The sequence below is a fragment of the Pinus tabuliformis genome, chromosome 2_2 (assembly GCF_031772625.1).
Source record: "Pinus tabuliformis cultivar Carrire ecotype Pingquan chromosome 2_2, CPIR1, whole genome shotgun sequence".
Classification (NCBI taxonomy): Eukaryota; Viridiplantae; Streptophyta; class Pinopsida; order Pinales; family Pinaceae; genus Pinus; species Pinus tabuliformis.
In genome coordinates, this window is record NC_142300.1 from 1,071,320,133 (window position 1) to 1,071,392,221 (window position 72,089).

General features: G+C 36.9%; 1 protein-coding gene and 2 pseudogenes across 1 annotated transcript; 2 read left to right on the plus strand and 1 right to left on the minus strand.

Annotated features, from left to right (window-relative positions):
• The first annotated feature begins 17,758 nt into the window (after positions 1-17,758).
• Positions 17,759-18,334, plus strand: LOC149197099 (uncharacterized; annotated as a pseudogene).
• A 170-nt stretch (positions 18,335-18,504) lies between these two features.
• On the plus strand, positions 18,505-21,561 carry LOC149197100 (uncharacterized; annotated as a pseudogene).
• Positions 21,562-29,842: 8,281 nt separating this feature from the next.
• LOC149197101 (putative UPF0481 protein At3g02645) lies at positions 29,843-31,743 on the minus strand. Its single transcript, XM_089408561.1, has 2 exons — positions 31,707-31,743; positions 29,843-31,594 (listed from the first exon to the last, which is right to left on the minus strand). The coding sequence occupies exons 1-2, from the start codon at positions 31,741-31,743 to the stop codon at positions 30,162-30,164; spliced, it is 1,470 nt and encodes a 489-aa protein (XP_089264687.1). The 3' UTR covers positions 29,843-30,161.
• Between the last annotated feature and the right edge of the window lie 40,346 nt (positions 31,744-72,089).

The following is a 72,089-nucleotide window of genomic DNA, read 5'->3' on the forward strand; positions in this document are numbered from 1 at the left end:
TGCAGGTGACACGTGATCATCCAGGAAATGCTTTCTCCGCACTTGTACAATCTTCTACTGCAACTCATCAAATGATATATTTTACACATCCACCACTGGATCATCATCAAGGAGAACAACCTATCCTTTTTCGCTCGGGACTAGTTATAATACTAGAGGTGGTGGAGATTTAGGCGCGACCTCGGGTGCTCTCGGCATGAGGTCGGTATTGTAGTCCAGTGGCTCCTGTCCCAACTCCATGTCTGTTACTTCAACCATTTTCTCCATATGATGAGCAAGCTCCTGATACTACATCTTCTCACCCTCTTCTTCAACTGCTTGTTGTTCTGACTCCTCAACCTGTATGGACAAAGTTTTCCTTGTCATCACACCTTGCCCTTCTTCTTCTTCTTGTTTCTGCTTCTCTTCCATCTCTCTCCTTCTTAGCTCTTGTTCTTCCTTCAACTTCTTCTCTATTTCTTGCAAATTCCTTTCTGCTTCCTGTAACCTTTTCTTTTCTTTCTTCCTTCACTCTTCCCTCTTTATGGGTTGTTGCCTCTTTCCCTCCATTGCCAAAGTTGCTTTCTCAATGAGAGGATATTATTTGAACTTGTATTTTTCCTCAACCTCTTTGTTCTTGAAAATAGTCCTCTTACCCTTGTCTTGCACCAGTTTGTTTATTTTTGTTGTTGTTAATGTTGCTTCCTACGGTGTTGCTGCCTGCAGAGCAGCTTTCCATGTTATGGCTATAATGACCTGTTCATTGAGATTGGAGGAGTTGTATAAGTGTCGCTAAGGGTTCTCTTCTGCTTAATGAAATGTCTCGTGGATCCATGGTTAGTACACTTTCACATAATGATTCTTGCAAATACCGTGGGGATCATACGGATTGTAATCTTTGGTGCTGAACTCAAACTTCACTAACTCCTCATCTTCGGCATTTGCATCCTTTAAGCTCTTAATCTTGTAAAATCCAATTTGTAAAGGAAGAGCGGGCCATGGTGCCTTCTTACTCCTATGCAACCCTGTTCATAGCCCTATGGAGATGTGATATGAGACCTCTTGCATGACCAAATTTTCCATGGCACACCCTGGTAGAACATGCAGAGGCTTCTCTCCACCAAACATCCTGATGAAGGTGCCACCGAGTGAGGCATACCAATATGCAATGTTAAGTGTTACCTCCATCGCTTCTTTGAACATGCAAGGTGGATGTTGCTCAAAGATAAACTTGTACACTACGATAATGAAATGGTCAGTTAGCCTCACCATAAATCCTCAGTAGCTGCAGTCGGAATGAAACTTGCAATAAATGTTGATGGAAGTATTTGTCGGTGTCCATGTCCAACCCATGCCAGGAAACTAATGTTGGGCACATATTGCATTAAGTAAGTATGAAGACATGTAGAATCTCGCTTGGTCATCCTTGGGCGGATTCCGAGTGTTAGTCACATGGACTTTCAACTAAAGAGCCAATAGATCTGACCAGTTGAATGACCTTCCATCATTCACCAACTGGTCCTACATAATCACCCAATTTTTTGGAAAGGTATCCATGCTCTCTTGACCGTACAATTGACATGCAAAAATGATCAAGAACTGGTAGGCATTTCATAGTGACTTAGTCTTGTAGACATGGTTGGGTGTCACTCTAAAATTTTATGACTCTTTCACCGAGTGCTTTATAATATCTCTGGTGTTTACAAAGTTGTGGATGGCATAGAAAAGTGCATCCATGTGGTTTAGTGGCTGAGGTAAATGATACATCTCATGATAGTTATATGTCCTGTGGGTAGCAAGTTATGTCCCACTGGCACTGCTCATTGTCATAGTCTCTGGATCTGTGTGTGAGACAATCCAGTGAATGATGTTCGCACATGGGAAGGCGGGGTACCTGCATGCAAGTTTATGTAAGTATGATCAGTGGACATTGACATAAACCTGTCGACCTATAGATCTTCCTTGAAGTCCCCTACAAAGATATTCTTGATTTCCTACCATGTTAATTTAATTCCCTTCTCAATGAACAACTGAGTGTCTACATAAACTGGAAAATTCACTAACACCTGCTCAACTGGTTCCCAAATGCTACTCTCGACAATATGTTTTGATGCATCTCTCCTGGAAGCCATGTTACCTGTAACTGCTAGAGGGTTTCTCAACAACTGTTGTACCTAGATATAGAGATGACACTCATGGCATGCAAATGTTAGCTTGAAACCAAAATAACTTCAAGAATAGACCAAACAACAAACTGGACAACTGTTGGGAAGAATTGCACAATCTGAACTCTCAGAGGTGACTCACTGCCAATTGGTTTTGTGGATTACGCAGTCCCAGCTGCCAATGGGGAGGGCTGCTGACTGGAACTATGCAATGCACAATTTAGTATGGCTTAGGACGGGTGGGACTAGCTCCTGGAACTGTGTAGTGCACAGTTGGAGCTAGACCTTGGTAGCCTCTATGTAGTTCTTGGAGTTAAGGCAGAGCCTTTGAGATCTAGAAATGCCTAGTGCATGCTAGGAAGGAGCAAGATCCGGGTCAAGGAAGCCCAGATCTACCAAATGGGAGCATCAAAATGAGAAGATCTGAAGGTGGAAATGACAGTGGGTGTAGATTTGAGTGAATGATGATGCATGCAAATAAAACAAGTGTAGGAATTAATTATACTAAAGATCAATGAAGTATATGGAGAGAGTCGCCGCAACAACGACCGTTAGTGAAAACACCAGGAAATGCACGCAACACTTGGCAAAGGTAATGAAAAACTTAAAACAACACTTATACAAGATAAAACAATAAAAAACATAAGCGATCGTTCAATAAAAAGGGTAAAACAACACTCTCATAAGCCAAACAAACAAAAGCAACAGAAAAAACACCAAAAGACTAAAAAAGCAAGACTTACCTTAAAAAGAAAGAACGACTGCACCAGAGGCTCCTTGATCTCCTCAGGAAATCCAGAGCTCCAAGATTGAATGTTAAAATGAGCTATCGCAACGTCCATTAAATATATTTGTTCAATTTGGGGTTTATGAAGTGAAGGCTGAAAAACTAGGAAAACATGACACTTGTTGGAAGTGTTACGGGAATAAGTACCCTAGGGTTTTGGGTTGGAACCCCAACAGAGCAAGAGAAAACTACAGTAAGAAACACGCATACAACTCAGGCAACATGCTTATATAAAAAAAACTATACGATAGCGACCATACCCGTATGTCTTTCATTTGGCTAGTTCCAGCAGGGTTCAAACCCTCTGCAACTCGAGATGATCTTCAAATATGAAAATCAACCAATTCGAACATACATAGCAGCATATAGATAAAGAATTTTAATGAAATCAACTTTATATGATGTAAGCAAATGGTTAGTTATACATCAAAATAACATCCATACATGAATTACAACAACATCTGATGCATAAACAAAGTCAATCTTAGGAACAAGGCATTTTTTCTTTTTATTATAGAAAGCTATAACTAACACGGAAAGAGTTCACATGCGTCTTCTTCTTCCAGCTCCAAGCGGAACTGTCCTTGAGATCCGTCCAATCCCAGTCTTCAACAGCCTCCTTCCACAACCAATTCCATGATATCTCAAGCAAGTGGGAGAATATCAACACTTAAGGAAACAAGGGTTTCCTGAAACTTGGGGAAGTGCTTGAAGCACAGGGATACTTCAGACTCAGTCAAGGATAATCTCAGTATAGTAATCCTATCTCTTCTACCTTCCTTTAGGCCTTCCCATAGAAGTTTATTTATACTTCTCCCAATTAGTTTTTTAGTTGGGAAACAGTTGGGCCATGGGCACTAGGACGTAAACAACAGGTAAAACCCGTGAACTCTACCCATAATTAAGGAAATTAAATTTTTTAAAGTGTTTTAACACATATACACGGGTTGGGTATTGACTAACCCGCATGTACACGCTTTTATCTCAGGGAAAAGCAGCATACATGGAATAAAACACTGTTTTTAAAATATTTGGACCAAGTCTGGAAGGAGGGGTTGCCCTAGGCCATAAACCAAGCATCATAAACACCAAGGGTGGTATTTGGAGCTATAACAGGAAGTTTAAAAAATAACTCAAGTGTCTCCTTCGGGCTACTAAAAATAGATCCCTATTTTTGAGAGATGTTTTTTCACTCTTTTGTTTTTTTGTTTTGTTTTTTTTTTTTTTTCTTTCGAGAAAAATCTTCCATGCATTTCCCAGAGATATTGCGCTATTCCAAGGAGAATCGAGCAACTCACTGGCTCATGCATCTTGCAGCTACTGAGGGAAAAGCTTCTACGCAATTTACAGGTTGAGTGGATGTGGTTGCCTCTCATGCTCTATGCAGTTTCCTAGCTAAAGTTTTGCTGTCAGTTGGCTTTGCGCAATTATGGAGATGAAGGCTCACTACTCGCTTGGACTGTGCAATTCTCGAGAGAAAGGTTAGTTTCCCTCAAGGATTCTATAGTTCACTAAGGAAAGCCTGGAACCGTGTGTAAACCAAGTCAAGAGATCGACTTGTGGGTTAGACAGTAAACCAAGTGAGAAAACACAAGACAAAATGCGAAATATAAAGCTCAATGAAAGCACGAGTACGTGGATTAGTGCTAGATGAGTTGTTCTGATTTAGGAGGGAGGCTCCAAAACGAAGCATAGGAAAATTTTTGGAGGGTGGTTGTAGCCGCTAGAACAATAGTATACATTGTTGAAGATAAGAAAAGTGCGTTGGATGGTTAATAGATAACTAATAGAGGCTTCATTGAACAAGGTCTATAAATAATGTATTTAGATGCTCTTTTAGATGGTTAAGCATTGTGGTAGCTGACTTCTAAATATATAGAAAGGAATTTTTACATTTCAATGTAACATTCGTTAAACTAGAAACACAAACTATACTCATGTGTTGTTCTCATGAGAGAATATTGGTGAGAGCTTACTGTGGGTATCTCTCTCAAATGTACATGTGATCATAAACAATGTTATACATGTTGATATTTTCTTGAAATTAATTTTCCAAGAGGATAATGATGCCTTGATCCCCATTAGATTACTAAAATCGATGATGTATGATTAATTTAAAAACAAAAAAATATAGAGTTACATCTATTTCTTCTACATTCCATTAGTCTAAGGAGATATATCAAGGGATTGTTGGCTTCAGAATAAAGAGGCAATGAAGAAACTTCGCTAATAACATGTTGAGGCCTCAAAAATCACTGCGTCAACACAGGGGGAAAACCACCCGGTCCGGACCTTAAGGCAGCTCCTTTTCCATTTAAGTAGTGGCTCTAATTGGATATAATGGGACCAATAGTGGCTCTAATACATTTCTCCATTAACTTTAACATTCCCCCTTAATGGAGAAGGGGTTCACTAGCACTCCTAGCACCTCCCTAAATAACTCAAATTTAATTTTTCCAAGAGTCTTAGTAAAAATATCTGCAGCATTGTCACAAGTATTACAATATTCAATATGGATTTCCTTTGACTAAGCCTTCTCCCTAACAAAGTGAAATTGTGTATCAATACGCTTTGTGTTTTTATGAAACACTAGATTATTTCCAAGTTTAATTGAGCTTTGGTTATCACATCTGATAACAGTTGCATCTTTTTGTTCTTCTCCAGCATCATGGAGAAGTCTCCTCAACCAAACTACCTCACATGTTGTTGCGCACATTTCTTGATACTCATCTTCTGCTGAAGACAAGGATATAGTGTTGTGCTTCTTGCTTCTCCATGCAATGACCCCCGACCCAATGTTGAATGCATAGCATGTTATGGATCGTCGATCATCTACATTTCTAGCCCAATATGAGTCTGAGAAGCCTATCAATCTAACATCAAATGAATTAGTTTATTTAATACCAAATTCTAAGGTTCCTTGAAGATACCTTAAGATGCCTTTCATTGCAACCCAATGATTCTCAAGAGGTTTTGACATGAATTGGCTCAATACACTGATTGCAAAAGCCAAATTTGGCCTAGTTGTAGTTAAGTAAATTAGACTCCCAACTAGATATCTATACAATGTTGCATCGACCTCCTTATAAACCTCATTTTTATGAAGTTTGGTGTTCTCCTGTAAAGGCACTAATGTTTCTTTGCATTGATCCATTTTGAAATTTTTCAATAAACTCCTCACATACTTTCCTTGAGACAAAAAAGTCTGGCCAGAATCCCTCTAGACTTCAAGACCCAAACAATAGTGTAACTCTCTGAGGTCTTTCATCTCACAAACTTATGACATATGCTCTTTGATTTCTTTAATGAGTACATCAACATTTCCTGTAATGATAATATCATCTACATATAAATAAATCAAAACAATTTGCCCATTTTCATCAAACACGGTATACAGATTAGGGTCATTCTTGCTTCTTTTATAACTATGTTGTATGAAAAATGAATCAAATTTATCATACCATGGCCTGGGTGCCTGTTTTAGTCCATACAACGCTTTCTTCAATCTACAGACTAAATGTTCCTCCCCCTCTTTAAAAAACCCTTCAGGTTGCATTAAATACACTTCTTCTTTTAATTCCCCATTTAAGAATCCAGATTTCACATCTAGCTATTGTATCATCCAGTGATGTTTGATAGCTAAAGAAATTAGCAATATAATTGTGTTTAATTTAGCTACACGGGCGAATGTTTCTGCATAGCCTATGCCTTCTTTATGCGAGTACCCCTTTGCAACCAGCCTAGCTTTATATTTGTCGATGCTCCCATGTGCTTTAAATTTAGGCTTGTATAACCATTTGCAACCTGTGGGTTGTTTTCCTTCAGGTATTTCAACTAGATCCCAAGTTTTTTTTTTACATATTGACTCATATTCCTCTTCCATGGTTGCCCTCCATTCACTATATTTACTTGATTCTTTATAATTAGAGGGCTCAACTAAATTTGACATACTAGTTATAAGAGCATGATCCCTATATCTTGCTGGAAACTATATTTGCCTACCTGATCTCTTGAGTGGTGGACTGGCTTCAAATATGTTTTGATCATCCCTTGGTGGACTTGGCTTGCTACCTACATCTCTACCATCCACATATTCCATTTTCTGCTGCTTCTATTATTGTTGCTCATGGTTGTCCCTTTCATCACTTCCATCTTCCACCAGTAAAGGCATGTGCCATTCTTCATTGCTTCTATCATGGTTTCCATCATCAACATGCTCATGGAATACTACATCTCTACTTCCAAACACTTTATGAGTAGAGGAGTAAACAATTTATAAGCTTTAAACTTTGTGCATTACCCAACAAAAATGCATTTGATGGCCTTTGAATCCAATTTCTTCCTATCCTCTTTTGGAACATGAGAAAAATATTTGGAGCCAAAAACTCTTAAATGATTAACTACAGGCTTAAAACCTAATAAAGCTTCGAATGGAGTTTTAAAATCAAGGCTTTTTGTTGGACTCCTATTCTTCAAATATACTACAATATTTATTGGTTTTGCCCAAAATCCATTAGAGAGGTTCTTACCTTTTAACATGCTTTGAGCACACTCCACAAGCGTTTTGTTATTCCTCTTTGCACCCCGTTTTGTTGAGGAGTGTGGGGTACTGTGAACTACTGAACTATCCCATGGTCCTTGCAATATTTGATGAAACCACCCTTCTTGTATTCTCCCCCTTGATCTGAGCGGAGAATTTTGATGAATTTTCTTGTATTTTTTTTTCAATCATGCTTTTGAACTCTTTAAAATATTCAAAAGTATGACTCTTATTTATGAGAAAATATACCTAAGTAAATCTCGTGCAATCATCAACAAATAATAGAATATAATAGGAACCTCCTAATGACCTCGTTTTCATCAGCCCACACAAATTAGTGTGCATAAGCTCTAGTATATCTCTCTTCTTTCTATCTATATTTGCAGGAAACTCATCTCTATGCATCCTCCCAAGAGCACATGCTTCACAATCAACATGAACATTCCTTAAAACAGGAAGACCATTGACATTACCTCATTTCTAATGTAGCAGTAGGTCATTGAAATTGATATGACCAAATCTTTGATGCCATAAGTGTTATGAAACCAGCTCACAAAAAGATAGATGAACGCCTTAGAATTCAACCTCTTCGAGGGGGAAACCTCCTTTACATTACAAAAATGAACAATTCTTGGATGATTCAAATGACAAAACCTCCTTTCTATATATAGGAGTCTAAGGAGTCACAATATAACCCAGTTGACCTAACAATAATAATATAAAGCCATAAAAATAACAATAGTGGGACTCTATGGGGCACAGTAATAACAATATGGGGACAATAGGGGCACAACAATATTAATAAGGGATACAACTACAATAGTAATGAGGTAATCACTAGTATTATAGGGACCTAACATGCCCCTCTCCTTCAAAAAAGTGTTGTCCTCAACGCTTGAGTAGTTCTGGATGCTTCTGTATAAAATTCTCATCCTCCCATGTGGAATCTTCAGTGGATAAGTTCTTCCACTTGATGAGATACTCTGAAATTGATCGATTTCATAGCTATTGAGTTCTTGTTTCTGTGACTGCTTCTGGTTCCAATATAATTTTTCCTTCCTTGTCAAGTTCTGGAAATATTGTTTGAACTGGGAGCTTGTCGCCTGTAACCTTCTTTAAACATGAAACATGGAAAACTGGGTGCACTTGAGAAGCTGCAGGGAGCTCCAATTTGTATGCCATACACCAATCTTTTACAACATATTGTACGGACCATAGTACTTTAGTGATAATTTATTATCCTTAATAGCTTTAGGGACATTTGTTTATATGGTTGTAGCCGTAGGAATACCCAATCACCTACATCAAAAATTCTTTCACTGCGATGTTGATCTGCCTGTTGTTTCATTCTATTCTGTGCCAACACGAGGTTATCCTTTAAGAGGAGGACTTGTTGTTGATGTTCGATGTGATGTTCCACTGCTTGAACCTTAGAATTTTCTCTTAAATATGATGTGATGGATGGTGGATGATATCCATAAAGTGCCATAAATGGGGTCATTTTTTTTGTTGTATGGAAGGAAGTGTTATACCACCATTCAACCAGAGGCAACCATTTGACCCATTGTGTCTGTTTATCAGATACAAAGCAACGAAGATATCCTTCCAAACATTTGTTTACTATCTCAGTTTGCCCATCAGATTGAGGATGATAAGATGAGCTATGAGCTAACTGAGTACCAAGACAAGAAAATAATTCTGTCCAAAAATTTCCAGTGAAAATGGGATCTCTGTCACTTACAATAATCTTTGGGTTTCCATGTAGCTTTTGAATTGTTTCCATAAATGCAGTAGAAACTGTACTGGCTTTAAATGGATGTGATAATGCACAAAAGTGTGCATACTTGGTAAGTCTGTCAACTACCACCATGATGACACTCTTTCCCTCAGACTTGGGTAAACCTGTGATAAAATCCATTGAAACCTCCTCCCAACGTTGGCTTGGAATGGATAAAGTTTGTAATAGACCCGGGGTCTTAATTGTTTCAACTTTATTTTGTTGGCAAACCAAACATTCCACCACAAACTTTTGAATATCTGATTTAAGGCCATCCCAAAAAAATTCCTTCTTAACCCTGTGGTAAGTTTTTAAAAATCCTGAGTGCCCTCCTAAGGGAGAAGTGTGCAATTCCATAAGAATCTTTTGTTTGAGTTGGGAATTCTTACAGAGGTATAAGCGATCTTTGTACCATAATGAATCATTTTTCCAGCTAAATGTATCAGATGTACTGGAATCTTGTTGTAACTTTCGAATAAGTGCCCACACTTCTTCATCATTCTTCCATTCCTCCCTTGCTTCGTTTATCCAATCTGGTTGGATAATAGAAATGGCGCACAACAATGCTTCCACATCCTCATCCTTTCTTGAGAGTGCATCTGCCACCACATTTTGCTTCCCTTTTTTGTAGATGATTTCAAAGTCATAACCCAACATCTTTGTGACCCACTTTTGTTGCTCTTCAGAGGATAATATTTGTTCTAAAAAGTATTTAAGGCTATCATGATCCATTTTTACCTTGAAGTGTCTTCCCATTAGGTAGGGTCGCCATTTCTTAAGTGCATGTAGTATTGCCAACATTTCCTTCTCATAAATAGCTTTGTGTAAAAACTTTCCCTTGATTGGACGACTTTCAAAAGCAATGGGTCTTTCATCTTGCATTAAAACAACACCAATTCCATTTCCTGAAGCATCACATTCCACAATAAAGGTTTTTGTGAAGTCCGGTGTAGCTAAGACTGGTGCTTGGCACATTGCCTCTTTAAGATGTTCGAAGGCCTTTGTTGCTTCTAGAGTCCATGAAAATGAATCTTTCTTCAATAATGTTGTTAGAGGTGCTGCTATTCTCCCATAATTCTTAACAAACTTGCGATAATACCCTGTCAACCCGAGAAATCCTCGCAGATGCTTTATGGATGTGGGGATTTTCCATTCCTTAATGGCTTTAATTTTGCTAGGGTCTACCTTAACTCCTTCATGAGATACAATATGACCCATATATTCCACCTCTTGTACTCCAAAGAAACATTTGGATCTTTTTGCATATAATTGTTTCTCCTCCAATAGTTGTAGCACCCTGTCAACATGTTCAACATGATCCTTCCAAGACTTGTTGTAGATTAGTATATCATCAAAAAATACTAACACAAATTCTCTAAGGAAGGGTTTGAAAATGGAATTCATCAAACCTTGAAATGTTGAAGGTGCATTGGTAAGGCCAAAAGGCATGACCAAAAATTCATAATGACCCTCATGAGTTCTAAATGTTGTTTTCGGAATGTCTTTAGTCTTCATTCTGATTTGATGATACCCTGAACGAAGATCCAACTTGGTGAAGTAAATTGATCCATGCAATTCATCCAGTAATTCATCAATGACAGGAATGGGAAACTTATCTTTAATAGTGAGCTTGTTGAGCTCCCTATAATCCAGACACATGCGCCATGATCCATCCTTCTTGTGCACCAATACTGCTGGAGCAGAGAAAGAACTTTGACTAGGTTGAATTATACCAGCCTCTAGCATTTCTGCAACCATACGTTCAATTTCACTCTTTTGGGCATAGGGATATCTGTACGGCCTGATGTTTGGAGGAACACTTCTTGGAATCAGATGAATAGCATGATCATGATCACGAATAGGTGGGAGACCTTTGGGAGTCTCAAATACCTTGGAATGATTGTCCAAGACCTTTTGGAGATCTGGAGAAATAGATGATTCCGATGTGGAAACATCTAGCGAACATAATTGTGCAATTACACCTCTTTGTTGCTTTTTTAGAAGCTTTGTCATATCGTTAGAGCTGATTATCTTTCCCGGTTTCCCTGCAATACCCCTTAATTCAACTTCCTTTCCTTCCATAGAAAATTTCATGAAAAGTTCTTGAAAATTAAAAGCTATTGTACCCAAGGATTGTAGCCATTGGACTCCTAGTACAACATCAGCACCTCCCATTGGAATGGAAAGCATTGGGCTAGTCAATACATATTCTCCCATGGATAGCTTGATATTATGGCATTTTCCAGAGAAATTTATCGTTCCTCCATTTGCAATCATCACTTGACACTCTAGTGCTGGATATAGGAAGCAATTCAATTCTTTTGCTACCTTACAATGAATAAAATTGTGGGTACTTCTTGAATCAATCAACACTATTACCTTTTTCTTCTTGATTTGTCCTTCTATCTTGATGGTTTGAGGAGTGGTAATTCCATCCAATGCATTAAAAGATATGGTCGGATTCATTTCTTCTTTATCTAGGCTTTGTTCCTGTAGTATATCCTCTTCTTTTGACCTTTCTTTCTCCTTTTCTTCTTCCTCTTCACAATCTATGTAGAATAATTTCTTCTCAGCACACTTATGACCTTTAGTGTATTTGCTATCACAAATGTAACAAAGCCCTTTTGCTCTTTTTTCTTCCAATTGTTGTGGTGTCAACCTTATAGGTTGTGGAAGACTAGGGGCAACGACACTTCCATCTTTATAGTTGTGAGTGGTATGCTTCCTAGTTGCCATAATTTTGCTTTCCATTTTTCTTGCTAGCCTGAATGCCTTCTCTAATGAATCAGGTTCCCAAAGGCGAACATCATGTTGGATATTATCCTTTAAAGTCCCTATGAACACATCAATCCTATGCTCCTCTGGAATATTTTTTACCCTTATGTTCAATTTTTGGAACTCCTCAATGTGCTCCATTATTGAACCCTTTTGTTTGAGACTTATCAATTGGCTAAAAAAAGTGTTGCTTTTTGTATCCTCAATGTGATGTCAATTATTCCGTAAAAATTGCCCAAGTGATAATTTGTTTACGAGAGCAAAGCCATTGATACCATACAAATTGATTTGGTTCCAAATATAAAGTTGCAATACGAACCTTTTGTGTGTTTTGCACATTATTGAGATCGAAAAACTGCTCCATCTGTAATATCCATGTTGCGCGATCCTTGCCATCAAACATCCTCATATGGATTTTTGGAATATCGTGGGTCTTCGATCGAAATCATGATTAACATTTCTTTTGTTCTCATCATGAGTTTCCTTTACTACCCTTTCACCATTAGTAAACAATTCTTATAGAAACTTTGTTAAATATGTCTTCAAATATGTCTTCAAATCTATCTTCAAATCGTCCATCTTAGCTTCCACGTCATTCATCTTAGCTTCCACGTTATTCATCTTAGCTTCTACGCCTTTCTTTAAACAATCCATCTTAGCTTCTACACCTTTCTTTAAACCATCCATCTTAGCTTCTACATCTTTCTTTAAACCATCCATCTTAGATTCTGTTCCTTTTTGTGCAAGTGACACTTGTTGCACTTGGTCTCGTAATTTTGATATATCATGTTGCATTTCTTCCTCTTCTTCATGAGTTATGCTAGAGATTTCAGGTTGCTTACTAGGTGTTTGCATTTTCTCTCCTCGGGGCATCAATTACTGATAATAATTCTTTACTACGCCCTTTGAATTCCTTCAAACTTATTATTCAAACCAAGCTTATGCAAAAATTAAAAAAAAAAATACACACCTTTTTTCACTTTGTAGGAGCTTGATATTGAATCTGATGTATCTTTGTAATTTAAGATCATCCCGTTCTGAAATTGCGACTTGTGGTAGCCCTCTGCATTCTCTTTCTAATGCCACCAGTCTAATCCAAATTGGATTCTCCAAGGAAGAGTTATGCCAAATCTCCCATAGTGACCTGATTATAGACAAGTTTAGTAGAGCGAACTTGTACGACGTGCCACAAGTTACTGTTTCGACCTTTGGTTCTGAAAAATATATACAAGAAACTACAGTCCGTCCTCTTTCTATACCTTCTTATGAAATTTCAATCCGATGCTCAGAGAGAAAGTTATGACAATTTTCCCCAGGTCACCTGTTTGGAATGTAATTCATGAGTCTACAAAAAGACCAAATTCCTCAGATCATATCTCCGCAAATATAACGCGAAAAGCTTTGAAATTTGGAACCGAGATTCAGTGCAATTTCATCTCAAATGGGTTTTTTTTAAGCTTCTAAAACATTGCAGAAAAGGAGTTCAAGCGAAAATTCCACGATGACCTATTTGGAGCAGCGAAACCCTAGAATCCAAAGCTCTGATACCAAATGTTATGAAACCAGCTCACAAAAAGATAGAAAAGATAGATTAACGCCTTAGAATTCAGCCTCTTCGAGGGGGAAACATCCTTTACATTACACAAATGAACAATTCTTGGATGATTCAGATGACAAAACCTCCTTTCTATATATAGGAGTCTAAGGAGTCACAATATAACCCAACCGACCTAACAATAATAATATAAAGCCACAAAAATAACAATAGAGGGATTCTATGGGGCACAATAATAAAAATATGGGGACAATAGGGGCACAACAATATTAATAAGGGATACAACTAAAATAGTAATGGGGAAATCACTAGTATTATAGGGACCTAACAATAAGTCTTCTGCAGTCATAATTGATCAAGTCAAGGCTTGGTGTGGTGCGCTTCTTACATTCAGCTTATACAATCCCCCCACTCGAATACCTAATATAATTGTCTTCATATGATCCAAAAGATCTTTAATAACACAATAAGACTTAAAAAAATCTACCTTAAGGTTTTGATCTGTTATCATAGAAATAGAGATCATGTTCTTTTTTATTCCGAGTACATACATTAGATTTTGAATATGTCTAATATTTCCATTAAGAAAAACGATAGGAACATTACCCTACCCTTTGATCTCGTACCCTCTATCATCACCAAGGTAGATATTTGCACCATTGATGGCTTCTTTAAAATTCTCAAACTAATGTCTGTTACTTGTCATGTGAGTGGAAGCTCCTGAGTCCACAAACAAATTTTCTGCTTCATCATCTTCAGTAGGGAATGCAAAATCAGATACAAACAATCTGAGATTCTGACTCTAATCTTCATCAGTGAAGTGTCCTGCATGCTTCTTATGTCTATGGTAACCTACATCAAAATTCTTCTTATGGCATTTTTTAGCTATCTAACCAACTCTACCATAATAAAAACATTTGGGTCTTGAATCACTTATGTTTGAGGACATACTTTGAGGTGGTTTTCTTTGTGGTGTACTTCCACCTTTATGTCCTGCATTTTCCTTCCCTCTGAAGGGATTCTTCTTCGCCATTAGAGTAAGATATGAACTCTGTGGTTTCAGAGTCATCCACAACTCTTCCTCTTGCAGCAGGATTCCTATCAATTCTTCTAAATTGGGGGCTTTCTCTCTCGCATTATAGCCTGTGATAAACATCTGATAGTCATGAGTCATACCATTCATGGTAATTGTGACCAGATGAGTGTTTGACAATGTCTCTCCTATGTCACACATCTTATCTCTGAGATCTTTTATTTGAGAGATGAATGCAACCATTGATTCATTCTCCTCCATTTTAATGGAGAGAATCTTGCTTTTCAAAAACAACAGGCGATTTGTGTTTTTGATCTCATACAGGACCTTGAGGGTTGTCCAGATGTCATTTACTGATTTACATTCATGGACGTGAGGGATAATAAGATACTTCACTAACAATTTTAATAGCACTTTTGCTTTGTTCTCCCTCTTTTCCCAGTCTTATATTGTTGTTTTTGTTTTGTTTTGTTTTTTTGTTTTATTTTGTTCTTTTTGTTTTATTTTGTTTTGTTTTTTGTTTTTTGTTTTTTTTTCAACTTCAACTCATCACCGCTTGCAATCATCCATGCATTTTTTCCCTCCAACAAGGTCTGCAACTTAAATTTCCAATTAGAGTAATTGGATCTGTCGAGCTTATTCCTCTTGTTTAGATATTCCTTTTCCATTTGGTTATTCATCTTGACAAGTCTACCTAAGAGAAACTTTGTCCTCCAGCAATTGATTAAAAAATATGGATCTATCTCCAGATCCAGAGAAGGGATCTCTCCAAAAAAAAATATGGGTGCCCTCTCTTAATAAAAAAAAATACAACCCCTCAACTTGCTTTAAAAAAAATGTACCCCTTTTTGAATGTGCCCCAAAAATGACCTCTCAAAAAATATTCTTTGATCGAAAAATCAACGATCACAAAAAAACAATACCCTTCAAGAAGAAGATGGTCTCCAAATGATCAACCTTTAAATATTGTCACAACACCTCGCACCTTCATGAAATTACACGCAGCTTCATGAAATTGACTTAGAAATTACGTACACGGGACTTTGAAGTGTCAACTACATCGTCGTCTACTATCGGCGTGGAGCGTTCACACACTTCGGCCTTGTTGCACTTCAAGCTGCCACCAAACAAGGCACCACTTCGGCCTTAAAGTGAGACTGTGGGGACAAGGGAACCACCATCAACCTGCTGCTACGTTTCAACAAATGAAGTTCATAAAATGAATCTCCCACGGAGAACGTGTAGGGCTTGATGGGAATACGCAACAATTTGGTGGAAATTCGTGGTAGTGACTTGGCAGAAATGTGAAGACGAGACTCTCTAGGTTTTCGTCCAACAAGGTCGTGCATGGAATCTCTAAGTTGGCTTCGACTTTAAAGACAAATATGGAGGGAAATAATACCACCTCGATCCACACAACACAGTGCCACTGATTGGTTCAACCTTCTCGATCATGCTGCACCACCAATCCAACTGCACTTAGTCAAAGGACGCAACTCACTCACGTGTGACCTACCAAGCAGTAGATATCTGTTATCTAATTAGCAGATCTCTCCTATCTGAACAACAGATCTCTCCAACACCTCTTGAGCAGATCTCTACGCGCAGATACCTTCATGGTGATGAAATTCAGAGTCTGCGGATTGGGGGATCCAATTGCGACCTTTGTAGCCTGTTGTTACTTTTGTTCAACTGATCGACACAACAAACTCTTTAGATCAATCACGTTTTTATCAAAGGTGAGCTCCACAGATCCGCCAAAAAACTTCCTATTCACCACAGCACATCGGTCGGCAGCTCTCCATGGCCATGACAGTCAACGGGCTGGTCAATGGAGCAGCGTGACTTCCTCTCCAGGATTCACGTTGAAGAGAATGTCTATAAGAGAAGGCTGAACAATGTGATCTTTCTCTCCAAGAAGGGCACTAGTCAACACCTAAAAGCGTGTTTTCTGAGAAAAATTGGGGGTTGATCAGATTAAACTTCAGAGAAAAAAAATTTCCCTGTGCTCCACCTCCTCACCAGACCTTCTTTGCACCACTCAAGGCCACAATCCTACACTAGGCACTCACCCAATCACCAAAGCACTCTGGCTTTACCTCACTCAACCCTGAAGCTTTGATACCATGTTAAAAACTGAAGACAAAGAATTTATTCATCAAACTGAGCAGCTCTCAGGTGAGGGCTTCACTTGGAGACTACCTCTGGTAGAATGCTCTACACACTTCTCATTAACAATCAAGAATATATATTTTACAAGCAAATAGGGAGGTTAGAACAACCACCTAGAAAATAGGATAAATTCCTAATCTAAGTCTCACACGTAACTAATGAACTGACTTTCTCCTAGAATACATTTATCCATTAACTTTAACAAGTTAAGGTATATAGCTGCCAATTTTTCCTTCTAGGTTTCTAAGGCTAAGTGGTGTTATGATTTATTTATTTTTGTAAATTTAAATTTTTTAATGTATCCTTTATATAAGAAATCTCCTTCAAACCAACCGATATGTTCCATGTCAATAGAATTTAAAGATCACATTTGTGAAATTATAAACATTTTTATTTCCTTTTTCAATTTATAAAATTTAATGAGTATAAACATCATAGTTGGTATAAAAACCTATCTCAAATTTGAAAGAACGAGAAATAAAATGGTTCTACGATTTTGGAAAAGATAGAATGACAATAAGACCATCCTCCTTCATTCTTGTTGTCATGACATCTAAAGTCTCCTCTATTCTTAAACTTGCCTTTCTCTATTATGAAATTTACCTCTTGGGAATTATAGTTGCATTATTATTATTATTATATAAGCTAAGAGGTGCATGTTGATCTTTAGTTGATTAGTTGGTAGATTTGGTTGTTTAAAATGAACGTAGGCTTGTTTAAAAGTAACATGCATATAATTACACTGTAAGGGATTTCCCTCTCAAAAGATCTCTCCTCTTAGATTACGTGTGCATTTGTGTGCCCTTGATTTATATGTTAGATGATTAAAATAATTTGAGCCATCTGATACATTTAACCGGTATTAAATTAGTTACAAATTTAGTTATAAAACATTTAGTTATAAGACTCACGATGCACGAAGAAGGTATCTGTCCAATCATATTCATCCCAGGTTCTGCCAACCAGCAAACAACAATGGCGTCAAAGGTGCTTATGTTCGTCATCTTCATTTTTCATATCTTCATTTTTGATCTCATTGCTTTCGTCTTCTCAATGGCCACCGAGCGCAGGAGGAGCACTGGAGTCGTGACTCCAGACGATTACAACGAGGCAACTTTCTGAGTGTACAATTATGGAGTCGGGGCATTTCTTTTTCTTCTAGTGAGTTAGGCTCCTGTCCTGGCCTTCATGAGGTGCGTTTCTGTTTCTTCTAGTGAGCCTGGCTCTTGTCCTGGCCTTCACGAGGTGTCTATGCTGGGGAAGCATTCTCAAACCTAGCAGATGTTGTGCATGGGCGATCATATTATTTTTTATTTGCAGGATAACATTCTTGATTGGCAAGGTGTGCTTTGAGCAGCTGTGGTGAGGAATGCCTACCATACAAAATACAATGGTAAATTTGGTGTGGGTGACCTGTCTCATGAGACACTACGAAAGGGTGTATTTTCTGCTGGAGCCGGTTTCATTGTATTTACTTTGATTCTGACCCTGTTTTACTACACATGCTATACCAAGGCAAAACAGGATCGTAGGAACCCTTTACCGAAGTAAACCCTTGCCGAGTATTTACACAGTGGATATTTCTTTCATTTGTATTACGTCTTTAGGTAGAATTTTGCAGCCATTGAAATGACTATTGTATTTTTCACCTTTTTCTTCAGTTTATGCCAAGATCTATTGATTGTCAAAATGGATTGATGTCTTTCTAAAGGGAAATTTTCATGAGGCTGTTAGACGAGCAGGCCGATCATCAGCTCCAAAGCCATGTCTGCATTTCGAAACCAGTAAAAAGGACTTTCAAAAAGGAAGGTAACAACATTGAATCCCTTGCTCGCCAACCTCTACAACCTCTGCAAGAAGCAGGGAAAATTTTAAGAACCCCCCTAAATTTACATGTATAATAAATGGGCAAATCTCCATGGCATATAGGAAAAATGGAAGGCGATTTTATCAATAATATGATATGTATATATAATTTTTTGACGAATCTCTCACCAGGTATGGCGAATATTTTACTCAATTATAAAATCTTGTGTTTGTTGAATACACAAATGAAATCATTGCATTTCTTTAAAATATCTTTTGAAATCAAAACTACCAAAATTACATATCGAGAACCTAGTAGGTGTAGGATAAAATTCACCCGTGCCATTCACAGAAAGCATGAGAAAAAACCTAATACTATATATAAAACCAAGAAAAATTCAAATTCATCACTTCTAGGGACCTCGTAACCACCCAACCAATACACAAGTATGTTCTTATTTGCAATTAGAAAAATTACCCAAATTACAATCTGTTTACTCTAGCATATGTTGGAAAGTTATAGAAGGATGACTAGTGCAACCAATCCATTCCTTTTAGCCCTGGATTTGTTTCAGTTTAAAACAGAAGTATACAAATATACTTGTCCAATGTCTATGCTTTAACCATTCACCTTAAGATGTTTTTACAATATAATTTCTTAAGTCTATTTAATATCTTCATTATCATAAAAACCAACCTATATCCATCTTAACTCCACATCTACCACTCTTAGGGAGATGAAATCTATTTATCCCTCTGAGCACTTGGTAGACCCAGAATTAAGATGGATCTAAGATGATAGAATTTTCCCTTTAAATAGTCTATGCTCACATGAATACCATGGTATTACCATGGGTCAATACCATGGGTTATCATAAACCTGGAGCTTAAAAATTACTATTAGTAATTTATAAAAATTAATAAAATTAATAGTTGATTTTTATTTTATTTTTTATTTTAACTAAGCTAAAATGTTTAACATACATTAAATTACAACATCCATTTTTACTCTTGATCGGATCAAATATTTTTTCACTCTATGCTAGTTTTCATATCAGGATATTTAATACCTCTCGGGGGTTAGTAGATCCGGAGTAAAGATGGATATATGCTGGTTTAATTCCCCCATTTAAATAGGCTACATTCCAGGTGAATACCATGGGTCAATACCATGTGCCATTTTGGTGAATACCATGGGTCAATACCATGTGCCATTTTTATTTTTATTAATACTAATATTAGGGTTAATAATGTTTTCTTTGCATGGTATTAATAACAATCTAGTCCATGGTATTTTGCCCATAGGTCTCACCTAAATATAACGCATTTTTTGAGTGTTTGTAAATATAAGATGACTTATGGAGTAAATATAAAAAAATGTTTTATTTGTTTACCATACCTCTCGTCTATTTATATTTTTATTAATTTACCATACCTCTTTTACAAATATGGTATTTGGCCCATAGGATTCACTTATATAAAACCTCTTTGTTGAGCCTTTATAAATAGAACAAGGGTTATGGACTAAATATAAAAAGAGGTTTTATTTATTTACCATGCGTCTAGTTTATTTATATTTTTATTTATTTACCATACCTTTTGAGTAAGTATAAAAAGACGTTTTATTTATTTACCATACCTCCACTTTACTTATATTTTTATTTTTTTACACCCTTGCATGTATATAAGGTGACTTATGGAGTAAATATAAAAAATGTTTTATTTATTTACCATACCTCTCATTTATTTATATTTTTATTAATTTACCATACCTCTTTTATAAATATGGTATTTGGGCCTTTGGCCCATATGATTCACTTAAATAAAACCTATTTTTGAAAATGGGCGAATGGATTCACTTAAATAAAACCTATTCTTGAAAATAGGCGAATGGAAGGTTGTAAATCCTAATTTCAAGGGCTAAATTTACCTTTTTTACTCTCTCCCTTAAAATAAGGTGGGCTATTTGAGGTGATTTGTAAAAATGCACTATGATACAAAATATTCGCCCACTAAAAATTTAAAACCCCTTAATTTCGCCAAAGGGCGAACATTCGCCCCTAAAATCACCCCTAGCAAGAATCTAAGGCTCCCCAAGATCATGGGGCATCAAGTAATTCACCTGTCATTCACAAAACACCTGATGATCAAAATATGATGAGTTCTGATCAACATGAAGCCTATTACATTATCAACTCCTTAGGCAATAATTACGCATATTCCAGTGACTCGTTCCGAGTACTCTCAACGAAACCAATCGAACTCGTTTATGCATCACCATTTGGAGTCTGCAGTGCCATGGATAAAGAGCAGAACAACAGTGAAAAAGTAGTTGTTGTAATGCCCTACGATTATAGCAAAACAAGTGAGAAGAAAATGTTGGTCGTGGATTATACCAATTTGCTTCATTCTAGCTACATTGATTCCTTAAAGTTTATACTTGATGACGATAGAGAAGATTCAAATTCCAGCGAGTATCATGTCAAATGGAAGCCTTTGGCAGGAAATCAGCAGAATTTCATTAGCTTGGGAAGCGGGGAATTTCGAGAAGATGACAAACCATTCGTGCAATAGGCAGATCCAGAGGGCAGTCTAGGTTACGATTCTTCGATTCTAAATAGTAACGTCGAGTTCTGGAGACATGAGCTCTCTCTGTGGCCACCAACATAAAATAACACAATGGGAGAACCAGCTGTGGCGTACTCATCCTCGAATGGCGCAACAACGCCTGTGACTGGGCAGTAGAAAAAGTAAAAGTGGAACCCTCACGTAACAATTTCTTCGTGGAGCACTTTCTTGAGCTTGTAGATCATACCATGGGCACAAATATGGAATGAAAAAGAAATATTTATGATCGTTGGCCATACATGAACTTAGCAGATCAGGACCAAGGGATGGAGTACTGGGTCAACCTTCTTAGGCAAGTTGGTCCATTGCCATTCCTCGAGACTTTAGCTCCACCTAACCTTTAGCCCTTCATTTCTGCCCACTCTACCCTAAGAGTTAAGGGCTCTCTCTTTCATTTGTGCCCCACTCTACCCTAGGAGTTAAGGGCTCCCTCTTTCATTTATGCCCCACTTTACCCTAGGAGTTAAGGGCTCTCTCTTATGCTATGTTTCTTTCCCTCTCTCACATGATCCTCGTTTCTCTTTCGATCCTGAATTACTGGGTAGCATGCAGTACATATCTGGAATATCCTCTCAATTTCATTTTAAATGGTAGTGGTTGCTTTAAATGATTTGTGAACTAGGTAGTATTTAAATCTCCCTTTGTATATTTACATGGAGCACTGGAATTTTTGTATTTTGTCTGAAGCGTTTTTGTGTGTCTCGTAGCTAAATCTATCCAACACCACTGATTTTAAGAAAGTTTCACGATATTTTAACATCTCTTGCATTTTAAACATGCATGTGACTTTGGGCAGAATGGTATTAACTGCACTATTTTTAAGAAACACAGGTTTTGAGAAAGTTACCATTTAAAATACTGACTTTGGGTAGAACAATATTAATTGTTTGAATTAATGCTTTACTATCTATGCCTATATCTAGGGTTGCGTTTGGAAATGGCTTGGACAATGGTGGATATTGTATTCAAGCTGATGGTCAGCGTAGTTAATTGCGTGATCATCGATGATGATCTAGGTTGCAAGACTTGTTCTTTTATATTGGTGTTAAAGTTGTATATAGTTAGTATGTACCTAAAGAATATATGTGAATTTGTTGGGTAAGAGGAAGTGTTTTAATTTTTTTTTATTACTATAATTATTTTTGACATTTTATTAATTAAATTATTTGATTTGTATGTGTTGATTAAATTAGATTATTAAATTATATTTTTAGATCATCATTATGTAAAAGATTTTAAAGTATTTGTCATAGTTTTGTTTAAAGTAGTGATCATCTTTGTTGTTTCTTCGGTGGATAGGGAGGAAATATTTTAAAATATTTTTATTGTTATATATATATATATATATATATATATATCTATATATATATATATATATATATATATATATATATATATATATATATATATATATATATATATATTTCTAGATAGATTTTTGTATTTCTTTTAGAGTAAATATATAAGAAATTTTCATATAGTTGTTGGTCTACTAGGGAAACCATACCGGTAGTACAATAGGATGACTTTTGTCCATTATATATACCATGTGCGTATTCATAAAAACTAGAATGTCCAATAATAGTAGAAAATAATGTATGAGTAGGCTTCTCTTCATTACCTTGAATACTAGCATTGTTGCTTCTAATTAAGCTAAAAAAATTAAAAAAGAGACCATTTAGCTAAATGGTGAGTCCAATGGTGTGCCATAGTGTCTTCATTTCATCTGGACAGTTCCAAGTGTACCATCTTCTTTGCTAGCTTGGAGACTTTTAAATTTAGCAAAAAATCATATTGTGCTAATTTTGACAGTTCTATAAGCACCTTTCCAATGATGGTCTTTATTTTCCAGTATATGTATATTGTTTGTTTTGTGTGGGTGTTCCTTGTGATAGGGATCCACATGCTTACATTTTCCTATACTTTCTTGTTTGAAATATTTTTGAAAAGTATAAGATTTAAACATCTTACTCATATATTTTTTTTACTTTTATTTTTTATTATAATGGACATTATTTTTCTATTTGGAACATAATTTTTATTTTATTTTTATTTTAAAAGGTGATGGACGAATGAACAAACTTACACGTCCCTTTCATACTGGGTTGTAGAATGAGCATCTCGACTCAATAAACCACATGGCAGAGGGAAACGAAAAGCTCATCAAGGTGTGATCCGAGTTGGCTCAACTCCCAGATTTGACCAAGATCTTTTACTTTTGTGATGTTGTTAGAATTGCATTTAAAATAGCATAAAGGAACATAAATGCATGTTGTAAAGAAGAAGGAACATGACAATCATCAACAACATAAAATAGTAAGATGTTGATAACGGAGCTCGTCTAGGAGGGACTACGTCTCCGGGCCCCAGTGTTAAGATGGTGTACGCCGCTGCATTAAGTGCTAGAAAGAGTGATGATGTACATGCATGTGTTTTCTTTGTCATACAAGGAATATGCCCTCATGTAGGAGTGGCTCCAAGAGATGTTCCGCTGCAGGAACTCTCATTGAAAAATGACTCCTATCAGTATGACATAATTTCACATATGACAATAATGAGCATCTCGCCAACATGGCATCAAAGGGATCTCAATTCAGACATACATGATGAAAACATGAGTATCCCATCAACATGACAACAAAGGGATCTCAAACAAAACATGACGAATCATGACAACAAGTACATCCCACAGATGATTCCACGTCACATCAAGCAGGAATCATGAAACAAGTAAGAAAACAAGATCCCACATCAAACATCAAACAGGGATCTATACAACACAATGCATCTCATAGCCAAAAGAAGTACATGAACACACTGCATATATCTCACATCCTGGGGCCATCTGAACAAAAGGATGTCAAACTATTGAAGCTGGTTGTACCATCAATCTCGCAGCGTTGGATCTCATGGAAATGACTGCTCGCACATTGAATGTTGACAGCTGCACTCCACTTAGAAAAGTGGCTGCAAAATATAATGACCAAATGGAAAATTTGAATGCGTCATCAGATTTGCGGCATCAAATAGTGCAAAATCGACTGTATAATTTTTGAATTCTGAGAAAGTGGAAATTTGGGGCTTAAGGAATCTTTTAGATTCCCCCTAGATCCCTCAAAGATTCCCTCCTCTGGGTCATTTGAAAATATGCTGCTTAGATCGAAATTATGACTACGCCATTAGGTTCGTGTCGCTAAGAGGTGTAAGATCGACATAAATTTTTTCCAATTTCGACACTAGCAAAATTTTCGCCCGAGTGGAAATTTGGCTCAATCATGGTTCTTCCTGTGTTTTTACAGAATCATGGTTCTGCCTGCAAAAATTAATAAAAAAATTACATATCTTGAAAACTGTGCTGCATTCTGCCTTCCTCCCTGGGCGCACTGCGGAAATGAGTTTAAATATAAGTTCATCGGCGGATAAATCAAGGAATAGGCCGTTGGCCTAATGGTAAAAGTTAGGAATGAAAAGCATGGGGTCGGGGGATCAAATCCCGCCCATGCCAAACTTGATGCGTTAACCATAACCGTGTCCTTTTTTAAACGGAGGCGTGGTTATGTGGTAGTTACGTTGTATTAAATTTTGGGTTGGTTGGTTGGTGTACGCCACCATATGGGGCTGTCACGTGGGTGGGACCGGTGGGCCCGCTGGCCGTGGGTTCAACTCCCACCGGCTCCGACATTTGTTTTAACGTATGGTGGTTTGGGGGTGTGGGTCGGGTCCACCGGAGGTGGCCCGCTCACCCCATATTTAATATTGTTTAATGTTTGGGAGTTGGGTGGAGGGTCGGCGGGGGTCATGGCCCATCGACCCAAATGTAATTTAACATTTGTTTATATGTGTGCGGTGGTTGAGGGAGGGTCGGCGGGGGTCATGGCCTGTCGACCCATAATTAAAATTTTGATTTTATTATTATGTGTTGGTTGTTGGGGGGTGGCGGGGTTGGTGGCCTGCCACCCCATAATATATATATATATATATATATATATATATATATATATATATATATATATATATATATATATATATATATATATATATATATATATATATATATATATATATTTATTTATTTATTTATTTTTATAAAACAAGCACATTTTTTCGAATTTTTCTAATATAGGGGATATTAGACAAATTAATGATCCAACAAATTTACCCGCTTTCGGGACCTAGGTTTCATGCCTAGGGGTCGGTCAAATTGTAGGACACTTAAACCTAGCCCATAACCCAACTTTGACAAAAATTTTGATTGGTGCATTCTCCCTCATATGAGCTCGGATTGACAAACCATTCACACTGTTGCGATCAGGATGACAAGATCTACGCTCTGGTCATAGTTTGAAAGAATTCTGATCACTTTGATTTTTGAGCTTCCATAAGCCCTCTTTGTCCTGTGTGTGTCTTTGGAGCCACCTGGATCAAGGTGGCACATCATTCAAGCCAGTTTCCAGTTGGTCATTCCCATATGTCATGGCCAGTTGGCAATTTCCTGAAGGGACGGCAAGGGCTCAACCTTTTGGAGGTGTTACGACCAGAGGGAGTGCACCATAGTGTCGTAGGTCATTCTATAATGGGAGGCGACCCTTCTTCTACCATCTCATAAATATTTGAGTCTAATTCAGAAATTGTCTAAGGGGGTAAAGAATTATAAAATCAAGTTGTGCATGCATTATGAGAAAAATGGAACCTTCCCAAATGGGTTGAAGTGCAAATTTTCCCATGGACACAATGACCTTAGGCCTTTATCAACTTCATCAAGTCTTCTATCAGGTGCAAGAGTTGGAACTCGGCCTTCAACTACGTCTTCTCTAGGATCTTATTCCAGTGAGGAATTTGATGATGTAAATCTACTCAAATCTGAGAGTTTTTTCTTTTCTTTTTGTATTTAGATGTATGTACACTCATAATTACATGGTTGAAATCCTAAGAGTTACGTTGAATCCCTTACAGTTTCTCATTCGACTAGATGTATTTATCACTTGCGCATTCATATGTAGTTTTTTTTATGCAAATATACCAAGCGAGAGCTCTGGTTATTTTTTTAAACTGACATATTACTTTTGGCTACCAAGCTGACCAATTTTAAATTACTTCATTTTATAAATATTCATTCTATTGTGAAATTATCTGTAACTAGTTTCTTGATGTCTATTTGACTCTCTGTTCTATAAGCTCGAACTCAATCAATGTATGGTTCTAGTTATTTGCTTATATTTCTAGATTGAAATTTTATTCATATAGGGTAATTAAACCCCATATTGGAATAACATCCTAGAGAAGATCCTAGAGAATATCTTATTCCCTCTTCGTGTAAGTCTACCCAAATTATAATTTTATTTTCTTTTGGAAGCATGCAATTCAAAGGAGTTATCCTAGAGAAGATCTTATTCTGGCTACAAGCCGAACAATTTTTAAATTATTTCATTTTATAAATATTCATTCTATTATGAAATTCTTTGTAACTAGTTTCTTGATGTCTATTTGACTCTCTGTTCTATAAGCTTGAACTCAATCAATGTATGGTTCTAGTTGTTTGCTTATATTTCTAGATTGAAGGTTTATTCATATAGGGTAATTAAACCCCATATTGGAATAATATCATACAGAAGATCCTAGAGAAGATCTTATTCCCTCTTCATGTAAGTCTACTCAAATTATCATTTTATTTTCTTTTGAAAGCATGCAATTCAAAGGAGTTATCCTAGAGAAGATCTTATTCCCTCTTCGTGTAAGTCTACTCAAATTATCATTTTATTTTCTTTTGGAAGCATGCAATTCAAAGGAGTTATCCTAGAGAAGATCCTAGAGAAGATCCTATTCCCTATTCATGTAAGTCTACTCAAATTATCATTTTATTTTCTTTTGGAAGCATGCAATTCAAAGGAGTTTGAGGGTATAGATGCGTGACATAGTGTGCTCGGTCACAGGAAATGATTGAATTTCTTGTAAATGAATAGAAGGAGGAAGGAATATATGGACAAATCGAGTTGCCCTACATGTAGACAAGATAAATAGCAATATGTTACGGTAAACATGATAAATATAATAGTTAAGTTTTTGTTGAGAAAGATAATAGTTAGTTATGACTTACGACGTTCCTTTGCAACATCTGGTGCAATTGCTAGTTTTAAGAACATGTGCACTTTCATATGAGAGTGTGTCCAAAAATTTCTCATTACAACCTTTTTTCACCATAGCTTTTTTGTGCGAGAGATGAATATATATATATATATATATATATATACATATATACATATATACATATATACATATATACATATATATATATATATATATATATATATATATATATATATATATACATATATATATATATATATATAGAGATATAGATATATATAAAACATTATGTAGCTTTGATAGTTAGATCAACTAATTTACAGCCAATCATGAATCCTTTTCTTTAATATAATAAAGGTCACAAGTTTAACTCTCTTGTCCTTCTTAGGGTAAGACCTCATAATCCCTCTCTTGTCGCTTGGAGGAGAGGCATCATAGTCCCTTTGAAGTCAAGAGTTCAACATTTTTTTTTATATTTTTAAAGAGAAAAACTAAAATATTTTTGGTATCGGTGATTTGCTTAAAAAAATGTTACAACCACAAGAATATAATGATATTAATGTGCTCCTACAAAGTTTTCCATGGGTGATTCATACTATCTAAAAATAAATAATTAAGAATACTATATAAATATAGTTATAAAATGTGAATAGTATTTGAAATATAAAGATCTATAGAATACTATTAGTATTTGAAATATAAAGATATACAGAATGCAAATAGTATTTGAAATATAGAAATATATCATCCTACATGTTTAATAATTATTATAGTTAATAAAAGTACAAATCACTTAAATAATAATACAGAAAGAGGATATTTTGGTATATAGAAATTATTTTATATATATTATTATTATTATATACAAAGTTGCATATTTATATAATAAGGTAGGTTTCAAGATAAATTAACTATTTTAACTACAGAGTATTAACTAATTAATAATATTCTAATCAAACATTACATAAAGATTATAATAACCAATACATTTTTAGATGAAGAATATCAAGTTTTAAAAAAGGATGAGTAATTTCATATTTTAAGTGGAAGACAATAAAATTTAATATTTTCAAGAGCTTTTTTAGGGAGTACTTGAGTTTTCATCAATTTCTTTATTCATTTTAAATTTTGTATATTGACCTCAATCACAACCATCTATATTGAGTTGTACTTCCACTTGATTCTTTGAAAATACATTTGCTTTAAACTACTAAATCAATTTCATGTTTGTAATTACTGAACTAATAACCATTCTATTCACATACTCCATCTACCAATACATTACTCACCATTGTACCAAATCAATTTCATATTTATAATAATAAACTACTACCATCCTATTTACATACTGCATCTACTGAGATACATTGCCCACCATTATACTCCCCAATTTTATAAACAAGCAATCTACAAATTAAATCTACCTAAACATGAACTCACATAAACCCAATATAGTTTTCAATAATAGACCAACAGTCTACAAATTATTACAACATGAACTCACATAAACCCAATATAGTATTGAATAATAGACAAGCAATCTACAAATTCAATTTACGTGAGCTCATATTACAACATGAACTCACATACACCATATGTTTTTGAATATTCATCAACATTTATTTATTTTACTCATTTAATTACCACTAATACATCAATTAATTCATCCATATTTCTTTCTGTATATGTAATCATTGCGACAAAAAGGAGCCATACATTTATGAAATAAGTTATAGGTAACTGAGGAAAAAAAAGGACGAGCTCAATGAATCTCACTGCGAGAGCTTTCATCTCTCTCATTCTTACCAAGTTACTTATCGATCTCGGTTCACAGGCATCGGTGAGATGAGAATAGACGCAGGGAATCAGACTCGTGTTTCAGTATTGGAGACATCCAAAGATAAAAAAATGTCGGCTGCACCTTGACTGTGCATGGTTGCCCACATGATGTAATGTTATATTTCCAGCTGCGAAGCAAAATTACTTAAAATAACGGAAGGCACTTTCCTGTTCGTAGGCTACTTAGAATAACGGAAGAATCCACAACAAATTGACAATAAGATATTAAGATATTTTCATCGGACTTAACATAGCTCCGACAGTTAAACAAATATTTATCATGTCCACACAATGTTCATGCAAATTTCGAGCAGGGTCTCCATCGAGATTATATGCACCATTTCCTAGCATTTGATAATGAAGAACTCGTGAGTTTGGAAGATAATGCCGGATTTGACTAGCCTCATCGTTTAGAGATGGCCGTTGACAACACACTTACAAACAGACTGTAACGAACACACAAAAATATATCCACATGCTTATATTACTCTAAATTTTACATATCTAGGAGGTTACATTTCTCACATACTTTTGGGCTCTCTATAAGAAAGTTACACCAAAATAAAATTTGCAATAAAGCTATATAATTCAATATACAATATTTCATATATATACAATAAGTAAGGCTTTGAGATCAATTAACTATCTTAATTTGATACCTTAGATAGTTGAAATATATCTCAACCACACCTAAAATTGAAAAAATTAAAATAATTTTTCAACCACATTTAAAACTAGAAACTAATTAACAACCTCCTACCCAAACATTTCATTTCACATAGAAATTACACTAACACATCACTTAATATCTACCAGACAAAGCTAATAGAAGTTAATATCTCCCATACAAAACTCCCTCTCCGATCCTATACTCGGTACACATCACTTAAACCAACTAAACTGTGAGGCAACATCATCCAAAGTTCAATCCTGGCTATTACAACCGAGTACACATCATTTACACTTATTATTTTTTTGGATGGTAAAAGAGAGGGGAGGGGAGGAGAGGCGAGGGGAGAGTCTACTTCTTATATGTCGATATAATTGTGAAGATCGTTTGCAGCACGGTGAGCAAAAGTATGACAATTGCGGCCGTCAAAGCTAAAGCATTCCACGGCGATGAAAAATGATCCTGCACAAGCTTTCCAATCTGGACCTTCATTTCATTATTGTAGTGCGCATTCACCTTTTCTGTCAGGTTGTCGAAGACGTCTTTCCTACTCACGGTGACTTTCTCACCTAGACCGTGGAAAAGGTCGGCAACCTCCTTGTCACTCCCCAGCCAGTTTTTAAGGACGCCCATTCTTCTCATCAAGGCCACGTCTTGTTCCCTGTCGATCAAGCCGTTCATGAGAGCCGCGTAAGAACTCACGTAATTTATTTCAGATGGCTTGCACATCTCATAAGCGATCAAGTTACGGAATACTCTCTCTGTGCGATCCATGATAGAGATCGGAGGAAGAAAAATTGTGGCGCTGTTCTCGTCAAACTTAATCCGCTTGATGCAGCCTCCCTGGAGTGCTGAAAATTTGATCCCAGCATTTCTTAATTCTACTGCGTGAGGGATTCTTTCGGTGTCATTCCGTTCTTTGCTTTTGCCTTGGAGCATTCTAATGCACAGGCTACTGCAGCAGTCAATGGGGATGCTACACTTACCTTCATCTACACGTTCACCCTCACTGAAAGGTGGAGATGCAATTGCGGCGTGCAAGAAATCCAAAAGATGATGAGGATGACAGGACCATTGCTTTATATCAATTTTTTTATTGTCGAAGGGGTTGAACCAATCCAATATAACTTTCATCAACAAATCCAAAAGCATCTTGCCATCAACGGCCGAGTTGAGCTCCAATTGTAGTAGCTTTAGGAGAACGATGAAAGGTATTTGATTTTCCAGCATCAAAATATCCTTCACTACATCTTTTGCAGCATAGGCAAGCTTATTTTCCCCAAAAATAGGGTCATAGCACTCTGCGGAGACTTCCCCAGTCAGAGTTCTTAGTACTTCCAGAAGGAAGCAACCGTCCAAACATAGCATCCGAGCAAGGGTCTCTCCATCGCAATCGATGTTTTCTTCGTAGATGTCCCTGATTTCCTTCTCCAGCTTCAGGATCTCCTCCATTGCACGATTGGCGAAATCCATATCATTTGGATCAACTAGCAGGTTCTTGTTATAAGCATTGAATCTCTTCATCATTCTACGGAGGGCTCTTCCTTTGTGATGACCCATTGAAGGAAGCTCTGCACTTCCGTGATGATATGGACCCAACGAAACTCTTCGAGGGACATATGCTTCCTTTTTTGTGTCTTTCAGGAACTTGGGAACCCTGAATATTGACACATCGGACGGACGTCTGTTACGAAGACGGGGACAATGGACAATGGGGACAATGGGGATCCTCTTGAATATAATGAGTCCATTCCGTTTCGGTGATCCATCGACTTCGCGGTTCTCTACGGTTGGCTAATTGTATCAGTTCCTTCTGCTGCTCTTCATGGCCGATGGAATTAGATTCGGTCGGCCGTGCAGCGCACGGTCGAATCCTGCATCCTGGCAGTTCATTACCGTTACGCAACTCTGTCGGTTGCACCAGCTGAGACATCGGTCCATCGTCGTTCTAGGAATGAATCTCGGCATCTGGATTTCCATGGTGGAGCGACGTCTGTTCATGATCACTGTCGAAGCGATTCTTGGCTTCCAAGTCTTCAACCGCTTGCCTTGCATCGCCAGACATTTTATCAAAACAATTGCAGTGTAGAGATTACTTTGTCTCTCTCTTCTTATTTCCTCAACGCCTTACTTGCATTACAAACTCAAATAAACAAGTATCAATCATCGCAGTTCTGAGGAAGCAAAGAATACATCACACGCAGCAGCCAAAACATGAGTCTGGAGGGGGCAGAAATACATAGGAGAAACCAAATAGCAGAATGGGATGAAAGTGCACAACAGAAATCATGAGCCAGAAAGAAAGCAGTATCAGTTGTAAGATTACACAATGACAAAGTCGTAAAGACACCCTCAAGCATAAATAGATTCTGATCCTACAGAATGGTTCCGTACGGAACCTCTTCTCCACCCATCACCTGTGGAAAATCTTTCAATTGAGAAGTGGTTAAGGACTCAACATTAAAAGAGTACTCCGAAACACTTAAAAATGTAATTCTATTTATTTATTTATTTTGGAAGTGGAGCACTGCGATCTTCGTTTAAGAGATAATTGTGAACGTTTCCTTTTTTTAATATTGAGGTTTTGGATTTTTTTAATTTATAATTTTGTTTGGAAACACTGAGCAAGAAATAGAAAAAATATACATAATCACAATAGATTATAACAAGAATGGTCATTTTTTTTTAATGTATTATATAAATCTGATAAATTACAATGAATCTAGTAAAAAGTATAGAAAGTATAGAGTTGTTATTTTTTCTATTAATCACATAAAATTTGATAATTACAATGAATTTAGTGAAAAATATTTAACATTTTCTATAAAAACTCACTCAAAATAACTTTAACATACAAGCACACAATAAATTAGACTTTACCCAAAACTTAACTTTACAACTCTTCATACTGAAATAATTAACTACCTTTAACATTTTTCATTTTATAATTATTATAAAAATATAATTTGATTATATCATAATGAGAGTACATGTCAAAAAAAACTAATGCTTTTAAATATTTTCAAAATATTAAAACATATATAAATTTTACAGCTAAATTATGTTAAAATTTTAAATAAAATTAATTAAATATTTTTCCAAATAAAAAATTTAAACTATTTTTTTTTTCAAATATACGACTGAAAAATGCGTAGTAATGAAGTCAAGAATCCAATTGAAAATTCTGGAAAGCCAACTGCTATTGTGGACAACCAACCTTCTGACTGGTTAACGATACTTATAATGAAATTAAATGGTAGTACGAAGAACACCTCTCATCGTGCAATTGTGGACAACCACCCTTCTGACCGGATAACGATACCTATGGATCAAATTAATTGTTAGTATGAAGAACGCCTCTCATCGTGGGATTGTGGACAACCACCCTTCTGACTGGTTAACGATACTTATAATGAAATTAAATAGTAGTACGAAGAACACCTCTCATCGTGCGATTGTGGACAACCACCCTTCTGACTGGTTAACGATACTTATAATGAAATTGAATGTTAGTACGAAGAACGCCTCTCATCGTGTGATTGTGGACAACCACCCTTCTGACTGGATAACGATACCTATGGATCAAATTAATTGTTAGTATGAAGAACGCCTCTCATCGTGTGATTGTGGACAACCACCCTTCTGACTGGTTAATGATACTTATAATGAAATTAAATGGTAGTACGAAGAACGCCTCTCATCATGCGATTGTGAACAACCACCCTTCTGACTGGATAACGATACTTATAATGAAATTAAATGGTAGTACGAAGAACGCCTCTCATCGTGCTATTGTGGACAACAACCCTTTTGACTGGATAACGATAACTATGGATCAAATTAATTGTTAGTATGAAGAACGCCTTCTCATGCTATTGTGGACATAAAATGATGCTTAGCTACAGTTCACACATGTACACTTGGACTCCATCTTAGTTTGGGTGAAGAGTTAAGGGCTAGATAAACAATCTGAAGTGTTTGTGCATTCCTTTTCTACATGTTTCATTACTATTGATGCCATTGTCTTAATAAATATGTCCCTCCCCACTAGAGGTTGTGAGTTATCTCTATCTTTGGTTTGATTCTTGTAGGTTAGTTTTGAGTTTTTTTGCTCTTGTTGGCGCACTTAGAGGGAAGACCCAGGTTTGGAGTAAATTGGCCAACAAAGTCCATCAAATGCTCGCCCTTGGGAAGACACAGGTTTGGAGTAAATTGGCCAACAAAATCCATCAAACACTCACCCTTTGGGCATTTCCCATGAACATGTGAAGTCTCACTCAAGGGATCTACGAGGGACTACATGAACCTAGACAGTGCTACAATGATGAAGGTCATGTAGGTTCTACACTTGTCATGAGTCCTTATCCAATGCTTAGTTATTCAAAACATAAAATTTAAATATACCCCTATTATGTGCAGTAAATCCATTAATATGCTCAATAAAACTATGAAACAAACACAATTCAACATGTGTTCAACATAATCCCAAAACAAAGACAATTCAACACATTATGCATAAACACAAATATTATTTCAACACAGATCTTTATCATTACTAAGAATTCCACATTACCTTCCAATTGTCACAACTCACCAGCCTAATAGATCTGTTGATACATTGTGAAACATCAACCACAAATTCCACATTACCTTCCAATTGTCACAACTCACCATCCTAATAGATTCGTTGATACATTGTGAAACTTGTCTTTGAGGTTTCTGCGAGTCTCATGATTATTTAGATTATCTTCCGGATACATTGCATTAGGTTTCTTTTTTTATCGACGTTTCGAACCAGCAACGGTGGTTCATCTTTAGGACAATGCGATGAAGAAACTTAGCCTTTCCTTGCAAACTCTGCAATTGGTGTAGGGATGAAGGAGAGGGTCGATTTACAATAGCCTCAACTTTTAGAGGATCTATTCATATACCTTCTTTGGACACAAAAAAACCAAAGAGCCAACCAAATTCTATGTAGAAGATAATTTATGTGGATTAAGACGAATATTATAGTGTCAACAACGTAGAAAGATTGCTCGAAGGTGGTCTGGATGGTCATGACACTTAGCAGAATGAGTTGGTAAGTCATCTAGATAAGGTTGAACAATGTGTTTAATATCATGAAACGCGTCTGACATTTCTCTCTGAAAGGTAGCACCAGCATTTTCAAGACTGAAAGGGAGCTTCTTATAAGAAAAAGTCTCCCATGGACAGATTCGTCTTGCATTGATCAGCGAGTAATATGTTAATCTTGTTGTAACTAAAAAAACCATCCATAAAAGAGAAGATTTCACTCCCAGCACACTCGTCAGTGATCTAGTCAATAAAGGGAGTGGGATAGTTATATTTATGGCACGCACGATTGATATCACAATAATCAACACAAACTTGGATTTATCCCTAATTTTTAGTAACAGGTACAATATTAGAGACCCAATCTATCAATGGGATAGGGTAAATAAAACAAGCCTTTACAAGTTTTTCAACTTCTCCCTTAATAGTAGTGGCCTTCTTGGGATGCATGGGATGAAGTCATTGACGAACAAGCTTGTTGAAAATGGCAACAAGAAATGCTAAAAATAGAAATGTTATAAATAGCATTGCTATAAATAGCATTTCAGGTACCAGTGTTGGACATAGCAACAAGTAATGAAAAATGGAAATGCTAAAAATAGAATTGCTATAAATAGCATTTCGGGTTAGATTCCAATTTTAGTTAGTCCCTGAATTAAAATTGAGAAGTAAAATTCGAATTTGATCTTGGCAACTGTTTGAAAAATAATTAGTTAGCTCAGTTATCTGAGTTAGGTCTAGTTAGATTAGTTCCAACAGTTTGTGGAATTGATTATGAGTTCAGTTAGTTAATGCATGCATGCATGTAACTGCTGCACTTCAGATAACTGAATATTCTCTCATAAATAACTCATGCATGTTAATTCAGTCAGAGACCTAGTTGAGATCAGAGGAAGGGACAATGTACTATCAGTTGGATGATTTTTCCTATATAGGAAACTCATCCATGCAGAAGGAATTCTCTCCTTAAGGATTGCGCAGTTACTTCTGAGTTTGGTGAGTTGTGTGAGAGGTGAATTCACACAGGTGGCAGCCAGAGGACCCAGGAGAAACTGCGTAAGGAAATAGGAGGCTTGGAGGATTGGAGGAAGGCATATGTTGTGTCTATTCAGTCTATGAGCAGCATTGAGGGATTGTACTGAGAGCTGGATAACTTGTGAGCTAAAGCTTTGTGTAATCCGGACATATTTCCACTTGTATGATATTACAGAGATCGGGGTTTTTAGCTGAGGCTTTCCCCAGAGTATTCTTTTATGTTCATGTGTGATTGCTTTCTCATTATTAGTTATATGTGTTCTATTTGGTCTTGCTCATATTCGATTAAGCTTCTGTAAGTTTGTTGTAGAAGTAGATCTTGTATTTTTCTTTAGTATATTGCATAATCTGTTGATCTATAGTGAGAAATTCTACATGGCATTGGAGCAAAGGTGATCAAAGGAGAGAATAGTATACAAGAAGGGAGAGGTTTGAAGTTTGAGGTTCTTGAATATAGAAATCAAGTTCTTATCACATCTCAATTTCACCAATGGCATTCAACGGTTTAAGGTTCGAGTATGCCCTTGATGGTAGCTTGAATTATATAGTTTGGAAGGATCGCATGGAAGCAGTATTAGAGGATAACCGTCTAAAGGACTTCATTGAACAAGAAGTCCCCAAGCCCGCAGTGGCTAATGCTACAGAATTGGCAGAATGGAAGAAATGTGTGGCTAGAGCAAGGAGAATCCTTCTGGAGGAAGTTTGAGACCACATAGTCTCAAGTCTCCATGGGAAGTAGACACCGTTTTCGATGCAGAAAACATTGAAATATATATATCAGAACAACAGCGATCAGAGGAAGCTGGCGCTGAAAGACAAGCTTTGAAAAATCAAGTGTGAAAAGGGCGACATGATCTCTACATATCTAAACAAGCTCGCCACCTACAGGGATGAGAATGGAAGTGTAGGGATCACGACAGCTGATGATGACATGGTGAGTCTTGTGCTCCTCAGTCTTCCAAAGAGCTGGCATAGCTACCAAGACTCGGTAAATGGAAGAGAGAAACTGCTAGATTGGGAACAACTTTGGTCAGTTCTGGTGCAAGAGGAGATAAGAAGAAGCACCAAAGATGGTTCTTCATCCAAGGAGGATGAAGAAAATTGTGCCTTAGCGAGTAAGGAAAAGAAAGGGAAGGAGAAGGATTCTCATCCCAAATCGAGTTCTTCCCATGGTGGGAAGAAGTTTGACAAATCGAAAGTGTGATGCTTTCATTGTCATGAGGTGGGCCATTATGCAACAAATTGTCCACAGAAGAAATCCAAGAAGGGATCCTTGGAAGGATCAGAAGGTGAGGCACTGGCCTCACAGTTCGAGTTGGATTTCACCCTCTTCGCATGCATGGTTTCATCCATGGTGGGATGTGGTTGGTTTCTTAATAGTGGAGCTTCATTCCACATGACCGGCGATAAGATTTTGTTCAATACCTTGGAGGAGAAAGATCTCCAGATACTCATAGCGATAGGTAATGATGAAAAGTATAGTGTCTCAAGAGTAGGCACAGTTGTTTTTCAGAGGGAGCATGGAGCTCACATTACCTTGACGGATGTGAAGTATGTGCAAGGACTAAGGAAAAACTTGGTACGATCGTAATGCTGGAAGACAAAGGCTATTATGTAGTCTTCAGTAAGGGAAAGGTTTTCCTAGGCACATCACCATGAGAGAGGTGAAGTAGATCGGTTCACGAGTCAAAAACCTATATGCACTTGAGGTACAAGATGCATGCAAAGCCTTGAGAGCAAGGAAACTGTTGGAGACTTGGTGGTTGAGAGGGAGAGTACATTACCTCTCAACATGCAGCACTAGAAGAAGTCTCAGACAATTGTGGAGGAGCCATAATTGGTGAAGCAGCTTCGGGAGGTTGTGGACTAGCCACAACTAGAGAAGCCATGAGGAGACTGAGTGGAGGCATCCACTCATGCAGAGACCTCCAGTAGGGGGAAATTTCGAGCCAAGTGGGCAGAGGGATCACATGCATCCATACCTCTAGGTGGGAGGTGGGGCGATGTGAAGTGACAGTCCCAATAAGGCTGGAATAGGGGCGAGATCATTGAGGTACCCAACCTCTTTGATTAGACCTTGCTACGGAGCCCCGGCGAGGAGTAGCGGGATTGGCTAACTGGGTAGAGACAGATGTGGATGGAGTGGCAGAGGAAGCTTCAACATTAGAGGATGTTTCTAGCCCAATAGAGAGGTCAGTTGGGAGATCAGTTACTTACTTCTCAGTAACTGAGTTGTAGTGCAGCAGTGGGCATCACGATGCAACATGATGAGAGGAGGTGTAGTGCGGATGTAATGCTGGCAGATAGGACCAATAGCAACACGGATGCAGCAGCAAGAATCAGTGGATTGATGTAGTCAGAGATCAAAGTGACAAAGGCTAGAGGAATCAGATACTAAAGTGCACAGAGGTGCAGTGTTTTGAGTCAACGGAGGTAATAGCAGTTAGAGACTTTGATGATAGAGGCATCATTCTAATTCAGGTTGGATATTTTTTTGTTTCTAGAGTTGCTGGAGCAACAACACTAGGGAGAAGTGTTGCATGTAGAACATTCCAAAGGTTCAGGATCGGGTTCGAGTTGAATGCCTTTCTTATTGAGAGGGAGTGTTGAAAATGGCAACAAGAAATGATAAAAATAGAAATGCTATAAATAGCATTTCAGGTACCAGTGTCGGACATAGCAACAAGGAATGAAAAATTTTGGGAATGCTAAAAATAACATTGCTATAAATAGAATTTCGTGTTAGATTCCAATTTTAGTTAGTCCCTGAGCTAAAATTGAGAAGTAAAATTCAATTTTGATCTTAGCAGTTGTTTGAAAAATAATTAGTTAGCTCAGTTATCTGAGTTAAGTCCAGTTAGATTAGTTCCAGCAGTTTGTGGAACTCATTGTGAGTTCAGTTAGTTAATGCATGCATGCATGCAACTACTGCACTTTAGATAACGGAATATTCTCTCATAAATAACTCATGCATGTTAGTTAAGACAGAGACCTAGTTGAGATCAGAGGAAGGGATAGCGTACTATCAGTTGGAGGATTTTTCATATATAGGAAACTCATCCATGCAGAAGGAATTATCTCCTTCAGGATTGCGCAGTTACTTCTGAGTTTGGTGAGTTGTGTGAGAGGTGAATTGACAAAGGTGGCAGCCAGAGGACCCAGGAGAAATTGTGCAAGGAAATAGGAGGCTTGGAGGACTGTAGGAAGGCATATGTTGTGTCTATTCTGTCTATGAGAAACATTGAGGGATTGTACTGAGAGCTGGATAGCTTGTGAGCTAATTCTTTGTGTAATCCGGACATATTTCCACTTGTATGATATTACAGAGATTGGGGTTTTTAACTGAGGCTTTCCCTAGGGTATTCTTATGTGTTCATGTGTGATTACTTTCTAATTCTTAGTTATATGCGTTCTATTTGATCTTGCTCATATTAGATTAAGCTTCCGCAAGTTTGTTGTAGAAGTAGATCTTGTATTTTGCTTTAGTATATTGCATAATCTATTGATCTATAGTGAGAAATTCTACATGGTATCGGAGAAAAGGTGATCAAAGGAGAGAACAGTATACAAGAAGGGAGAAGTTCAAAGTTTGAGGTTCTTGAATATAGAAATCGAGTTCTTATCACATCTCAATTTCACCAATGGCGTTCAACGGTTTAAGACTTGAGTATGCCCTTAATGGCAACTCGAATTATATAGCCTGGAAGGATCACATGGAAGTAGTATTAGAGGATAATGGTGTAAAGGACTTCATTGATCAATAAGTCCCCAAGCCCGCAGTGGATAATGCTACAAAATTGGAGGAAGGGAAGAAATGTGTGGCTAGGTCAAGGAGAATCCTTCTGGAGGGAGTTCGAGACCACATAGTCTCAAGTCTCCATGGGAAGGAGACACCATTTTCGATGTGGAAAACATTGAAAGATCTACATCAGAATAGAAGCGATCACAGGAAGTTGTCACTGAAAAACAAGCTTCAGATAATCAAGTGTGAAAAGGGCAACATGATCTTTACATATCTGAACAAGCTCACCACCTGCAGGGATGAGCTTGGAAGTGTAGGGATCACAACAGCTGATGATGACATGGTATGTCTTGCACTCCTCGATCTTCCTAAGAGCTGGAATAGCTACCAAGACTCGGTAAATGGAAGAGAGAAAGTGCCAGATTGGGAACGACTTTGGTCAGATCTGATTTAGGAGGAGATAAGAAGAAGCACTAGATATGGTTCTTTATCCAAGGAGGATGAATAAAATTCCACCTTAGCAAGTAAGGCAAAGAAAGGGAAGGAGAAGGATTCTCATCCCAAATTGAGTTCTTCCCATGGTGGGAAGAAGTTTGACAAATCGAAAGTGCAATGCTTTCATTGTCATGGGGTGGGCCATTATGTAACAAACTATCCATAGAATAAATCCAGGAAGGTATCCTTGGAAGGATCAGAAGGTAAGGCACTGGACTTACAGTTCGAGTTGGATTTCACCCTCTTCACATGCATGGTTTCATCCATGATGGGATGTGGTTGGTTTCTTGATAGTGGAGCTTCATTCCACATGACGGGCGATAAGAGTTTGTTCAGTACCTTGGAGGAGAAAGATCTCCAGATACTCATAGCGATGGGTAATGATGAAAAGTATAGTGTCTCAGGAGTAGGCACAGTTGTTTTTTAGAGGGAGCATGGAGCTCGCACTACCTTGATGGATGTGAAGTATGTTCCAGGACTGAGGAAAAACTTGGTATCGATCGTAATGCTGGAAGACAAAGGATATGATGTAGTCTTCAGTAAGGGAAAGGTTTTCCTTAGGCACATCACCATGAGACAGGTGAAGTAGATCGGTTCATGAGTCAAGAAATGCACTTGAGGTACAAGATGCATGTAAATCCTTGAGGATCAAGGCAGCTGTTGGAGAATTGGTGGTTGACAGGGAGAGTACATTACCTCTCAACATGCAGCACCAAAAGAAGTCTTAAACAATTGTGGAGGAGCCACAATTGGTGAAGCAACTTTAGGAGGTTGTGGAGCAGCCATAACTGGAGAAGCCAAGAGGAGACCGAGTGGAGGCATCCACTCATGTAGAGACCTCCAGTAGGGGGAAATTTCGAGCCAAGTGGGCAGAGGAATCACATGCATCCATACCTCCAGGTGGGAGGTGGGGTGATGTGGAGTGACAGTCCCAGGAAAGCTGGAATAGGGGTAGGATCATTGAGGTACCCAATCTATTTGATTAGAACTTGCTATGAGAGCCCCGACGAAGAGTAGTGGGATTGGTTGAGTGGGTAGAGACAGATGTGGATGGAGCGGTAGAGGAAGCTTTGGCATTAGAGGATGTTTCTAGCCCAACAGAGAGGTCAGTTGGGAGATCAATTACCTACTTCTCAGTAACTGAGTTCTAGCATAGCAGTGGGCAACATGATGCAACATGATGAGAGGAGGTGTAGTGCGGATGCAGTGCTGGGTGATTGGACCAGCATCAACACGAATGCAGCAACAGGAATAAGTGGATTGATGCAGTCAAAGATCAAAGTGACAAAGGCTAGAGCAGTCAAATACTGAAGAGCACAGAGGTGCAGAGTTATCAGTTGACAGAGGCATCATTCTAATAAAGGTGGGGTATTTTTTTATTTCTAGAGTTGTTGGAGCAACAACGCTAGGGAGAAGTGTTGCATGTTGAACATTACAAATGTTCAGGATCGGGTTCAATTTAATGCCTTTCTAGTTGAGAGGGACTGTTGAAAATGGAAACAAGAAATGCTATAAATAACATTTTAGGTACTAGTGTTGGACATAGTAACAAGGAATGAAAAATGGAAAAGCTAAAAATAGCATTGCTATAAATAGCATTTCAGGTTAGATTACAATTTTAGTTAGTCCCTGAACTAAAATTTAGAAGTAAAATTCGAATTTGATCTTAGAAGTTGTTTGAAAAATAACTAGTTAGCTCAGTTATCTGAGTTAAGTCCAGTTAGGTTAGTTCCAACAGTTTGTGGAACTGATTGTGAGTTCAGTTAGTTAATGCATGCATTCATGTAACTGCTGCACTTCAGATAACTGAATATTCTCTCATAAATAACTCATGCATGTTAGTTCAGTCAGAGACCCAGTTGAGATCAGAGGAAGGGACAATGTACTATCAGTTGGAGGATTTTTCATATATAGGAAACTCATCTATGCAGAAGGAATTATCTCCTTCAAGATTGTGCGGTTACTTCTGAGTTTGGTGAGTTGTGTGAGAGGTGAATTCACATAGGTGGCAGCCAGAGGACCCAGGAGAAACTGCGCAAGGAATAGGAGGCTTGGAGGACTGGAGGAAGGCATATGTTGTGTCTATTCAGTCTATGAGTAGCATTGAGGGATTGTATTCAGAGCTGGATAGCTTGTGAGCTAAAAGCTTTGTGTAATCTGGACATATTTCCACTTGTATGATATTACAGAGATTGGGGTTTTTAGCTGAGGCTTTCCCCAGAGTATTCTTCTATGTTCATGTGTGATTGCTTTCTCATTCTCAGTTATATGTGTTCTATTTGATCTTCCTCATATTCGATTAAGCTTCCGCAAGTTTGTTGTAGAAGTAGATCTTGTATTTTGCTTTAGTATATTGCATAATTTGTTGATCTAGAGTGAGAAATTCTACAAAGCTTTGCATTAGGATACATGGGTATTTCATTTACCACAATAGCTGGATCAATACTAGGCATTTCCTCATACAACCAACCAAAGACATCACGAAATTCTTGGAAAAGGTCAATGTAGACCCTGATCTCATTCGAAGAATAGGAAACCCCAATGTGAATGTTCTCGACAATTCCAGGTTTAATGGAAATGTCAATTGGCATGGTTTCAGTAATATTTCCCATATTAGCTTCAGAAAAAACTTCGTGCACTAGAACAGGTGTTTGAAGTTGATGCGTCGGGTTATGAGAAACAAAAGCCTCGAGACCCAAGGGAATGTCACTTAGGCTTGGAAGAAACAGGGAATGATGGTGGGCATCATTCCAAGGAGTTTCTTCAAGATACATGACCTCAAAAATACTCTCGCTGGTAGGGAATATATCGTTCAAGGGATCCAGAGAATCCCAAGAATGAAGCCAAGGAGATTGTGAATAGGTATCCAAGCACATGCTAAGAACAACATGACTTTCTGAAGCGAACACTAAAAGCAAGACAATTTCTTGATAACCTTTTTCTAAAAGACTTAGCGGCATAGCGTTACCAAATGAATCAATCTAATCTGGAGAAGGAATGATCCATGGGTTAGTAGAGATAGATATCATGTTCATTGAAGTGACATGCAGAGGTGGGGGAAAAAAAGTTCTCATTAAGCAAAAATCTTTGAAAAGACTTGCCCCCACAATCTCATATGGAATTTCGGTATTTCCCACATACAATATGTTACCATTTGAAGCATTGGAAGAGAAAAAGGACAATTGATCGATGGTGACAATTTTCCCTTCATGGGGAAAACAGAGCACCCAAAACAAAGGGAACCCACACAACACATGGCATGGGTCCAACTTCACCCAAGTAGAAGGTTGTAATTCAAATTCACATCTACAACTTCTACTTCTAACTCGACAGTATTCCCTTCCAAAGTGATGGGAAAACTTGTGAGAATACCATAAGGATAGGAGCCTCTGCCATCAAAGGCCTCTAAGGTGTTCAAGGACTGGTTGAGAGGTGGAGAGCCAATGGCTTTCCAGCATGAAATAGACATGATGCAGGTGGAAGAACCTTCATCAATGACAGTCTGATGAATCATCTTTTCTTCTATAATGACTTGAATCTAAAATGAAATTTTGATGAGTAAGATGAGGAACATGGTTTTCTAGATCGAAAGTAATCAAATTTGAATCAGTGGGATTAATGCATCCTATAGAAGACAATAATGATTTCCGTTGCGTTGGACAAGTTTGGAGAACTTCCAAAGTAGACATCGTCGAAGGCACTTGAGCTAAATCTTCAACAATAATGTAATGTTGAGTAGCTCTAACGTTCGGATTATAGGATGACTTCCGAAGCACACCTTTGGGAGGCAGTCATATGACGGATCATTGTTAGCACTCTCGATATGGAGAGGACTAGAACTGGTTGGAGAAGAAGTGGAAGGTATATCAATGGCTTCCTTTTCCATTGTCTACTTTTGAGGGGTTTGATAATCTTTCGATCAAGTGGCTATAGAGATAGGTAATGAACCCATCATCATGGAAAATTGAGAACCAGATGAGGTAGAGGATTTTGGTTGGTCTACCAACTGAGTTTGCTGAGATGGAAATGGCTCTTTCAATACAGTCAGGGTCCCTTTCAATAAACGACTAAGTTCTACACATCTGGGACAATCCTTGGTGTAATGATATTCCTCACAAATGAGGCAAGGATATTTCGGCTTTCATTTGGAGGCATCATCAGCAGATGACTTAGGAGGATTCTGTTTTGGGGTATCAGATTTTTCTTTACCTTTACCCTTCTTCTTACCTTTCGAGGCTTTTTCTGTCGTGGTAGATTGGATGGCATTGGCCTCGAAGGTTTACCAGGATTTGATGGGTTTTTCAAAGGAGGATTAGAACGAGTATTGGAAACAAATTTTTTCTTCGAAGAAGTTTTGGTATAAGTTTAAGATACTAATACAATTATACCATCAATAGGTGGTACATCTGGAGACCTCAAAGATGTAGGATCCTAAGATGGCCTTGGAGCATCAGGTAAAATTTCATATATCGTTCCAAATTGGGAATAAACCAAATCCAAATACTAGGCATGGGCAATAACTTGATCCTCGATAACACAACCTCCCATTGCTATATCTTCAACGATTTTTTTTACGAATGACTTGGTGAACAATTCAGTCAACAACTCATCAGAGATTTCAAATTTAACGAGGCAACATCGATGTCTCCATTCATGGATATTATCAAAGATATGGGTCACTATATCCTGTTTCAGAGATGTGAGAAATTTGATACCAGTTTCATAGCGAAATGGTAACTGGAAGTGAGTGAGGAAGGCCATGGCCAATGAATTGAAGTCTGCATAGGTACCTTGAGGCAACTTGATGTACCACTTTGCTGCAACACCTTTCAAGATTCGCTGAAAGATGCGGAGATGAACATAATCATCAACGTAGGAATTGGAAGAACAACATAAATGATGTCATCGCATGGGTCCAAGGGCCCTCTTTAAATTTTCCTTCAAATTTGGGGCAATCACTTGGAATTTTAGTGGGAACTGGAGTCCAATAAGGTGAATGAAGAATTCGATCATTAGTAAGCCTCGACACAACAGGAAGTTCCAAGGTCACTAAAAATGGCAATCGTGGGTTAAAAGGCATATAAGGCCTTTGATGAGGCCCAGTCTGCGGGTTCCAACCTTGTGGGTAAGGATTCTGCCCCCAAAGTGGAGGATTTTTTCCATAAGGGGATTGATTTTTCTCCCACTAAGGGGTACCTTAAACATAAGGTGGATTTTTTCCAGGGTAGGGTTGATATTGACCTACCATAGGCTGTTGATAACCATAAGGAGGATAAATATTAAGTGCAACATATGGATTGTAAAGGTTGTTGCACCTGTTGAACCTGGTAATAATGTTGTTGGCCCTGCTTCTACAGGGGTTGGCCTTGTGTATACAAGGTTTGACCTTGTTGATATACAGGTTGGGCTTACTGTTGCAAGGGTTTCCCATGTTGCTATAAAGGTTGTTGAACAGTTCCTTAAGGAATTCCTTGTTGGTATTGATAAGTCCTAGTTGGGATTTGACCATATGCACTAGGAATAGGATTTTGACCAGGTTTCATATAAGAACCATATTGTGGAATGTAAGGTGGATTTTGTAGTGCTTGTGAACCATATTGAACATAAGACTATTGGAGAGGTATCTAGGCTATGTAAGGTTGTTGATAATGGATATTACCTGCCCTGGATGGAACGACAAGATTAGGAATACCACTAATATTAGGTTGACTCACTCCAACCATGTGAGGTTGTGATCCACTCGCATGGGTTCCACCTGACACAAGAGGAAAGTTGGGATTTTTCCCCAGGTTATGAATGAGGAGGTGGTACATTCTGTCCACTTGATGGAGGGACTAAGGAACTTACAGACATATAAACTGAAACTGTCAATTGCACCAAAATGGAAGGTTGAAATGACGGTAATGGTTGTGAGGGAATCGTCGGTTGAATCAGAACTGAAGTAACGATAGTTTGCACAAGGATCTGAGAGGTAATGTTAGGAATAAACAAACCATAAGTAGGCATATCATTTGATGACCAAATCGGATTTTGGTACAATCAAGAAGCACTGGGAGTTCCTGAAACTAATTGAGCCAAGGTTGTATAACCATGTGGAAGCATAGACCCACTGTTTTTAGGAGGCGGTAGAGATGGAACTCTTCCTACATATGGAAAGCCTTCTGGAGGAAAGTCATATTCAGATTCATTATCAACACTAGTAGTGTGAGTAGCAAAAAAACTTCTGGAGGACCTCGAGGAGTGGTTGGAATTTCACTTTCTGAAGCCATAGCTAGAAACAACCGGCGAGGAGGTATCTGAGACAGATGAGGAGATAACTTCAAAGGAATACCCAGTTGATCGTATGGACTATAAGGATGTTGAGAAGATACCACAAATGGATCAAATAATGGATTTAGAGGATATAAACCAATCCTATGTGGACTAAGGGTTTATGGATCAAACTCTTGAGATGACGATGAATCTCGAGGTGGAGGAGGAGAATCAAGGGGTTGGATGCTTGGAACAATTCCAAGTTCAAAGGCTTGAGCTTCAAGTGACTGCGAAAGTTTAGGATGAACTCCTTGTGAAGACCCTTCAGTATGAGATGATGAAGGGGAACTGTGAGGTGAACCTGATGGTTTAGCCACAATGACTTTCTCTCAAGAGGAAAAGGATAAGAGATGATTCGTTGAGGGCTGATTAAAATTAAAATTTACAAGGAATTACTCAATGTGAGGCCAAGAAGCAACTACATGGGTTCAACATGTTATCATTGGCAGTTAATTTTATGACATGAAGCAACAAATAAATCAAAATGGGTAATGGTATGGAAGAGGGTTTACCAAGTATCTGTGAACCATTATATACATCTTAGCCAAAACCAAGAACTTGACGTACGACGATCGATCTGCCCAAATTTTGTGTTCAGTGTATCATGTTTATAAGGTGGATAACTCGATTACCTGTGGCTAAAAGATAACAACCTAGTGGGGTCTCCCAATATGTACTCGATGGTACAGGGAGCACAAGTCCATGTTAGTGTAGTCTAATGCATAACCGTTTGATGGGAGCATCCCTATAGTTACCATACTGAAGTGCCTCCTATATACCTGAAAGAAATAGAGAACCTTCGATATACTTCTGTACTGGGACGAGATTTTACCCCCAGGATACAATGTACATAGTTAACGACTGTTGTTATGTTTAAAGACGTTGGAACACATCTCTAGTCTAGACCTATAGATATTTTCATTAGGCTACAAATGCTCCTTAGGTTGATTGAGGTAAATTTTAATTTTATCTCCAATTGATTTTTGGTTTGATGGCTCAACGATGTCACCTGAATTCCTATGATGAAACTAAATGATAAAAATCAAATATTTTCATTCAATGAAGGCTAAACTAATGAAGGAAGAGAAACAACCAAATAATGCATCAATCAGGCAAAATGCATCAAAACATAACTGTTTATCTTTCCAATGCAAAATGTAAAAATGAGATCTAATCTTTCACTTTCACTAACAAATGCAATGCCAAGATGCAATCTTATGAGAAACAAAAATCACTTTTCTTTCACTAAGATGCACTAGTCTTTTGTTTTTTTCTTTCACTTTGATTCAACAATGCAAACTAATGCAATGAGCAAAGCAAAAATGCAATCTAAAGCAACTAAAATGAAAATTCCATTCACTTATGGTTTTGAATGCAAATTGTTTCAAAAATACAAAAATGAAGAAATATTTCACTTTCCATTTTGAAACAAAGAAATCAAAACAAGCATTCACTTTCAGTCCTACCAAAGCAAATAGTTGTAATATATGTTCAAAAATGGAACAAAAGTGATTTTCAAAGCACTAATACGACTCAATACTAATGAAAATAACTTCACAATCATGAACCGAAAGCAACTTGAGAACGATGTCTTGACTGCAGCAAGACTCCTAAATGGAAGCAATCAATCTCAGAGAGGTAGACCAAGCAATCAGAGAAGGGTGACCTAGAAACCCTAGAAAGCAATCAAGATTCAAACACACATCAACAAATCCAAGAGACAAATTGCAAACACACGAGGATGACAATCAAGACAAACACATTGTACTTACACTGGAAAATCACTCACAAAGGTCAAAAACCACTAAAAACAAGAAGAAACCCTAATTTTTGTTTCTATCCTCTGGGATCAGTGCACCTGTTAAAGGAAAAAGAGTGATGAAAGGCAAAGCAGCATGACTGTAATTTGAGAATTAGCATTGTCAGTGCTTTTTTCAAAGCAAAAAACACGTTGGACAAGAAAAATAAGGAAAAAACAAAAGATCTCTAAGATCAGAGTAGGCTAAACATTCTCAGGAAATATCCAGTGACTGTAAATAGCTATAGTGATGCACCCAAACCAAGACATCGATGGTTGGTCAAACTAATCCAAGAATCTGATTGAAGGAATGGATGGAAAGGGTTATAGCATCCCAAATGGAGTCGCCATTTTGTTGTCTATTTAATTCTCTCTGTGGAAAGAGATGATCCCTCTATCACGATGAGTGGGACTACCAACCTATGTGACAATCTACAAGACACTTCCCTAAATTACAATCAAAATGAGAGAAGAGGAAGATGGCCTACCTCATTCTGATGCTATAACACACTCCTTTGTTGAAGACCTTGAATCGCTTTCTCCTGAGGCTCAGCTCTACTGCTCATAGCATTTGAATACCTGCATAAGAGATCAAAGACATAACAAAGAATGCATGTGCAATAATCATAATCAAAAGTAATCTACTTAATAGTTCAACGAGCATTAAGATAAATGTTGCATTAACACAAACATTTATGTAAAGTGAACCAGTAGTTGTATATATTAATGAAATAAAGGAGGAAATGTACAACCAAGCCTTAATGTCAATAATCTCTCCTTGACTGAATGTCCAAGTCCAAGCTCAATCTCTCCAAGCACTTCTTCTCCAAGCCAAATGAGTAGCATGTAGGCACTATCTCAGCATAAGGGTGCAAATAATCAGAGACCAACAATTTGGGAATGGGAGAGGATGAATATATAGGCAGGGAAAGGGAGTTAGGATCTCTCCAAATATAGGAGAAGGCCCTCATATCAAAGGAGGTATCTCATAGGAATAAGATCAAAGGGAAATATTGGGGGAATTCGACCACATCCACACCAAACAACCTCTAGATCGTCATTATGGAAGCCTTTAGATCATGAAGCTTCTTGTCCTGTTTGGGAAAAATTTCCTTTTAGGGATCAACATGAGTATCCAACTAAAAATTGTGCCATCATCATGAGGATAGTATAGTGCAGCTTGTCACCAGCACTAGTTGCCAGTGTCACAGTTGCAATGATCCTAAAATTAGGGTTTTAGAGCTTACTTCTTCAGGGAAGGATGAAGGCATGTTTTCGTCAGTGTTTTAGGGAGGATATGAACTACATATTAGGATGGGTATACTACATGATTTCCAAGTTTCGGGCACTTCGGGGTATGACACAGGGAAGTGCACGAGGCGTGACAAAATATTGTGTAACAAATATTCAACAGAATGTGTATGTGTAGAATTTCATGTTATTTGATATTTTCATTGGGTATATGTAATTGATAATTTCCAGTTTGTGTGTGTCTGTATTAGAATCAACGGTAGTTTAGAATGAATTCTTCTTATGGGAAATGTGAATATGCAGAATATTTGAGAGAATTAAGTGAGGGGAGAAACTTTGTTGTAGGTAGAGTAAGAATCTGAGTTCCACGATTAGAACCTCAATATAGGGTTTTGTATGTGATGAAATCACAGAGAAGACAAGAGAGGAACTCCTCAAATGAAAGTGACGATGCATCTGAGAATATGTTCAATGCATATGAAATGTGTGTGTGGAGAAATTGAGCAGGTTCAATATGAGAGAGAATACCTGGAGTGTTTCGAAATCTTGAGTCAACTTTATTACATGTGAGCATGAATATGATCTACTTGTAAATTCATGATGGTGGATGAAGTATCAATGGATTTATCTATGTCTCCTCATGATGCCTTTTTTTTCTATATGTGTGGAATATTGAAAAAAATTGTGGGAGCTACAACAGGTACAAGTATTAGCAGTCATGAAGCATCAAGGTCTGGTGCTTTGCTTATCCTAGAAAAAGTTAAACTAAAGTGGCCTAATCAAGAAGAAATTTTACAACCTCAACATGTTATATATCATGGCCTGATAAAACCAACTATGTTGCAATCTGAATCTCACAGTCCATACTCTTGGTGGTTGCATAGCCATGTGATCCATAAAATTTTAAAATGGCTTCAAGAAAACGTGACAGATATGGATATCAAGAGCCAAGCCATGTTGAAGCTCATTGAAGAGGATGTAGATTCATTTTCCAAGCGTTTAGATATCTTCTACAACAAAGCGACCAGAGCTGGTACATTTTGGTTGAAGAGTTTTATAGAGCATATCAAGCTTAGCAGAACGATGTGACCACATCTCTGGGGAATTGCGCCAAATGCATTATACCATGACAGAGACATTTCCAAACCAAATTAAAGGACAAAATATATTGAGCCCTCTTGATGTTGATGAAATTATAAAAAACACTTATGACCAACAAAATAAATCACAAATCTAGATGCGTAATAGAGATGCACTATATTTTGAAGAGGAAGAGGATGGATGGGAAGTTGCAAAATTGTAGGGTTCAAAGCATGTGAATGAAATAATTTTAGAATACATAACCACCAAGAAAAATGCATCACAATTGCAAGAGGATTTGAATTTTTTGCAAGAAGAAAGCATAAAGATGAAAGAAGAGCCATCATCTCAAGTTGAAAAAATCAGTGAGTTGAAGGAGAAGGTATTATCCTTGAAGAATAAAAATGAAGAATTTATCAATAAGAACATGTACTAAGACTAAAATTAGAAGTTGAAATATAGAAGCATCAAAAACTTGAAACATAAATTCAAAATTTGGAAGTAGAGTTGCAGAAGTTGGAGGGGAGCCTTGGAAAAGGAATCCAATATGAAGATGTGAGCCCCAAATATAAACCTAAATATGATAAAATAGTAGGTATGAAATATGGTTAGGTTAGGATGAGGACTCAACACTTGGGAAAAGGAGAAGAAGAAACTCAAAAAGCTCTTTCAAAGTCACATGCAGAACAAGAGGCAATAATTCTTTAGTATCAATATGTCCTCAATCTTTATCATACTTCTGAAAATAGGGCCAGGTATTTCCAGGTAAGATTGGTTCTTGCACAAGAGTAAAATAACAAGCTTAAAGATGAGTTACCATCTAGAGCTCTACATTTGAAAGTTGTAGAAGAGAAAGCACACCACTTAGAAAGGGACAAGAATGCCCTTGAGTGGGAGAGGGAAAATTTAATCAAGAAGATGATCTTACTAATGGAAGAAATAACTTCTACACATAATGAGGAACAAATTCTTAGAATACGATTGCAAGAGGAGATAGCCTAGAACAAGAGTATTTATGTAGCTCTTAGAAGATTCCAACAAGCCTTTAGTCAATCACTAGAACAGGAGAAAGTTATGACATTAGAGATACAAGCAGGAAATGAGAGGTTGAAGGATTTTGATATAATGTTTGACGCAACTCTAGAAAGAATCCAATAGGCATTGAGTTAATCACAGGAACAAGATAAATTTCTGATACTTGAGTTATAAGTGGAAATTGAGAGGTTGAAGGATGCAAGAGAAGAAAACAAAAATATTAAAGATGAGTTATCAACTCGAGCTCTACACTTGAAAGTTATAGAAGAGAAAGAACACGAATTAGAAAGGGACAAGAATTCCCTTGAACAGGAGATGGAGCATTTAGTCAAGGAGATGAGTCTGCTAGTGGAAGAACTAACTTCTACAAGCAACGAGGAAGAAAATATTAAAATAAGACTTTAGGAAGAGATAGTCCAAAATAGGAGGATTGATGCAACTATGATAAGCTTCGAGCAGGTATTGAGTCATTCATAGGAGCAAGACAAAGATCTGACAATAGAGATACAAGTGGGAACTAAGAGGTTGAAGGATGCTGACAGAAAAATAAAGCTTCTAAAGGAAGATATTTTCCAATTCTGAAACAAAAATTATGATCTTGTAGAGAAAATCTCTTATGCATCAATGTCTATTAAAACTCTAGAAAATGAAGTATCTAAATTGAAGCAAGGAGAGCTCAATTTGTTGGATGAAGTGGCACTTTGTCTCAACCAGAGAAATTCTCTACAGTGAGAACTTTATTTCTCAAAAGAGGAAAGGAATGACCTAAACAAAATATTTTAGATAATCACAAGGAAAATCGAACTATTAGGACTAGACCTAGAGAATATTTAGTTGTGTTTTGTTAGTTTGCAAGATGACAATAAAAAAATTAAGGGAACTTTTCCAAAACTATGAGGAGGAAAAGTTAGTAATGTTAAATATTGTTGAAAAAGTAGAGGATGAGCTTAAAGATAGAAACACATATCTAGAAAATGTATTGTCATCTCATACAATAGAGATATAGAGGCTTGGAGATGAATTGAAAAAGCAACAATTACCTACCCAGGATCTGTGGTCTCTTCGCTTTTTCGAAAGACACAATTTCCTCACAAAGGGAAAATTGTCAAAGTAGACCAGTTGTATTATTATACTTCAGACCCTACTCTTTGGGTAGCATACATTTTTGTCAAAAAAATGAATTCTCCTTATGAGGATATTGGTGTTGGTTTTCTCAAAGACTCATAAATGATGGGAACATTTTCACTTCCTCCACTGAACTTTCCTTCTAATTTTGTCGAGGATAACATAATTACATCAAGCATTATAGAATCTTCTAATATGTGGATAGTTCCTTTAGAGTATGAATTGGCCTCCTATGGCCCTTAAGCCCAATTGAATTGGCTTACTAGGAAATTCAATCATTTTCTGACCCATCATCTCTTAATATTGATCGAGTGGATGCGATCAATAACAATTAATCTCCTTTACCTTGGTTAGCACCAGTTTCACTTCCTGATACTTTCGAAACACATTTCCAACTGACGAAATTATTATGGAGGTCATGACTTCAGATGAAATTCCATGGAACAATTACCATCATCATTCGTCTTTTCTACCTAACCGGGATAAATTGAGAATGATTTTTGAACTATGTTTTCGCTTGAGATTGCAGATAGTTTGAAATGGTCTATGTTAGTTTTTCATGTTGAATCTGAAAGGAATTTGGGAAATATATCTACAAGGATTACCATTGACATCTTAGTCAAAATATGAATTATTGAAAATATTCACATAGGTGGTTCGTGCTCATTCAAAGAAATTCGAATGTATAAGGTGTTGGCATTATGATTCAAGTGTTGTCCTTGATGGCAACTCACTCAGAGGTTGGTACAGGTGCTCAGAGGTTGGTACAGGTGATGGCAACTTAATCAGAAGACAGATCTTAGTACATCATGCCAAGGAAGTTCATATACGCAGGTTCGTTAAGCCCAAGTCGCGTGTACACGCTAGTTGGATTCAGAAAAAGCGTGTGTATGTGGAAAAGTACCTTTGGTCCATGGTGGTTAGTCCTTGGAAGTTGTGCCTATGATTTCGGACCATTGTGTCTCGACGGGCGTGTCGATCCCTAGTTTTGAAGTTGATGGTATTGTGTTACTATGGTTTTGGCTCTTGGTATTGAGCAAGGCCTAAGGCTATATAAGGAGAAGAAGATCATTAGGCAAAATCATCTTTCGACAAGGCTTGAATATCTAAGAGAGAAAGAGATCTGATATGCAGGGTCTGGGTTGCTTGATATGAGCTAAGGAGAGATCACATCGGTTGATGGAAGACTAGATCTAAGGATAGATCGGGATCTAATGGTTTGAAATGCACTATTATGATATGGTTGATTATGCGTATTTCTAGATCTGCATACTGTCGCAATATTATGTTCTGGATCTAACTGATGTCTGGTACAGCTGCAAGTTGAGAGAATTTATTTTTAGATCTGTACGCAGGTTGGCTTCGGTAAAAGCGCGTGTATACGCGGGTTTCGCTCATTGAAGTAGCGTATATCTTTTGAAGCTTGATTTTTGGGTTTGCAGTTGGGTCTGACTGTTATTGCAGAGTTCTGTAGTCTGCTCTGTGTTCTGGTAACTGGTGATTGACAGGGTTCAGTGGTTCAGTGATTCAAAGTTTGATAATACTAGTATTGGTTGTTTTATGCTTCAATGATCTGTTGTGAAAGTTGAATGAATTGGGGTCTACAGATTGTAATGTTGTGCTTCAGGAATATCCAGTCTGAAAATGTATGAAAGGTGGTACCTGAAGGAAAGAAGATTGTAGGTCAGCACCTACGTACTAGTATCTTGGCTAGTACAAGAGCAAAGGGGGTTGGAGCTCCCTTCCAAGGAAGTTTGGAGAACGAGAGAAGGTTGTAGCCTTCTGCAGGTTGTAGCCTGCGTACTGGTATAAGGCTGCACCAGTACAAAAGATTGTAAACTGAAGTTTCATATTAAAGAAAGATAGAGACAACTTGCAGCAGGTGGTTTTCACCCACATTGGGTTTCCACCTTATATCTTGGTGTTCATGTGTGTGGCTTTTGATCTGTTCTGTTATACTGCACCTGTTTACTGTTAATGTGTGAATAATGTCCTGATGAACTTAACTGAAGAATAAGCTAACTAAATTATGAGTTTTCTTCTTATACGCTGTTTTATTTAGTCACAGTAGCGTGTACACGCTGGTTCACTTAACTGAAGTAGCGTATATGTTTCTGAGCATTGAAAAAGTTTGATTGATCTGATAATACTGATTCACCCCCCCTCTCAGTATTATTTCCAACAATTGGTATCAGAGCAGGTCCTTCAGAGAAGCTTGATCGCTTGAAGGTAGATCATTCATCATGAGCAACTACGAGAAAGAAGCATCAATCAGGCCACCGATTTTTGATGGGACAAATTTCAATTATTGGAAGGTAAGAGTTACTGCATATCTTCAATCTCTTGGTACAGAAGTTTGGAACATTGTAGAAACAGGCTATGCTTTTCCTTCAGCTACTCCTACAGATCCAGCTGAGAAAAAGCAGTATGAAACAAATGCAAAAGCAGTCAGTACTCTATTAGGAAGTATATCCCAAACAGAATTCATGAAGGTCATGCACTTCAAATCAGCAAAAGAGATATGGGACAAAATGATCACTAGCTATGAAGGAGATGAACAGGTAAAGCAAGCTAAACTTCAAACTCTCAGGATTCAATATGAGACTCTCAAGATGTATAATGATGAAAGTGTGGCTAATTATTTTCTTCGGGTAGATGAGATTGTTAATTGTATGAAAAATTTGGGTGAAGAAATAAAAGAGACTATAGTAGTTCAAAAGATTCTAAGATCATTATCCCCCAAGTTTGAATCTAAAGTATCTGCAATAGAAGAAAAAGAAAATCTCCGTGTTCTCACTATGTCTCAGCTACATGGAATTCTAACTGCTTATGAAATGAGAAAGGGAGGTCCATCTGACAGAAGGGAAGCTGCTTTTAAGGCATCAGGAAAAGAAGATTACTATGAAGCAAGCCATGTTCCAGAAGAAGAGGAAGAAGAATCAAATTTTGTCAGAAATCTTCAAAGGGGTTCTGGAAGGTTCAGAGGTAAGCTACCTTTCAAATGCTTTGCTTGTGGAAGAGTAGGTCATTATGCTGCAAAATGTCCTTATAAGGATAAAGGAAAAGAACCTGCTAGATGGAACAAGAAACAAAGTGCAAATAAGAAAAGCTACTACACCCATGAAGATAGTGATGGCTTATCAAACAGTGATGAAGATGAACAAGGTAATAAATATAAGCTGTTAATGGCATTTGAAGATGATGATTATGAGGATGCTGTAGATGTGGATAATCTCTATAATGAAATTACTAGACTCAAGAGATGCATAGAAGAAAAGAGTGTGATCATTGATACTTTGCAATTTCAAATTGATGAAAAGGAAAAACATCTTGAAAAACTAGAAGGTGAAATTGTTGGTCTCAGAAAAGAAATTGAGAAAACAAAAGCTATTAATCTTAAGTTTGTCAAAGGATCTGAAACTTTGGATGAGATTATCAATGTGCAGCGGTCTCCTCTAAACAAGACAGGTTTGGGCTATAATGGAGAAACCTCTCAAGCATCCACCTCAAAAAGTTATCTTGATGCAGCAAGAAGAAATGAGCAGAAGAACAATGAAGATAATCAGGTAAAGCAGGGACGAATTACAAACAGAAACTATCAGGGACAATCCTTCTTAAGGGTGAACAAAAGCTACAACCAACCACAGGTAAAATCTTCTCAGTTTGGCTCAAGAATAGATGAAAATAGAAATTACAATCAGTTGGCTGGTAGATTCAATAACCGCAGAAGCTTCTTCAATGGACAATGCTTTTCTTGCCATAACTTTGGTCACAAAGCAGCTCAATGTGTTGCATATAAAACAATCATGACTAGGGAAGCTCAAAAACAAAGAAGTATGACAGGGATTACAAAAAGGACCTATAACAACTTTTCGGTTCTTGAAAATGAAGTTGAATGTTCTATTTGCAATAATTTTGGTCATAAAGACTCTGAATGCAGGAGCAGGTTTCAGGAGAAAAAGGAACAAGCCACGAGCACCAAAAAATGGAGAATAAAGGAACCTCAAACAGAAAGATGTGGGATAGCTTTTTATGCAGAAGGACAGGAAAATCTATGGTACATTGACAGTGGATGTTCGAAACATATGACAGGTGATAAAGAAAAACTTGAATCTTATTCTACTTTAGAAAAGGGAAAGAAAGTTTCTTTTGGAAATGATACTCCTGCAACTATAAAAGGAAAAGGTATTGCTCCTTTGAAAGAAAAGGTCAAGGCTGGAAATGTTTTGTATGTTGATGGATTGAAGCATAATCTTCTAAGTGTCAGCCAGATGTGTGATCAAAAAACCGAGGTTATTTTCAGATCGAATGGATGTCTTGTTCGTGATCTTGATACAGGTAAAACAGTTCTCAAAGGCAAAAGAACTCCAAATAATCTGTACATATTTGAAGAAGGACAACAACAATGCTATCTTAGCAAGGATGAAGAGCACTGGTTATGGCATCGAAGGTTGGGACATCTAAGCTTCTCACAAATAAGGAAAGCATGCAAATATCAGGCAGTTCGCGATCTTCCAGATATCAAAATTCCAGACAACACCATATGCAAATCTTGTCAGTTTGGAAAGCAAACCAGAACTAACTTTCCAGAGAAGGAAGGATCAGCTAGCTTGCCTCTTGAGCTAGTCCATACAGATGTATGTGGTCCATTTAGGAAAAGGACACCTCGAGGAGAAGAATATCTGATATTATTCATTGATGATTTCTCAAGGTTTGTTTGGTTAGGGCTTATGAAGCACAAAGATGAAGCATTCGAAAAATTCAAATCCTTCAAAGCATTGGCTGAAAATGAATCAGGACACAAAATTAAGTGCCTCAGATCTGACAGAGGTGGGGAGTTCACATCAAATGAATTTTTCGATTTCTGCGATGAACATGGGATAAGAAGAGAATTCTCTACAGCTAGAACTCCTCAGCAAAATGGGGTTGTGGAAAGAATGAACAGAACTATCCAACAAATGGCTCGTGCTATGCTCGATGAATCAGGTACTCCTGCAACCTTCTGGGGTGAAGCTGCACATGCTGCTGTTATTATTCTTAACAAAACAAATGTCCGAGTAAACAGCACTCAAACACCTCATGAGCTTTGGAGTGGTAAAACTCCTTCCGTGAAGCACTTCAAAATCTTTGGGAGCAAATGTTATATTAAGAATACTGATGAGCAACTTGGCAAACTTGAACCTAGAGCAGATGAGGGCATTCTTCTTGGTTATTCTCCACATAGCAAAGCATACAAGTGCTACAATAAAAGACTTGGCAGAATTGTTGACAGTATTGATATAGTGGTTGATGAGAAGGGATATATTCCTAGGCAAGTTCATCATGAAGACATTGAAGAAGATGAAGGTTACTCTCAAAGGCGAAATGATGAAGAAGAAGAACCTCAAGAAGAAGAAGAATCTCAAGAAGAACCAGAGGAGCAGACAAGAATAGAAGAGAAGACTCCATCCAGATATGTTCAAAAGAATCATCCAGAAACTCAGATTGTGGGGCAGAAAGAAGCAGGAGTACAAACAAGAAGGACACTTGCAGAAGCTTCAAGCTACTTGGCATTACTCTCCTCCATTGAACCACAAAATGTGAAAGAGGCATGCAAAGATGAATGTTGGGTCAAAGCAATGGATGAAGAACTTGAGCAAATCGAAAAGAACAACACTTGGGAATTAGTTCCTAGACCAAAAGATAAGAATGTAATAGGAACAAAATGGGTCTTCAAGAATAAATTAAATGAAAATGGAGAAGTAATTAGAAACAAGGCCAGACTTGTTTGTAAAGGGTATGCACAGCAAGAAGGAATAGATTTTGAAGAGACCTTTGCTCCTGTGGCAAGACTTGAGGCCATCCGAATGTTCCTTGCTCTCTCAAGCTTTCAAAACTTCAAGGTATTTCAAATGGACGTGAAATCAGCCTTCCTGAATGGAGACTTAGAAGAAGAAGTATATATTGAGCAGCCAGATGGTTTCATTCTTGGGAATGATCCAAACCTTGTATGCAGATTGAAAAAGGCACTCTATGGACTCAAACAAGCTCCAAGGGCTTGGTACTATCGGTTGGACAAATATCTTCACCAACAAGGCTTTTCAAAAGGATCAGCAGATAGCAATCTCTATATAAAAGTTGAAAATAACAAATTGCTAATTCTTGTTGTTTATGTAGATGATATTATTTTTGGCAGCAATGAAGAGACTATGAGTCAAAACTTTGCCTTGGTTATGCAGAAAGAATTCGAAATGTCACTTCTTGGAGAATTGACATATTTTCTTGGATTGCAAATCCAACAAAATGAAGGAGGTATCTTCTTGTCTCAAACCAAATACCTCAAGCAGATCTTGAAGAAGTATGGCATGGAAGAGTCAAAGCCAGTATGTACACCCATGGTTACAGGATGCAGCCTCAGTGCAAATGATGAATCAGCAGCAGTTCACCAACCCACTTATAGATCCATGATTGGGAGTTTGCTTTATTTGACAGGTACTCGACCAGATATTACACATGCAGTAGGAATGGTTGGAAGATTTCAAGCCAACCCAAAGGAAACTCATCTTCAGGCAGTCAAAAGAATCTTCAAATATCTTCAAGGGACCCAAAACTATGGCTTATGGTATCCTAGAAATACAGATCTCACTCTTCATGCTTACACAGATGCAGATTGGGCTGGAAGTGTGGATGATAGGAAAAGCACAAGTGGTGGTGCTTTCTTCATGGGTTCCAGATTAGTATCTTGGTTCAGCAAGAAACAGAGTTCGATTGCCTTATCTACAGCTGAAGCAGAATATGTGGCTGCAGCATCTTGTTGCACACAACTTCTTTGGATGATGCAGACCTTGCAGGACTTTCAAATCACTTGCACTCCACCGTCTCTATCTTATGTGATAATACAAGTGCAATCAGCATTTCAAAGAATCCAGTCATGCACTCAAAGACCAAGCACATACCAATCAAGTACCATTTTCTTCGGGAACAAGTGCTTGAGCAGAAGGTCAAGTTGGAGTATGTTCCTTCTAAGGAACAAGTTGCTGATATTCTCACAAAACCACTGCCCAGGGAAACTTTTGAATATCTCAGACAAAAGCTGGGAGTAGTTGATGCTTCATCCTGCTGTTGAAGCTTGTTTGTTCTACAGAAAAGTTGGTATACGCAAGTTACGAAAGGTATATACGCGTATACACGCGGATTTATGCTGGGAAAGTCGCGTGTATGGTGTACGCTTGTTGCAGAGATTATATCCGCGTACATACGCTGTTTCATGCAGGATAAATCGCGTATATGAAGTTCTGAACAGCAAGGGCAAACTCTGGAGTTCTGAACAGCAATGGGTATGTCAGAATTCTTCAGGCACGGTTTCAGGGGGTGCAGCAGGCACAGGTTCAGGGGGAGCAGCTTAAAAGTCTCATAAAGCATTGTTGGCATTCAGATGTTTTGGTTGTTGATTTCAGGAAAAGGAGCTCGGAAAGAAATCCTGGTTGCTGATCTAAAAAGATGTTTATCATATGCTGCTGGTGACTTTCATAAGTCTTGGTCTAGATCTGTTGTCTCTATGTCATGTATCTCTCTTGTCATATCTCTTTTATGGTGTCAAGGTCATGTAACGGCCTATGTTGGTTTCCCCACTATGCCTGGGATGAATGCTGTAATATAATTGGTTGTTTCTGATATGTCCCCTCTTGGTAGGGAGTATGGATGTATGTATTGAGTCTTTTGGAAGGTCCCTTATGGTGTATAAGTCTTGGTTCTTGTTGAAGAACATCTTTTGCAGATCTGGCCTACTGTCAGGGGGAGCATGAGTCAGCACAGCCAAGCAGAGGTATCAGCATGTCCTCAGGGGGAGCACAGCCCTTTGCCCTTGATGTCAAAGGGGGAGAGTGACTTGGTGTGGTGGTTGCCATCAAGTCCAAAGGGGGAGATTGTTGGCATTATGATTCAAGTGTTGTCCTTGATGGCAACTCACTCAGAGGTTGGTACAGGTGCTCAGAGGTTGGTACAGGTGATGGCAACTTAATCAGAAGACAGATCTTAGTACAGCATGCCAAGGAAGTTCATATACGCAGGTTCGTTAAGCCCAAGTCGCGTGTACACGCTAGTTGGATTCAGAAAAAGCGCGTGTATGTGGAAAAGTACCTTTGGTCCATGGTGGTTAGTCCTTGGAAGTTGTGCCTATGATTTCGGACCATTGTGTCTCGACGGGCGTGTCGATCCCTAGTTTTGAAGTTGATGGTATTGTGTTACTATGGTTTTGGCTCTTGGTATTGAGCAAGGCCTAAGGTTATATAAGGAGAAGAAGATCATTAGGCAAAATCATCTTTCGACAAGGCTTGAATATCTAAGAGAGAAAGAGATCTGATATGCAGGGTCTGGGTTGCTTGATCTGAGCTAAGGAGAAATCACATCGGTGGATGGAAGACTAGATCTAAGGATAGATCGGGATCTAATGGTTTGAAATGCACTATTATGATATGGTTGATTATGCGTATTTCTAGATCTGCATACTGTCGCAATATTATGTTCTGGATCTAACTGATGTCTGGTACAGCTGCAAGTTGAGAGAATTTATTTTTAGATCTGTACGCAGGTTGGCTTAGGTAAAAGCGCGTGTATACGCGGGTTTCGCTCATTGAAGTAGCGTATATCTCTTGAAGCTTGATTTTTGGGTTTGCAGTTGGATCTGACTGTTATTACAGAGTTCTGTAGACTGCTCTGTGTTCTGGTATCTGGTGATTGACAGGGTTCAGTGGTTCAGTGATTCAAAGTTTGATAATACTAGTATTGGTTGTTTTGTGCTTCAATGATCTGTTGTGAAAGTTGAATGAATTGGGGTCTACAGATTGTAATGTTGTGCTTCAGGAATATCCAGTCTGAAAATGTATGAAAGGTGGTACCTGAAGGAAAGAAGATTGTAGGTCAGCACCTACGTACTAGTATCTTGGCTAGTACAAGAGCAAAAGGGGTTGGAGCTCCCTTCCAAGGAAGTTTGGAGAACGAGAGAAGGTTGTAGCCTTCTGCAGGTTGTAGCCTGCGTACTGGTATAAGGCTGCACCAGTACAAAAGATTGTAAACTGAAGTTTCATATTAAAGAAAGATAGAGACAACTTGCAGCAGGTGGTTTTCACCCACATTGGGTTTCCACCTTACATCTTGGTGTTCATGTGTGTGGCTTTTGATCTGTTCTGTTATACTGCACCTGTTTACTGTTAATGTGGTGAATAATGTCCTGATGAACTTAACTGAAGAATAAGCTAACTAAATTATGAGTTTTCTTCTTATACGCTGTTTTATTTAGTCATAGTAGCATGTACACGCTGGTTCACCTAACTGAAGTAGCGTATATGTTTCTGAGCATTGAAAAAGTTTGATTGATCTGATAATACTGATTCACCCCCCCTCTCAGTATTATTTCCAACATAAGGCCCTATTTTAAGAATTTTTTGACATCTTTGCCTGGTCCTATGAGGAATGCTAGGAATTGACCCAAGCATTGTTGTGCATGATATTAATACTTACATGGATGCAAAACCTATCAAAAAATGATTATGTTCGGTGCATCCATGAAAACCTGCTGCGATTAAAGCTGAGGTCCAGAAATTTCTCAAAGCAATTTCATCTACCTAGTTCCCTTGACTGATCAGGTGTCTAATATTGTACCTGTTAACAAGAAATGGGAATCATTAGATTATGCACTGATTATAGGGATATCAATAAGGCTTGTTCGAAGGAAAACTATCCTACTCCCTATATCAATCAAATCATTGACGATTGTGTCAAAATGAAATGTTTTCATTTATGGACGGATTTTTGGGCTATAACCAAATCAACATACTCCGAGCTGATCAACAAAAAATTGCATTCATCTGTCCATTTGGGACTTTTTCCTATCGAAAACTCCCATTCAATCTAAAGAATGTTGGTGAAACTTTCCAATGAGATAATGTTGGGCGTATCCCAACTTGGCCTAGATTTTAGCAAAAACTCTGCGTTTTGTGAGGTGAAGCATGTAGCAGAGCGTGAAGTGGGCCATGCAGTGGAGCATTTTGAATATACCACGTGGTGTCATAAAGGCTTCGGGGTGGGTCGAAGCCCATCCTTTTCATAAAAGTGCGTGATTTTGTAATGGGTCAATCGTTTTGGGACCATAGTTGCTTTTTTTAAGGAGTCCATGGTATTTTGATGATGTAACCCTAAAATGTAACCAGTATATAGGGTAAAATAATAAGAAGAGAAAAAATCTTTGATCCAGATCAATGTTATGGGTAAATTATTGTGATCTGTAATTTGGTAGAGAAGGCAAGGCTCTGCAGCTGAGTGCACATAGGCATGAGTCTGCATCTGAGTTCGCAGACAACTTACAGCTTAGTTTGCAGGCCAGGAACTATTTTTTGTTCAAATATTTATTATAAATTGGTGTTTGATGTGTATATTTTCTTATTATATATTGTAGAGTAGCAGTTATTACAGTTTCATTTTACTTTAGCACAATTATTGTTTATGGTTTTATATCGTATCATTAAGAGATTAATCTAATGTGGTGAAGTGATTTATAAATGATATGAATAAGATGACATAATAATACCACATCTCCTAGTCCCTCAAGGCTACAGAAACTTGGTTCAACATCCTCCCATAGTCACTTTGGGTGAGACTGTGATATGCTTGCAAGTCATTGCCGAAAGGCCCATTGATCAAGGGTTTTGTTGTGCACAATATAGATTGAACTTGGTTCAGCCTAAATCAAGCCAACAAATGGTTTTGTTGTCGAGATTGGGATCTATTTGAGGGATATGTGGATGTGGTACCCATCGAAGAAAGAGATTCAAGACTAGATAGATTTGAAATAGCGAGAATTTGCGGATCAAGAAAACATAAACCTTCATTTGAAATCTAAATCTTGGTTACAAAAGTATATTTTTACAGATTAATATGAGATTTTCTTCACTTATTTTCTTGTTGATTTGTATGAGTGGATATCAAGGTTGGATGAAAGAAAGAACTGTTTTAAGGGTGAAGCACCTACGGTTTGGACTATTGAACTGATACAACGACTTAAGAGCACTGACAATAATATTTCAAGGGCTGTCGATTTCTGTATTGATAACATCGTAGGAGGATTCATTACTGAGTTCACTATAGACTCGATCATGTCCTACAACTAAGCGGAACAATGATTCTTCAAAGCATCGCGAGGTAAGTATTTAAAATCTTTAAAGCTTTGGATTAAGACACTTCTGTGTAAAAAGGGAGTTTTATAGATGTAATCAGATTGCTAGTTTACTTATGTTTGGAAGAAGAGAGAATAAATCTGAGTAAGAGATCAGAGTAACATGAAGTGGAAAGAGATATAGAGTAGATACCAGAAAGAGATCTCATGGATAAAACCCGAAGACATTTGTAGAGACTGATTATAGTCCTCTTTTGAGTGGATCTGAAAGTGAAAGAGAAGAAATCCACCCTCATAACCCACAGGTGACTCCGCAGTATTCACCATCCCAGCCTGAGAGTTCGCAAAATCTAGAATTTAGTAATATCCAGGGTTTTTTTTTCTCTCCCCTTCCCTCTACCCCTACCCCTACCCCTACTCATCCCCCTCCCCATCCAAGAAGATGTATGGCTGACCATATCAAGCTACTCATTTTTAAAGGAATGGGATTGGAGGATACAAAACAAATTTTGTTTTTATGTGAAGCCATACGGACAACGAAGTAGATGAATGATGAAAATATAACAAAATCGTAGCTCGTTATGACATCTAGAGATAGAGAATTGACATGGTATATGAAGTATTCAATGAATCATAACATAATGTTTGCATATATTAAAATAGCACTGATAAAATAATTTAAGAAGCCAAAGTCTGAGTTGCAGTGCATCACCGGCTTTAAAGAGGTCAAACAGAAACCTACTGAGCTTTTTGGGAGTTTGATCAGAGATTTAACGTGTTATTGGATCAAGTAAGCTTCGACATAGCTCTACAACAACATCAAGAATGGTTTATAGTTACACTGTTACCGCATACCAGATTGCCATTGATGCAACAAAAGATAGAAAGTGAAACTCTACAAATTGCGATGAAATTGGAAGCTTCACCCATAGGAGATACTAATGTAGGAATGCGACAGATTCAAAATCAACTGGTGAACATAATCCTACAGATACAAGACATCAAGAAAAACAAATAAGTTAGAGAAAAAGTATGGTTTACGAAGTGCAGATGGAGGGCCATTCTAAAGAACAGTGCCCTATCTTCAGGAATTACATGGTTAGTGGGCACCAAATCCCTTGAATACAGGATCTAGCCTGTGGTGCAAAATATGTAAGACTAGAGGCCAACATCGTTCAAAAGACTGTTACTTGTTATAGAAATATGTACAGATGTCGAGGAATCTACATTACAAATTTTGTGAATCAGTAGGATACGATGAGAAACCCTAAACATGAAAAGGTTACCGTGTACTTGAGTGTTTGAACTCATAAAAGTAAATGAACAATTGACTATTTAGTATAAGTTTACCCATTTTACAGATTGAGCTAGACTATTTACGAAAAATGTATACATTGAATAATCATGGTCAGTAGAGTTCTCTCCTGCATTATTTTACCCTTTTCCGGGCTTGAGGGACTCAACTTACGAAAAAGGACACTTTGGAGTTTACTTATGTTTTTCTCCTGACTTCCTAAAATTGAAAAACACCGAGCTTTACATTCTTAGGGATCATTAAAATTTTACGTTGAAAGAACTGAACGAGTTTTCTTTTTGTGTCTTTTCAAACTCTTTAGATATGAAAATGACATCGAGTTACACTGGACTAGAAAAAATTAAACAGTGCATGACTCGTTAAGCATGACAAGACCAAACCACTCCTTCCTAGGGTTCGTTAAAAATACTTCGAAGGACACATCTGAAGGATGAGCTTACAGGACAAGCATATGTTATGCTCCTCAAGCTTGTAAAAAATAAAGAGGTACTTTCTAGTAATGGTGGGGGAAAAGTGGGAAAGAACCTTTATTTTTGTTTTATAAAAGGCAATAAGTCGCTCTTGAACATGACACTCCGTCACTTCTTTTGTCTGGGTTGGGAAATCCATTTGCCTCTGAGTTGACCATACCTCATTGAAAGTCTTTAGTTGGTTTGGGTATTATTTTTTAGTCAAATGATGTCAATTCATCATGTTGTGTCTCTGATATGTTAAAGATAATTCCAATCTCAGTAAGATTACTTTGCTAGTCATAACCTTTTGTTGCATTGACCATTCCTGAGTGAGTCCTGGATTACTCCAAATTGTTGTTCTTAAAAACTTGACATGAGTTTCGTGTCGTAGGCCCTCCTATGACAGGTCGCTTCCTATCGACTTCAACTCACTATCTAGGAAGTTGATAGAGAAACTTTCAATACCTTGGAGCATGCATGCCTTAATGGCAGGTTTCTCGTCTTTGATGACAGGTTTTCATCATTGCCCTTCGATCGAAAAATTATATGTGTTCGACATCAACACATATATTCACACTTCATAAGATTGTACTGGAAGTGCCTTGAGAGCCATTGTCATTATTGGTGGTTTCTCTCACACTTGTTAATTGTTCACATCATTGACCGATAATCAAGTGGTTTCTACCATGTTCGACTATGAGACATTTACTCGCATGGATAGATTCGTACTATGGATAGAGAGATGGAAATCAAGACCCTGGATCTAGTTTCATCCATCCAGGCTGTGTGGAGTTATTAAATATTTATGATTGAAAATATAGATCCATTGATGGTTGCGTCCATACTATGTGTTCTATTGACATGGATCTTCAGATATATTTTCCGTACTGATTCTTTGAGACATTTATGCCCTAAGTATGCGAATGTCTACATCAATGATGATTGTATATATTTCATTGTAACATTTGGTTGATTGTTTTAGGTCTTCGACTGCAATCTCTAACCCAAACCTTGGCATGATAAGACACTTCAGTCATCAAAAATATCTTCTGACTTTCCACTTTAGGGGGCAATTTATTACACGTCATTTTGTCGCATTAGGCAAATTATCATCGGTTTGAAATTTTCCCTATCCATAAATGTATCCCAAAGCATTGCCCTGCAAAGTTAGAATCCAAATCATCCCAAAGAAAATGGAATTCGTGGATTTCATTGTTCAAATCTCTGTTTTTTTCTTCCTTCACAATTCCCTAACCAATTTTTGTGCATACCCAAAATAGTCCATTAAAAACTGTGCATAAGTACACATTGTCTTACACTACGACCTGCAAAATAACTTAACTCATGTAAAAATAAAAAATAAAATCTATAAGCATTGTTAGTTGTATCTATCCCAACCCAACCAACAAACAAGCTTCTAGTTGCCTATTCAACGCTTTCACTTTACTACAAGTTGTCAATGTTTCCGTTGTACAGTTTCACTTTCGCCTTTGCTTTAGTTCACATCCCACATTAATGTAGTTTGACGAAGATCAATCCGATGGGATCGCGATTGAAATTATACTGCCATCATCCATGTCATTTATTTTACACAAAAATAAATGAAAAATGGAATACAACATTTTCTTTGACTTTATTACAAATTGTCACTATTTTATGTTGTATAGTTTAGTTCATAGTTACCAAATTCGAATTCGAATATGAATTTGAATTCGATTCGGTACAGAAAAAATTTGACTACCTAAAATACAATACCGAAAAAATTCAGAAATATAGATCTTCCAAAATTAAATTATTTTTAAATTTAAAAAAAAAATCTATATTTACAATATATTTAAAAAAAATCACTTAGTCAAATCCTAAATTTTAATATAAGGCTTAAAAATGATAACATTATTAATTAATAACTAAAACAACCTAAATGTCTCTTTGTAGATTTTTCAAAGAGTTGTTTAGAGTGTAGATAGAAGCACACCCAAACTTTAATTCATGGTTTCGATTTCTTTACTATGGGAAAGAAGAGAAGTATGAAATTCAAATAGAAAAAAATGGAGATTATATATTTTATAAATATTTATAAATAAAAATTTATTATTCTTTGTTATAAGAAATTATTATTTTTAACAAGTATAAACTTACTATTTTCTACAATATTTTAATATAAAATTTATTGTTTTTTACAACTATAATTTTTTTAATATGCAATTTACTATTTACTATACTTTTTTAATATAGAAATTTCTATTTTTAATCTTTAAATATTTAATTTTTTATTAAAAAAATCCTTACCAAATTAGATCGTAATTGGAATTTTTTTAATATTGAAAACTATATTTTTAATGTTTTGAGTAATGTAGAAATTTCTATTTAAGTATTAAATTTTTTATTAACAAATTTTAGATGGTAACTACATTTTTTTTTTAATTGGAAATTTATGCTTTTAATGTTTTGAATAATATAGAAATTTCTATTTAAATATTAAATTTTATATTAATTTTTTTTTATAAAATTAAATAATATAGAAATTTTTATTTTTAAATATTAAATTTTATATTAATAAAAACACTTTACCAAATTCCATCATAATTGTAATATTATTCTTAACCTACAATTTACACTTTATTATATTTTTTTTAACATAAAAAAAATTATTACCTAATTCCATCCTAATTGTAATATTTTCAACCTACCATTTACAATTCATTATAATTTTTTTTAATATAAAAAAAATATTTAAAAAAATTACCGTACCAAATTGCAATTTCCGAATTTGCAGCCGAACCGAATCGTATTGTCGTATTTTCGAATTTTTCGGGCCAGTACGGCCGAATTTGGTAGTTAGGGTTTGGTTTGTGCCTTTGCTTTAGTTGACATCCCATGTGAATGAAGTTGACATCCCATGTGAATGTAGTGACAGGAACATCAATCCAAGGGATCGCGATTGAAACGTATACTGCCATCATCCATGTCTTGTCTGTGTACGTTCCTTCCTTCTGGATTGCCGTCGTTCAACGGAGGAGTGCGAATTAACAAGACAGATTATGCCTCGCTACATTAGTGGGTGTCCCGATCAATTATTGTTTAGGACAACTGTTACTTATTTAATTATTTAAAACGCAGAAGAAAGAATTAGATATTTTCTTAGTTTCAAATTGAACCCTACTGCATCACATTGAAAAATGCGAACTCACAGCCGTCGAAGAAATTAAATTCAAAGCGTTAGATTCTCTTTAGCCATGCGAAACGTGGTTCACAAATTCGGCTGCCCCAGTGGAATAAATTTGAAAATTGTACCATACTATCGATTCCGTCAAAATTATTAATGTATCTGATTTTGAGTTGCAATAGACATTCCCTAATACTTTAAACATTTTATTTATTTTTTAATCTCATGCTTGATGTAAAAATTGATAAAAACATATTATTAACATCAATGCTTAATTAAAATTATATAATTTAATTAATTTAAAAAATTCAATTCAATTGTTAGGATGGTTAAAAGTGGTTGAATTTTGGGTTAAAAAATTTTTAAAAACCTTGTACAAATAGTGTTTGAATTATATTTTTGATAGTTTGCAAAATTTCCTGCCAGATTTTTTCAAATATAACCTGAATTTCCATTATTTTCAAGGCAAAAATGCAATCTAGTTAGACTAAAAACTTAACATTTTGTCAAAAAAATAAAATTACTCCAAATAGTTTAATAAACAACATGTTTCCTCAACTGTATTGGTCCATTATAATTCTACAATACTTAAAAAATATTTAAAAAAAAAAAAATCATAATTTCACAAATATAGAATAATTATACCATACTTAAAAAATGTATGGACAAAAAATTTGGATAGAATCTTGACCAGCAAGGAACAGGTTGGAAATTATATAGTGCAAGGAGTCTCAAGGTGATTGACGTGGCAGCTTAGAATGACGAAAATATTTGATCCGAACAAGATTCGGTGATTTTATCTTATAATATCACTTCAGTGCTCGGCGTAAAGGATAGTGAATGCCATGGGCAACACAGAACCAACGACAAAACTTCTCTTTCCATCCTTTGTTGTGTCATACAGTTGAGGACAAAAGGACAACGACGGGTGAGGACGATTTAAACAAGGATGGGATGGGATCCCGCTGCTCATCTTGACGTATATAACATCCAAGTTATACATTATATAACACCAGTTGTATTAGTAGGATTTCCTTGTTTTCAATGGTAGGGGTAGGAACTAGGAACTTGTTCTTTTCATATCAACCCGTACGATTTCATGGTTTTCACTTTTAGGGGCAGGAATTTGTTTTTTCCATTTGGTTAGTTAAGAGGTGCTTTCTGCACTCCTCCCAATGATAAAGATGTGTTATGTTCCTTTAACATTGAAGGTATGCATTATAGAACATCAGTTTTGTAGGATTTATTTTCTGATTTGAAAAGTGTATCCATTGTTTTCCTGAATCCCAGTTGTCCGTAGATTTTTTTTGTTATAAATTTTTTTTTTTTCATTTCGCTGAGTTGAAAAGTGTAGGAATCTGTTTTTTTTCCATTGACTTGGAAATGGTTAGAGTAAGATATATAAGAAGGTCATCAACCCCACCCTAGAAGATCAAAAGTATCTCTCTATTTTAACTAGCTCAAAGAAGAAAATTAATATAGCAAAGATTAGAACGAATTCTCATGAGCTCCATAGTGAAACAAGTCATTGGGCAGTTCCTAAAACACCATGGATAGAAAGGATCTGCCATATATGTGAGAATAGGAGCATCGAGGATGAAAACCACTTCCTCTTAGAGTTCCTTGCGTACAACCACATGAGATCTCAGTTTCACAATCTTTGTTATAATACTGACATTCCCAGCCTTTTACAATGCCAAAAGTATAGTGAGCTCGGGAGGCTTCTCTCCAAGATTTTTGAGCATAGGATTAAAATCTTAAATCAAAATAAATAATTTATTTATTTAGGTCCGATAGATCATTGTGTGGTCTGAGCGGACGTTAACCATCATCATCATCATCATCATATAATTCAGTGTTTAATATGTATATACAATTTAAGGTTAATAATATCAAATATTTTAATATTTATTTTAATTTAAAATATATAAAAATAAAGTAATTAAAAATGTATTTATTTATTTATTTTATAAACAAAAATTAAAAAATAAGAAATAAAAGTAATTAGAAAGGAAAAATAAAAAGTATTTTATAGTTCATGTTATGAAGTAAATTTAAAATTAATTTGTGTAATTTAAAACTATATTAATAATCAAAATACCAAACAATTATCTATCTATCTATCTATCTATATATATATATATATATATATATATATATATAGATATATATATATATATATATATATATATATATATATATAAAATTAGTTTTTAATTAAAATATTTTATAGTGTGTATATAAAGTAAATGTATATTTTTTTATAGAGTTAATATATTATGTATGGAAATATAATTAAATAAAAAAAAATAGATGAACCATTAAAACAAATGCTTTTTCCATATATAAATAATTTATTTTATTTTAATTTTAAATTTAATATAGATTAAAAGAGATTAAATCCTTAAATATGCAATCTTTCACATACAAATTTGAATAAAAGATTGTATCTTGCCCCTTTTCGATGGATAATAAATCAAGGGTTGCTTATAAAAAAATGTGGACTGTATCTTGACCCTTTTCAATGGATAATAAATCAAGAGTTCGTAAAAATTATTGAGCCTTAATCTTTCTAGGTGTGTGATAACACCAAGGATATCAATAGGAATTCGTTTCTTTTATTTGTTATTGCTATAAAAGTTATGGTAGATATGTTTTTATATGGAAAACTAAGAATGCTCTTATTATTAAACTTATAGATGATTTTCATTGAGTAAGAATTTACTAGACCGATGAACAGCCCGATCAATCCTGATCGTCGAATCCCCTCTTTTGATCCAACGGCAGAGGATCATTTCGCCTCGCCTAATATCACTTAACATAAGTGCATCCTGCCAACTAAATTGATAACTAGCATGATCAATCCCTGCCGTAGAAATGCTTCTCATGATCCGACGACTGAGGATCATTTCTCTCTGACTAATTTCACTGAACATTAGTGTGCGATGAGGGCAGTATTTTAGCCAAACCCACCACCACATGTAGCCCTCTGTATGGAATCGCTCCAAATTTGGCAAAACCATTTCCTGCTTATGAGGGTCGCGATCACCCAAAAACCTCTCCCGGCCCGGTAAACTGATCCCGGACGGAAAACCCCTGGTATTGCGATTGCCGAGAGTACCCGAGATCCTACCTATCATTTCATTTTCTCTGCCAGAAGCCTGGAAAGACGAAATACCTGCCAGCAGATCTTTCCTAGACGAACCAGAGCCGCCCGAAGGAGTATCCACTGGAATCTCAAAAACAATGCT

Coding starts and splice junctions, on each gene's coding strand:
- LOC149197101 (XM_089408561.1), bottom strand. CDS start 31,743: ATGTCTCAGCTGGTGCAACCGACAGAGTTGCGTAACG. Junction 31,595..31,706: donor ACCGACAGAGTTGCGTAACG/GTAATGAACTGC, acceptor AGCCAACCGTAG/AGAACCGCGAAGTCGATGGA.